The sequence below is a fragment of the Podarcis bocagei genome, assembly GCF_964188305.1.
Source record: "Podarcis bocagei genome assembly, chromosome: 2".
NCBI classification, from domain to species: domain Eukaryota; kingdom Metazoa; phylum Chordata; class Lepidosauria; order Squamata; family Lacertidae; genus Podarcis; species Podarcis bocagei.
Window position 1 is genome coordinate 35,127,394 of NC_138126.1, and position 71,798 is coordinate 35,199,191.

The following is a 71,798-nucleotide window of genomic DNA, read 5'->3' on the forward strand; positions in this document are numbered from 1 at the left end:
TCAGACAGAAATGGATTTAGATGCAGCCTGTATATTAAAAAAACACCTTAAGATTTCAGCAGCTCTGGGCCCCAAATAATGTTCAGGCCACTCCAATCCATGGCACCACAACACTGTCCAACATGAACTGCTCTGGTATGCCTAACCCAAAGCTTAATCTAGGGACAAACCGAGGCACAAGATCTCCCTTGGTGAGCCACTTAAGCAAAACAAATTCAGAACACTATTCTGTAAAAATTTATTATATAATCTGGCCATTAGAGGGAGCTTCAATGGTTTTTTATGAATGGAACCAAACAACTTTCCTGGTTTGCTTGTGCTTCCACCAAGGCTGCATACTTATTGAAGCAACCATATGCAGACTATTGTAGATAAATCAGATTTCAGAATACTAAACTACCTCTGACACTGGCATTTACTTTACGAAACCTCATTCCCCCCAAAAACCATCAGGCTCAAAAGTACTTTAATTCGATGGATGCCTACCTCAAGTGTGCAAACTGTCCGTATTCTCCCAGTAAGTTCTATAGTATATGAGCAATGTTAAACCTTTTGCAAAAATTCAAAGGGGATAAATATTATAATCCGTGTTTGTGAACTAGCCTTTCTGTCCACATTCTGCTCCTTTAATTGGGTTTGGCCTGCCTTTTTATTTATTTAGAAAATCCGATCCCAATTCTTCAAGTGTCTCTTCATTACTCCTGCTTATAACCAAATTCCCAAGAGAAATTTAGAAAATACCTGGGGAGGCAGACTTACCTTTGTGACACTGGCAACAATCAATCTACTCCCTCCTCTTCTCACATCTATTTGCATAATTACAAGCCCTATTGCCAGCCATGCAATACAGTTAGATCAAATGGTTGCCTAGCAACCGATTGGCCCTCAGTGCAAATTAACCTCACATAGTTGAGGCCCTTGACTCTTTGTGCTGCACTGAGGTGCCCACCCTTCACCCCTGACATTGAAAGGGGACAATTAACAGCAATGGGAACATAAAAAGCTCCCTTATTCTAGGATACACAACACCTCCATCTAACCCCAGGGTACGTGGGGAACCTTCTTCCACTTGAGGGTTGCATTCCCTTCTGTAGAGACATGCAAAATAAAGTTTATACACATCTAAATCCAATATTGTGGACTGTCATTTCGCTACCTGGAAACTCCACACAATACAGTATCTTTTATTTTAGCTGTACAGTGGTACCTCAGGTTACATACGCTTCAGGTTACATACGCTTCAGGTTACAGACTCCGCTAACCCAGAAATAGTACCTCAGGTTAAGAACTTTGCTTCAGGATGAGAACAGAAATCGCACAGCAGCGGCGCAGCAGCAGCAGGAGGAGGCCCCATAACCTGAAGTGGTGCTTCAGGTTAAGAACAGTTTCTGGTTAAGAACAGACCTCCGGAATGAATTAAGTACTTAACCCGAGGTACCACTGTATGTCTAGAGGAGCTAACCCATGTCCCTTTGGATGTTGTTAGAATCCAACTTCCACGACCCCTGTAACTATATGAAAAATGGTAAAGGACCCCTGACAGTTAAGTCCAGTTGCAACGCTCACCTCGCTTTACAGACCGAGGGAGGGAGCCGGCGTTTGTCTGCAGTTTTTCTGAGTCATGTGGCCAGCATGACTAAGCCGCTTCTGGCGAAACCAGAGCAGCGCACGGAAACGGCGTTTACCTTCCTGCTGGAGCGGTACCTATTTATCTACTTGCACTTTTTGGCTTGCTTTCGAACTGCTAGGTTGGCAGGAGCTGGGACTGAGCAACGGGAGCTCACCCCCTCACGGGGATTCAAACCACCAACCTTCCGATTGGCAAGCCCAAGAATCATAGAATCATAGAATCATAGAGTTGGAAGAGACCACAAGGGCCATCGAGTGCAACCCCCTGCCAAGCAGGAAACACCATCAGAGCACTCCTGACATATGGTTGTCAAGCCTCTGCTTAAAGACCTCCAAAGTAGGAGACTCCACCACACTCCTTGGCAGCAAATTCCACTGTCGAACAGCTCTTACTGTCAGGAAGTTCTTCCTAATGTTTAGGTGGAATCTTCTTTCTTGTAGTTTGGATCCATTGCTCCGTGTCCGCTTCTCTGGAGCAGCAGAAAACAACCTTTCTCCCTCCTCTATGTGACATCCTTTTATATATTTGAACATGGCTATCATATCACCCCTTAACCTCCTCTTCTCCAGGCTAAACATGCCCAGCTCAATGGTTTAGACCACAGCGCCACCTGCGTCCATGTAACTATATTGGGCACCTAATTAATTGCTGGGGTGTCAGGGGAGGGATAGTACCTTTGGTGGGGGACAGTTCATGCTCCTTCTGTGGTAGTTTGCCCACTACCCAGCTCTCCCCAGTGGCTCCTAGAAGCTGTCAGCATGTGACAGCAGCCACACCCTAGGAAACTGCTTCAATTGGCTGGCTAAACAGGCAAGGATAACTGATGAGTGTCAAGCCCTTGGTGAGTTAGGGTCAGCCTCTCCTCTGCATGTGAAGACAGGTGGATCACACAGATGAGACCAATAGTTGGTCCAATGGTCAAGAAGGCGGCTTCTGCATGTGCTGTAGAGGGAGGTGAGCGGCAGATGGGGCTTGGCAACCCAGGTAGGTAGCCCATCTAGAAGGAAAGCTGATCCTAAACCTGCTGCCTTGTGGAGTATCTTCAGGAAAATTAAAAGCCGAGGACTAAACCCTACACAAATCCAGAGTGGAGTTCCTAAGACGGCTGGATGGTGCCTTGTACGTCTCCTTCCGGCAAATCCTGCAGCCAAGCTGCTGCCAAACATATTGCTCTGCTTTCCTTTGGAGCACATCAGCAAGGTCGAGAGGGAGGTCCTGTCTTCTGGACAGCCCAGGACCTCTATACACACTGACTGCCAAGGCTTTCCCCCTTGCAAGGTCACTGCTGACAACACAGTTTGACTTCACCCCCAGAGGCACACTCCATTATCTCGAGACAGACAGATGCCAACAGCAATTAACTGCAAGCCACAAAATGCTTGCCTCTCACGGAAGGGGATTTTTTTTTAACTTGAGAGGAATAATAGATTTAGAGCAAAGAAGTAACAGAGCTTCTAAATGCTGCAAGCTACTTATAAATGGACTAAGGAGCTTATTCAGTCATTGTATCTTCACAAGCTCATTAGCTTGTTGCTGTAGTAGTCCGTGCTGTGGTTTAAGGCAGTTAAGGCAGGTTCCCAGTCACTCCCTGCTCAAATATATAAGGAAAGAGTTGTAGGAATCAGGTAGCTGGGATGAAAAAAAACAAAAACAGGATTCTAGATAGATTTGGGTAATCCTTTAAGAAATCGGATGAAGAGTAAAGTCTTATGAAATCCAAACCAAAGGCTTGGAAACGATGCCTTATGAGGAACGGCTAAGGGAGCTGGGCATGTTTAGCCTGGAGAAGAGGAGGTTAAGGGGTGATATGATAGCCATGTTCAAATATATAAAAGGATGTCACATAGAGGAGGGAGAAAGGTTGTTTTCTGCTGCTCCAGAGAAGCGGACACGGAGCAATGGATCCAAACTACAAGAAAGAAGATTCCACCTAAGCATTAGGAAGAACTTCCTGACAGTAAGAGCTGTTCGACAGTGGAATTTGCTGCCAAGGAGTGTGGTGGAGTCTCCTCCTTTGGAGGTCTTTAAGCAGAGGCTTGACAACCATATGTCAGGAGTGCTCTGATGGTGTTTCCTGCTTGGCAGGGGGTTGGACTCGATGGCCCTTGTGGTCTATTCCAACTCTATGATTCTATGATTCTATGATTCTATGAAACCAAAGCTGGCATAACCATAGAGACGCAATTCATGGGCAACTTGTACGCTGCTGCTTAAAAGTCAAACCAGGTGGGTTCTTGATTCACATGAAAACTCTCTTGTATGAAGCAGTACCCATGTGATTCAGCGATATTAAAGTACACCAGGGAAATGTCCTTGGAAGCGTTTTCTTATTACTCAAATCACACAGGGCCCACAAGTTGTTTGTCATACGGACAGTAGCCTTATCTTCCATGAATTTATCTGATTCCCTTTCAAAGCCATCCAGGTTGATGGCAAATTGCAATCGCCACATTCTCTGATAACAAATTCCATAGTTAAACTACGCACTGTGTGAATAAATACTTCCTTCTGCTCCTAGCATTCAGCTTCATTGAATAACCCCAGGTTCTAGGATTATGAGAGGCGGGAAAACAGAACTTCCTGCCTACTTTCTCCACCCGCATAACTTTCTGCCAGTCATGTGACATCACAATTAGGTCATCTCGTCCCGTTCCCCCGTCTAATGGGTTAGGAGAAGGTTGGCAAAGTGTAGGGGGCTCCGGGCTGTCCCCCCCCCCGGGAGGTGGAGCTGTAGGCAGGGTTGGTGAGCAACATGAACGGGATAGAGTTCCTAGTTATTCTATACAACTCTGGAGACATGGTAAGGAAGAGCCATCAGCCTACCATTTATTTAAGCTTTCTGTAAGAAATTGTCTTAACAACATCCTGTTCTCATTGATCAATCGGATACCTCTGGGAAGCTCACAAGCAGGATGTGATCACAATATCACCCTCTCAACACTGTTCCCCAACGCAAAGGCGTAATAACTTTGATCCTGTGAGTAGTAGCCACTGAAATTGTTTAATCCCCTTTTAAAGCTTCAAGGTGACATCAGCGGAAACAGCAAACACCCAGTCCATCAGTCACTCTTCACAGCTTCAGGGGAGAACCTCCGCTGGCTTACATCTGCAAAAATCAGCCAACTTCAGCCATGCAACATCTGCCTGCTTCTTTTTTGATTTTTTTATTGCATTTCACAAAACTAACATTTTCTTTTTCTTTACAGAAGAACAAAGAACAATTAAGTCCAACCCAGAAAGTTGTTGGAAGAGAAGCATACATAACATGGGTAAGTACAACCATAGTTCAATTTATACATATATGATAATCAGGAAATACATATTTCTTTTTTAGAAAAGAAGGTAAGAAGTCTTGTAAGTTGTCAGTTGGAACATAAGATATAAAGTCCGACCAAATCACATGTACATGTTCCACAGGTTCTTTGCCTCTGATTACACCAAATGTTGAAAGTTAAATTTTTCAGCAAGAGACCAAATAATTTTGCACCACAATGCAGGAGGAAATTCATGTTAAGTCTTCCATTTTTGTGCTATAGGTAGTATTGCAACTGCCAGCCATGAAGTTAATAACTGTATTAAAGAAAACTGTTTCAGATTGTTATCCCACACATTTTTTAATGCAAGTTGTGGGGTTGCCTGATTTTCAGACTTTAAAATTTGTGCAATTTCTGTAAATACCTCTTTCTTGTAACCAGGATAGGCCTGGATCTCCTGTATTTATTTTAAATTGTTCTTTGGATAACAGTTTGTCATTAACATGGAAATCATGGAATGTAAATGGCGTTTCCCTGGCCCCCTCCCATGAAAGGATTGTACTACGCAAGGCTGAATCCTGGACTTGAGGGTGAAAACTGTGGCATTAGAGGCAAGTATAACAGAGACTGACAGCGCTGCCACCTTTTCCATACCTGTAGCATATTCAATGTGTATAGGCTATGCATTGTATCTAAAGTTGTTTTGGAGAGCCTAATAAAAGGAAGCACCCCTATTTTTGTGTCTGGTATCATTTCACCTTCCGCGTCAACCCATTTCTTATTGGATCTGACGATAATAAAACTTAGCTCGAGTCATTTGTTTAAGCTTGATTTCTTCCATCAGACCTATGTTATAACAAGTTATCAGCAACTTCTTAAGATTAGTTCTAAGACCCAGTATTTTATTTTTAATTTCCCCAATTCTAATTTGAATATTGGTAGGGCTTCCTGAGGGTTAGGTAACATATACATCATGTCATCAGCATAAAAGTTTAATAAATGCTATTCAACCTTTCCCCGATGGCCCTTGATACATGAGCAATGAAACTGCTAATGGTTCCAGAGAAACAGCAAAGAGCAATGTGGACAGGGGACAACCTTGTTTTGCTCACTTGCCAATATGAACAGAGTTCAAATTCACAGCATTTGTGCCAACAGTGGCTTGGTGAGAGGCACAGAGGACTCTGATATAGTAGTCATGAATGCGTTGCCCATCTGATAGTGTTCTAAGATTTTAAAAAGTACCTCCATTCTAAAAAGTCAAAGGCCTTGTAAATGTCCAGTGACACCAGTGCCAAAGGGCTGGGATTCTTCTTCTTAATTACTGTCATATATTATATTGACTAACCTGCATGTGTGATCTGCATTGTGTCTGCCTGGGATAAATCTGGTTTGGTCTGAATTGACAATTGTATGGATCACCCTGCTGGAAGCCATGACTGATGTAAAAAAAAGTTGGTTGAACAGGGTGATCCATCTGTAAGATCCCACTTCCTTAGGATCTCTAGTTGGTTTAGGTAAAACAATTATTTTCAATGGGGACCAAATGTTTGGGAGGGCTCCACCCCTCCAAACAACATTAAACAGCAAAGTTAAATATGGTGCTACTGCAAAGCTATACAAAAAGTGCTACCAAAGCCATCTGGTCCAAAAGCTTCCGAATGTGAATTCCACCAGCATCCATCCACCTACATCTGCCAGCTTCTGCTTGGTCCACTATCAAACATAAGCCACCTTCTGGCTACTCGCCCGTTTCTGGTTGGTCAGTCATTGGACATCAGCCAGCTTCTGCCATGGATATCAGCCACCTTCAGACCACAAACTCGCCACCCACTCTGCAAATCCACTGGCTTTTGCAAGCAAACTTGCCTTCTCTTCTGCTCCACAGCATCCTGATGCCAGATGATCACCTCCTTCCACCTGCCAATTTGCTTCCTTCACATGGTAGCATCCATGTGGTCTGCATGGGAGAAAAAGGTGAAGCAGTTATTTCAGTGTGGCTCATCAAAGAACTCGGGGGCGGGTCTAACTCCACTGAATGACAGACAGCATACCCAAGGAAAAGAGGTTTCCATCATGTACAAAATCATGGAAATGTTCAGTTTGATACTGTCACAACCATTGCCCATTGTGTTCTGTTGGGTGAGAACAAAAGGAAAATAGGAAGGGGACCAGGGAGGGAAAGGAGGAACTACACTTGCTCACAAACGTCCCTTTGTGGGGTAAGTTGCTTGCTAGAGTGGTGGCAGACCCACGTGGATGAAACTGAATATGTTGATCCATTTCGTTTTAGTAAAAAACATGGATCAAAAATCTAAAGGTACATTACAGGATCTGTCTGACAGGGTTGAAAGTTGAAAAGAAGGTTAAATATCTGGTGGTTTGGTTGATGAATAAAAATGCAATGTTATGTCAAAATGACTGAAAATATGAAATGTGGTTATAGTAGACTTACAGAGATGGAGAAGAATGAACTTATACCTGATGAGTAGAATCTCAGTAGTGAAAATGAATGTACTACCAAAAATACTGTTTGTTTCAGACTGTGCTGCTGATCAATTCGGTTACCTGTTTTAAACAACAGCAGAGACATAACGGTGCAATGGCAACTTGTATTAGGATAGATTTTATTCACTCCTGCCAGGTGCAAGGTATCATCTTATTATTAATTTATGAATTCTTAAGATTAATAAGATAATTTTTATCAGTTTTTATAATTCTGCTTTCCTGGTTTTTATAACTCTGTTTTTATGATGCAGTTTTATTCAATTTTTATGTTGCTTGTCTGCATACTTCTTAGAGGTTTCTAAAGATTAAGTAGGTTGGAAAGGTTTTCAAATGAACAAAATAAATAAATTGTCCTCACCTTGCTGAAACTCTACAGTTCTCTTCATTGCTTTCTTTTTTACACCCCAACCCAGGAAGAAAAACTTAACTTTATTTTCATGCAGAATTATTCCTGCAGCTTGAGAGAGGCCTAAAACATGACTCAGCATTCCCAGAAGTCTGCACTTCCTTCCTCTCCCCCAGGGTTCTCCTGGGCTTTTACTTAAAGGGACAGTAACATATCAACTAACAATGATAACAAAGCTTTAAGCCGACAATAAATTTACAAAAGATTAAAGCAGGCTTAGATTACCTTCTACAGATGGTGTCTGGAAAACCTAGTAGTTCTCCACCTAAACATTAGGAAGAACTTCCTGACAGTAAGAGCTGTTTGACAGTGGAATTTGCTGCCAAGGAGTGTGGTGGAGTCTCCTTCTTTGGAGGCCTTTAAGCAGAGGCTTGACAACCATATGTCAGGAGTGCTCTGATGGTGTTTCCTGCTTGGCAGGGGGTTGGACTCGATGGCTCTTGTGGTCTCTTCCAACTCTATGATTCTATGATTCTCAGATATTCTTGGAAGGCAAACAGAGAGTGAGTGGGATATCTCAACCATGGACCTGGTTTTTTCCACTGGAAAAAAAGCATTTCCCTTCATATCCACTGAACTTCCATTCCTTTATGACATCATAGGTCATTAGCAGCCAATGGTAACAGCTGGTGGGGGCCATCACCATTTAGACCTATTTTATATCTATACATCGATCTATAGCTATAGCTGTATGTGTGTCGGTTTTTTGGGGGGGAGGTTTTCTAAAAAAACAACTTTGCAGGTAATAGGAACTTTACTTTTTTGAAATATGGCAACCCTAATTTTATTCATTGCACTTACTCCCCACTTTTTATCCAAGGAGCTTCAGGGGCCACACACGGCGTTTCCCCTTTCCTCATTTAATCCCCACAACAACCCTGTGAGGTAGGTTAGGCTGAGAGGCAGTGACTGGCTCAAGGTCACCCACAACTGTTTCTTAGATTTCTAAATGTGTCCCAAGGCCCAAAAGGTTTGGGACTCCTGGGCTAGAGGGTTCAAATCCCCACTCAACCTCACTAGGTGACCTTGGGGTTGTCTGTCTTTCAGACCAACCTACCTCACAGGGTTGTTGTGAGGATTAAAGGAGGCCAGAGGAGAAATGTAATAATATAAAGTCATCTCCATTGGTCATCTAGGACAAATGCTGTCCTAGGAACACTGCAAGCCCTCCTGGATCTGATTTGCTCAGGATGCCACTGCTAAAGGGGCACCTTTCCCCCTATGAACCTGCAACGTTGTTGTTGTTTCAGATGATGGGTTTGTGTTGTGATATTTATGGATCCACAATGATGAAGGGCATGCTAGATAATTCATTTCTAACTCTCTCTTAGGATAATGGTGGCATCTGAAACCAAGGCTTAAAGTCATTGCTTTCTTGTGTAATAAACGAAAATCTGCCCTAATTCCCTTATGGGGGACACAAGAGCCCTTATAGAGTCCTTTGTTGGTTCTCCATCGGTCGGAGGAAAAAAGAGCGGCCAACCAGAGAATATTGAGAAGCAAAGCAGCTTGTAAGCCTGATCTTTATTGAACTGTTGCAACAGGGTGCCCCCTTCACACGCAGGAGGAGGAGGACCCAGAACCAAGGTGTGTCCGCCCTTATATAGACATTTTAAATTGCCCACCTTGGAGTCCAAGACCACCCCCAGAAACATCATACCTACATCACAGAAGGGGTGTAGCTCAAGACCACCACCCCAGATACATCATACCTACATCACAGAAAGAGCGGGCTAAAGCAGAAATCTGAGTGGGTTGTTTACCTCATAATCTGTTTGGGTGGTTTACCTCCTGTCTGGCAAGTTACCTGTTAATGTTTACTGGATTGATACCCTGGGGAGCCTGGCCAGTCTTTTGTAATGATAAGTACTTAGTTCCTGTGCCAAGTCACAGGCTCACCCTATTCATACACAGACATACCCTTAAGACAGGATTTGTGAAGGAGAAGACAATGGGGAGGCTCCTCCATTTGACCTTGCAGAGAAAACACCTGGTCAGCCTGGGAGTCAAAATGGCTCCATGGCTGCTCTCCTGTGCAGCTTCAGGCATGTGGCCTATATATCTATGTACGTGTTTGCTTGGTACATTTATGAACCTTTATTATATACATAAGACCTTAATTTATTTATTTCACTTGAAAAACCTTCTTTTCTTATTTAAAGGACAGCATATACTTTAGTAAATCTCCAGAGATCTGTCTCCTGTGTCCCAATGGAGTTCCTGTAAATTGTGGCAGTAAGAATTGCAGCAAGGTTGAAATAGGAAAAAGGTAACGTAGAAGAATCTTCCCATTTTAATTCATCCCTGAATCCATTTTGTGCAGTTAGAGCTTTGCAGTTTGAAATCTGTGCATGAGCTTTCCTACCAAAACAAACAAGCTGTTTTGAAGCGGGTGTGCAAGCCTGTGTTCTCTTGCAGTTCCTAGTGCAACGGAAAGGAATGGGATGTATGGAGAACGAAACACTAGGAGAGCGGCCAAGCATAGTAATGACACTAAGGACTCAGCTACATTAGTAAAGAAAAAGCAATTTGAACATGCAACACCAGATGGCACCAGAGAGCAGGAAATTTTAAAAGCGGTTTTCAGTGGAGATTTTTTCTTTCATTTTAACGATCTAATTTCTGACTTAGTCATAGTGTATGTTTTTCCTGTGTCTAGATCCACCCTAAGTCCTAGAGCATGGAAGAAAACAAAAATATCAGCACAGATAACTGAAAGCAGACATTGACAGACCACTAATACACAGAGCAACTACTCAGAAGACAAAGACAAAAGACACGGAAATATGGTTTCATGTATTCAGTAAGAAGGTTGGGGTGGGCTAGTCTGAAGAGCCAAAGTGCAACAACAGTGTGTTGTAAGTGTGTACTTGTGATGGGAAGGATTGCTCTAATTGTCTGGTTAAGTGGTCATCACCTAGTAATTGGGCATGTATAAAAGCCTCCATCTGACTTTTTAGGGGCTGATCCTATGTACATTTGTACTAATAAAGGCCTAATTTTTCACTTAAAGCCAGTGGGCATTCTGTTTCGGAGCCCCGGCTGGGACAAACACTTTACAAATTTCTCCAACCATAACCGTATGCATCGGTTCCCAACGCAGAACGTAGCTGAGGGACACTCTTGAGTGTGGTTTAATTTTCTTATTTTCTTTTTATACCATGCCGCTCCTCTCTTTCTTTCTTCCCCACTGCAACACCTAGGGTCTCGCTGACTTCCCTGAGCCTACCTGACATACCTTCTGCAACTTAAGAATATGAATGAAGTGTAGCTTCAAAAACGATTGCCTTAATTCACACTGACAAAACACCCACTGTGTGATGACAGGAATGCAGGCTGGTTTCAAAGTCAAGCTGCCTATACTTTCTCACAAAAAATGACACTGAACTTCTGCCTCATGTCGAGATAGTCACTTGCCAAGCTAAAGTGTTTCAGGGGGATATAGAGGTAAGGCATAACATTCGCTTGCGAGCCATGATACGATTAACAATTGCCATTTCAGTACTGGTGGACTCTAAAAGAAATAGAGCGATGGAGATGAGGGGACACTTCTCAGGCTCCTGGCCAGTCTGCGTTATCATGCAGTGGTGGTTCAGATGTAGACCTTCTTGGGAGAAACTGACTATCTCGACCTATTCCAGTTGGGGTTCAGGACTCCTCTAGGGACACAATTGGTGTCAGGAGTGCGTGCAGGAGCCAGGCCCTGTGACCAGTAGGACTTTGCAGGACTGCGGCCTTCCTAAGTTCTGAAGAGGCAAGGCGCAGCCGCACAGGTAAGGCCAATTGGTAACTCACAGCACCTGATGGCAAGAGCCAGAAAGGGATATAAGGTCAGCATTTTCCTTCAGCTCTTTGCCACAGCAACACGCTTCCTGCGTTTGGCTTCCAGCTTCTTGATCCCCGGACCCTTGACTTCATGACTCCTTGCTTCCTGACCCTCAGACCCCTGACTTCTGGACTCCCGGCTCTCTGACCCTCAGACCCTCTGACCCTCTTGACTTCCTGACTCCTGGCTTCTGGACTCTTGTTCCTGCTCCAACCTTGCCATCTCGCCCCTGGTCCCGACGTCCTCAGCCAGGACTTCGATCACCCATAGACGGGACTGTGACAATTGGTCTTGGTCGCCCTGGTGGATGACCTTCTTAGGGAGCTATAAAAGAAAGCACATAGTTAAACTATGGAACTCACTCTCACGGGGCAGTGGGGGACACCAACTCAGATGTCTTTGAAAGAGGATTAGACAAATTCATGGAGGAGAAGCCTATCGATGGCTATGCTCTCTCCACAGTTGGAGGCAGTAATACTTCTGAATACCAGTTGCTGAAAACCCATAGGAGATGGGAGGGCTGTTGCACTCATGTCCAGTTTGCAGGCTTCCCACAGGCACCTGGTTGGCTACAGTGAGAACTGGACTCTGGACTAGATGGGCCATCAGCCTGATTAAGCAAGTTGTTCTTATGAGAGGGATGGGGAGTGTGACCCTGCCGACTCTCTCAAATCTCCCAGAAGTGTTTGATACTGTAGGATCAGTATCTGCAGGTGCCCGAGCCACTGCGTCACACCCAGGAGAGACTCATGGCTTGGGCGTGCTGCAGGCCCTGCAGTAAGTCCCCTGTCCGCCCCCCCCCCAGCTATGCTTCTGAGTGCAGACCATGATTTTGTCCCCAGTGGTATTTAATACCCCTCACCTTGTCAAATTTGGTCCATAAGCAAATGACTTGATCCTCTAAGTACAGTGCCAAATGACCACAGAGGTTCTTTGGGAGTAACAGAGGGTCACCTGCTATTATTGGGCAACCTCTGAACCATGCAGAAGAGCTTCCCTAGCTGGCAGCGAGAGGATGCAATGGAGGCAGCAGGGTATGTTTTCTTTACTGTCCTTACTACCACATGGTAGGTACAATCATGTGATCTAACCCATGCTCACTTGGCATCAGCATGAGATCTCTTCCACCTGTGCTACAGCCATGGTCTGGTACACCAGTTTTGAAAGATCAACACTAGCTGCCTGTTAGTGTCCAAGTTTTGTTTTATTTGAATCCCCAAACAACTTGGGACCAGCAGACCTAGCAGACCACCTCTCCAGTACAGACCAAGCTGACCTTCAAGATATTCTGAAGATATCTGGCTGGCCATTTCATGTCCAATGGATTATGTCAGAGTGGAAGAGGGCATTCACTGTGACAGCTCCTACCCTTTGGAATGCCCTCCCTTGAGTAATTAGTGAGGTGGAGACAATAATTACCATTAAGTGCCCCCTTAAAAAAAAAAAAGATGTTACTTCTACCCAAGCTTTCCTGGACTCTGATTTTTAATTCTTGTTTTGTACATCACTCAGTTTAATTTGTGATGTAAGGTAGTGTTTTGAATGTGCCTCATTTCGTCTTTGTTCTTAGCAGTTGTCAGAGCTGCTTCCAGGTCCCAGCTCACAGAGGACCACGCTAGCCGGTATTACTGTACAAAAGTCTTTATTGAGTTACAAGTTCCATTTTCAAGCCGCAGCGTGCAGCTCTACGTCTTAGAAGCTAGACCGGCGAAGCTCCGTCTGAGTCTCCGCCTCCTGTACACCAACTTAATACTCTAGCCTTACTCCACCTCTTCCGTCTTTCCCTCCTCCTCTGGGTCCCTCTACCCCCCGTGGTCTCTTCCTTCCTGGACTCTTCTGACGCCGACCCCCCGGACTCTGCTCCCTCTTTGCGGCGGGCTTTAGGACCTGGCTCCCTATCCAGACTGCTTACTGTGCCGCCTTCCTGTGCATTTGAACTTGGCGCGCGCGCGCAGCCTTTGACCTTCCTCTTGACCGTTTCCTCGCTCCCCGATGGAGGTGTGGCCAATCCTAACTCCTGCCTTCCCGCTTGCGGCGAGCCGCCAGCTCCCGATGCCTGTGACCCCTCCCCCCTACTGTGCTCTGGTGGGGAAGCTGGTCCCGATTTCCAACTGCTGCTCTCTGAGTCTCCTCTGGTCCCTTCTTCCTGGTGTGTCCCCCTAGGCGCCCCCCTTGTTCTGACCACTGGCGCCCCTTTCTGTGAATCTTCCGATTCACTGGAAAGACTCGGAGATCTCGGGCCGCTGTCATCGCTCATATTTCCTTCGGATTCCTCCCCCTCGCTCTCTGTTTCCTCCCTTTCCTGTGCCTCTGCTCCTGAACCCCTGACAGCAGTCTTTACTGAATGTTGTTCGTTGTTTTATTTTTATTGGTTTTATGCAAAACACAGAGGATTTTTTTAGGGTTTTGTTTTGTTTTGTTTTAAAGTGCAGTGTAGTTATGAAAACTAGATTTGTTACTTTACGGTAATCTGGGAAGCGTGAATGCCCGCCCCCTTGTGGGAAACATCAATGTTTGTCCTGGTTTTATGCCAGAATTGTTTTATCCTACTCTCAGTTTTATGGCATGTAATGGATTTTAGTAGTTTTAATGTATTTTTACAATTCATGTGTTTTGATAGGAATTTTTTGCTATAAGAAATTCTGAGTTTATTTTTTTATAAAGAAGGCATGTCATATTTTAAAAATAAATAAATTAAATTAGTAGCTAAAAGCATCAGATTGTATTCCCTCATGCTGATGGAAGTCTTTTTAACTCCACAGAGATTTTGGTCAGCAAAGCAAGGGAAGAGGGCAGGATATTCTTTTCTGATTCCCTCATTTCTCCTGCAGCCTCTGCCCCACACCACTTCCCCTGCTATTCCAAAATTATCCTCCAGCTCTCTCTAGTGCATTTTGGGTGCATGCATGGGAATCTGTAGAGGGGCCCGAGGAATCTTTGAAAAACTGCTTTCCCTCCTGATTCTGCTGATGGAGGAAACCACTGCGGGATGCAAGATCCTACTGGCTGCGTTGCATCCAACCCTCTACACCAAATGTCTGGAAAGCAAACCTCCATCCAACACATTTCAGCCTACACAGCATTTGGCAGCGGCAGCAATCAAAGGCTCACACTGAACAACGTGAATGCATGCTTACTGGATGATACATCCTCCCTCATGGCTCCAGCTTCGGCTGTGTCCCGTTGTCACAGGGGAGCTGTTCCACAAAAGCTGGGTCTCCAAAGAGCAGTATGTTGCCTGTGGCACACAGGCATCCGACTTACAAAAGGCAGGGATGAAACTGAATATTGGCTTATTCTCTCTCCCCTGCCCCCCACTCCTTTGAGCCAGCCCTTTTAGGATCCTACATGGGTAAATAAAAAAAACCTCTAAGCAAATGGAATCGATGGAGAGGTATTCATAGGCGTGCTACTCACGTCTGGTTGTTTCCAGTCAAAATAATCTCCCACTCAGTTATGGAGAAGAATAGAGATGCCAACCCTGCCTGACTCACAGTCAGATGGAGAAAACGAAGAGGAGATGTTCTTGTAGCAGAGAAGGTTTGCGGGCAGAGTGGAACTTGCTCAGCAACTATTTTAAGAGTGTAACTGGGAACAAAGCCACCCATTAGGAAAACAGGATCCTGGACGAAATGGAATCCTTTGACGGGGTGCTCACTAGATTGATCAGCTATAGGTCATATATCAGTCACCAGTTCATAAAACAGCTACCCACTGTTGTGGCATAGAGAGAAATACAGTAGTAACTGGTGCCCATTGAGAATGGTAGGGCAGAAGGCAAGGAGGCCAACAGTAGGTGGAGCCAGAGCCAATGGCAAGCAGAATCGACACATTCTAGCTTTGCCCCCATCCTTGCTCCTGCTGTGTTCTTCAAGGGCAACACAGAGACTCGAGCAGGAACCAGGCAGCCATCCCCTAGTATAGTTGGGCTTGGGGATTGGAGGGTCAGCAGTTTGAATCCACATCATGATGGAGTGAGCTCCCGTTGCTCAGTCCCAGCTCCTGCCAACCTAGCAGTTCGAAAGCACGCCAGCCTTCATGGGTAAAGAGCTCACAAAAAGTGACTTCCGGGTTGGCGCGATCTGGAAATGGCGGATTCCCTCCGAGCTGCGGAGGGAATCGGCTCAACTGAGGACAGGTCTTGCCGCGCCGGCGACGCGGGGACCCTTAGAAACCGCAGGCGCTGAAGCCTGCGGACTAGAAGACTCGGTGGGCGCCTTAAGCGCCCCCCGACCCACGAAGAGCCTTTTTAAAGGCTGCGGAGAGGGTACGGAGGGTGGCGTGGCGCTGAGAGTCGATCGCTACCTCGGTTGAGCGGAGCCGCGAGCCATGACTGGAGAGCGCTGACTTCCTTCCTTGAAATTCGGACTGAAAAAGAATAACCCGTGAGTAAGATGAAATTGGACTTTAAGAATATTTTCCTGTGAATTCGAGACGACCGGGGGGGGGTGCTAAAAGGAAGTCCGCACCCCCCCTCTTGCAGACGATCTAAAGCAACTATAGAAGAACTAAGCTGGAGAGCCTACCCTTTGTGGGGTGAGTTAAAAAAGACATTAACTTCCAAGATTTGGCAAAAAGAAATTTTGAGCTGGAGTGAAAGAGTGGAATTTTAGAAGCCTTTTTTCTGTTGTATGCAACCCCCCCTCCCGGGCCCGGGAGCGTCCTGTATTTGAGCTTATGGAAGAGGAATGTGGAGTTTGACAGCTGTCAAAGCTGTCAAACGGACAGTTTAAAGTTGAAAAATTGTCATCTAAGATCCCTCTGGATTAAAATCAGTTAAAATTGAACTAAAATTGTTGGAAACAAAGTAACAACAACAAGTCAGAGGATTATTGGAGAAAGATTATTAAGTAACCAGATTCCCTCTAGGGGGAACTCTGTGACATTACAATGGCTGTGGATGGAAAGTTACTAGTGGAAATCGAAAGAATGTTTCATTTGGTGGGAATCTTACAAGAGCAGAGTCTGGCTATGAATAAACAACTCATGACCTTGACTTCTGGAACAAGCAGCTCTGCTGAATGTATTGAGGACCTGAATGAGAAAGAATCTGCAGCTGAATCGGAAATGATAACTCAAGAAGTGGAGGAGACTAAACAAGGAGAAGAGAAAGTAAAGATGGAAAGTACCAATCAGAAGTTTACACCAGTGGAATATAAGCAAGGAGACTTTTGGATTACATTGATTACAAATCTGCGAAAGATGCAAAAGACGAAGGAGGAGGCCCCGGGAGTATATGGAATACAGGAACTCAAAATAAAGAAGAAATATGATTGGGGCCTTCACTCTGACTCTGAAGATGCATGGCCTGAGGAACTTTTGCAGCAGTTGTTTTTAAATGCCCTTGTGGGAAGAGAACCTGGTTTGATGGGGACAGAATTCCTTCGAGATTCGACGACCAATATAAAGGACTACCAACAAGACCGGCGGAGAGGGACTGAAAGAGACTTGAAAGCCTCGGACGTGAGGAATCCAGGCTAAGAACTGTTATTTTGGACATGTACTGGGGAAGGGACAAAAACCGGGGATGGGAGGGAGGGAAGAATAGAACGTTAAAAACACTCAGGACTTTTGGGTTTAGTTAATTTGACTTTTACCTAAGACAAAATGGGAAATCGATGGAAGGGAATTTGAGTCCAACTTAGAAAAACTTTTTTTTTCTTTAATAAAAGAGGTAATATTAAGATGGTTAAGAGGAGAAATACCAATTTGCTGACATAATTATGGGAATTGGGATGCATGAAGGGGGGTGGGGGGAAGTTAAGGAACAAGGTTAAGAAAGTAGGATTTTCTGAATTTATACATGTTTTCGTCTTTTGTCTTTTCTGTGTGTGTTATGCATTCATAAAAGGTGAAAAACCAATAAAAATTATTTTTTTTAAAAAAAAGAGCTCACAAAAAGTTATTGCAGAATTACATCTGCACACAGAGCAACTGGCTTGGTTTTCCTGGTATTGAAGTGATGCCAAGCAGTGGAATTAGGGTGACAAACAAGGACCATCCTTTTAGAGCACAAGTCCTGAAAGTGGCTCTCATTTGCAACTAGCTCCTCAGCATAACAGGCTGAAGAACCACCTGGTTTCATTATCCTGACATGGCTTGCTTTTTGGATTTCAGAACACTTGTGGCCCTGGTCGTATTACCTACCCATGCTTGACTTTCTCAGACCTAAACCCTGAATTATGTCTTTTCAAACCTAGAATGGTCCTCCAAAACAGTTGCCTGTTTGTTCATGGATCTTTGGCTTGGCTGTGAATTGACCTCTTGGTATCTACTAATCTTGTGGCATGTTTTGCCACTGGCAGGAATCGGACATTGTGCTAAGGTGATCATTCCATCAGGGCAATGATGGTTCCCCCCCCCCCCCCAATGCTATTCTGGGAGATCTCCTGGGCCCCCTGAGCCATTTTGGGGGTGGGAAGCACTGTTGCACAAATGAAAGCCCTTGTGCAGGGTTCCAGCTGACAGGACTCATTATTTGAATTGTGCCCCCTATGTCCACTCCTATTGAGTGCAGTGCCTTAACAATTCCCAACTGACATCTGAGCAGCCTTCTTGCAAAGTCACCACAGCTGACAAATGTGTGGCTCATGTTAGGGCATTTGTAGTTTCCTCGTGATTTGGCTCCATCATATGCTGAACCAGAACCACCACCTTAGCTGCTTTTCCCTCAGACAACCTTTGTGGGAGCTGTTGCCTGGCAACCACCAGCAAGGAAAGACTTGCCTCCATTGTTGGCTGAGTGAATTCTAGCTTCTCAGCCCCCTTTCCTTGGGTTCTGCTGCTTAGAAGGTGGAGGCAAGTCAACATAAAGGAAGGCCAACAATATAGACAGCAAATGCCACTTGGATAATCCTGTCACATGTTTGTTTCTGATACCACACACACACACACACACACACACACACACACACACACACACACACACACACACTGTGTGTGTGAAGTTGATTTGTGACCCTCTTGGGACTATAAAGTGAGGTGCAAGTATTCTAAATAAATAAATAGCACCCTAGCCAATAGCATACCTAATTCTCTCAGCCTTCCTAGCTCCATCCATCACATCTCAGTAACACAACCCAGCACCTAAAGGCTCCTCTGTGGAACTGTAGCTCAGTCAGTGTGAGTGCCAGGCTATTTTGCATTTTGATACATATATTTCATTCTGGGCCCAATATCTGAGTCTTCTTGGCAAATAGCATGGTCTCACTTTGTGACACATTTGGATTTCTTAACAGGCAATAGGAACAACACGGCTTGCACAGACCTTGTCAAAGGATCTGCAGCATTGCTTTGCCATCAAAATTCCTTATCTGGGAGGCTATTGTCTCTGTTTTCCAGATAGGGAACTTAAGGCTAAGCGATGGTGCTTTACTGCCGGCAAACAGGGGCTTTCTTGACTGCATGCAGTTTGAACTCAGGCCTCCCAGTTACAGCCTTAACAACACACCATCCAATGGGACCACAATAGTTTCTCCTACACTGTTTATATCACTGCTGTTAGCTACCTTCTCAAATATATTGCTGCTGACTTCACAGGGAGCCTTTGGGTGAATGATTCTTCAGCCTAGAGAGATGGTGTCCATGTACTCTCTATAAAAATGTGTGAAATGTCTCAAAAGCTGCACAAACACTAACCAACCCATTGGCAATGTACTGCATGCAGATGAGAAACCTAGCAAGTCAAACCAGCTTGTACGTGCTAGTGGTAAGCAAAACCCCCAAATTCAATTATCTCTTATTTTGCTACCAGGGCAATGTCAAAAGCTGCAAAGGGAACAAAGCCATGGGTCAATGAAACCTATTTAGGATACATGACAAATTAACCTAAATTGCCCTGGATGAGTCTTCAGGCTGCAGTCTGAGTCAGTTATGTAAAATATAACCGTTTCATGGCGTCATATCACATTTGCAGTGGTGTAAAGTGAAGGAGACTTTGGCCTTCTGGCATACAAAAAACAGTGTTGGAACTGAGGAACAAGCAGAATGATCTACTGAATTGTGCACAGCTTTAAGTACCTTTTTATTTTCATAACAATATCTGAAAACTTTTTATCTATTTAAAATTGTTTTATCTCATGTTCAGGACTGAGTAAACATGAACTGTTCATTTACTATTCAAGAAGTCCTCTTCCATATACATAGGGGAAAGAATCTTAAGAGAAGAGGCATACCAAGAAATCGGCAACTGGGAAGGAAGTCGAGGCATGACTTAACGCAGTGTAAATAAGTTGATGATACCAAAAATGATTGTAAATATGGTTTTATTGTATTTTTTATTATTTTGTCTGTTTTTGTATTTGTCTTTTATTTCTCTTTTGTGTTTACTTGAAAAAGCTAATAAAAAGTATTTTTAAAAAAAGAAGTCCTCTTCCAAATACCCTTTTCAGAAGCTGGCTTGGAGAAATAATAGACTCTGATTTGGAGAAAACACACACACACACACACACACACACACAATATTATATATCTCATAACCCTTCACTACAAAAGTCTCTAAGCGGCTTACAAAGATACAGTATAAAAATAAATCAGTTAGAAATATAAAATCAAATTTCAATTAAAATGTCTGATGGAATAAAAATCTTCAGTAGGTACTGGAAATTCAGCAGGGAGCTGTCTGACCTCAGCTGGAAGGAAGTCCCACAAAACTTGTTTGTTATTTCTTTGCCATTTTTGTGCCTAACGGTATCTAGTGCTGTCAGGGCTGAATTATTGGGCAGAGGTCCAAAGAGAGCCAGCAGAATTAGCAGCAGACCTGGCTTACATTTTAAAATGACTGAAGTAATGTACATTGCCATTTAAAGCAGCCTTCACTAACCTGGTGACTTCCAGCTGCTTTGGACTACAACTCCCATCAGCCCTGGCCAGCATGGGAGCTGCAGTCCCCAATATCTTGAGGGAACCAGGTTGGGCAAGGCTGATCTAAAGACCCTGCCCCCTGTAAGCAGACAGTCTCAGATGACCAAAGTACATCACTGATGGCAACCAAGGAGTCTTAACAAGATCCCATTAAAACAGTGGTTCTCAACCTGTGGGTCCCCAGATGTTGTTGGACTACAACTCCCATCACCCCTGAGCTCTGGCCTTGCTAGCTAGGGGTGATGGGAGTTGTAGTTCAATGACATCTGGGGACCCACAGGTTGAGAAAGGCTGCATTAAAACATCAGCCACTGTATAATGGTTTGAATCTGTCAAGCAGCTGAACTGGTCATCGGAGGGTCTCCAAAATCAGTCTTATCACCACTCAGCCCAGCAGCAGGTGGCTCTTTGGCTACCTTAATCCCAGACCATTCTGGAACATAGGAAGCGAGCGACTACTGCTCAAAATGCATCCGTATTGTGTACACTGACTGGCAGCAGCTATCTGAGGAATCTTTCTGAGCCTTGGACCTTTCGTGTCCCAGAGCATCATGTGCTCTCTCATGGAGGTAAAAACCAGCGCTTTCCATTGTACTTGAAAACCAACACTGTAGCTCACTGAATATATGTGCAATATGGTCATACTGGTAAATGCCTATCAATGATCAAAACCAGCCAGCTCTTCTTAGTGAAATAAATGTGCAGTCCTACAGAAATAACCTGCAACTGTTTGCATATAGCCCCATTCCATATTATGCTGAGAGGCCTATAATCTGCCGCCAGCTGTGTGCCACTGCCTTCAATTGCGCTGACTGAGGACTGGTCAAAATGCCAAGGCATTAATCTGGGGATTAGTGAGCATTAGGTGAGGGGTCATTTCCCCCTCTTTTAGCTGCAAAAGGAAACATTTTTACCTCTGTCCCTGAGAACATGGGTGATGAATCCTGTCTTTTAAACAGGGGCCAAGAGGAGCAAGCCAAGGCATGAGAATATGGGGCTCCGGCAATTCCATTTTCACACGCTAAAGCAGGGATTTACGGTGACCATCAGGAATTTGAGATCCTGGCTGAATGTCAGGCTCATCATGTCAAAAGCTGCTGCGTACATGGATATCGGGCTCTGGCTGCTGAGATTTCTGAAGCCTCTGCCCTTCTCTAAAGAGGCAGAGAAGGCTGGAGGGGATCCCAAACAACCCGTTTATCTCAGCTTATCATCTCTTCTAGAGGGGCTAATTATGCCTAGGGGTTGAGAGGGAGAGAAACAGGGATGATTAAACCTTGAAAAGAGAGAGACAAGATAAACAAGGAGTGACAAACAGAGATAGGCAGCCAGCTGTTCTTGCTTCCCTGGGTGTTTGCCTTCTCTACCCACCTCCAGGGGAGTTTCCGACTTCTGATGTTGGAGCCTGCCTTCACAGGGCTGTTTTTGACATTATGATGGATGGAACACCTACCCAGGTGCTAAATTTGCCAACCAGGTAGAGTGTGCATGCTTAGGCCATTCTCTTTCGTAGATTTTGATTGCTGGCAATAGGGAGGGATGCTGAGATGAAGGTTCCTGGGTAAGAGATATTTCTGCTAAGAAGATGTGGGGAATGGGGCCCATGAAGTATTCATTTACACCAAAGCCACTGCATACACACCATCCTTTTACGACACATTTAAAGTGCCTCCCCCCCTCAAGAAAAGAATCATGGGAACTGTAGTTTAAGAGTGCTTGGAATTGCAGTCTCCAGGATTCTTGTGGGCAGGAAACGCACAGTGGGTACACAGCCAACCCCTCCCAAGGGTTCTAGGTAATGCCAAGACTTCAGGTTCAATGCCCGTGTGGGATAGTTGCATATTTCTGCACTGCAGGGGGTTGGACTAGAGGATCCCAAGGGTCCCTTCCAACTCTTACAATTCTATGATTTTATGAATTCTGATGTGGCGAGAACTTCCTATCATCGTGGGGCCCAGCCCTGGTGTTCAATGGTCATACAGTCAGTCTAGAACTCAGGTGTCTTTTAATTTTAATTTTGCGTGCTTCTCTACCGCAGGTCTTGTGGCTCGTCTAGCGGTGTTCCCAGTCATCTGGGCCAATTCGCTCCGGATCTGTCAGGATGCTCACGGACGGCGGATGAGTGTGGGCAGCAGCAGCAACAACAGGACTGCTGAATGGCCATTGTTTCCCCATCTGCTGCTGAGAACCCCCCCTCTCGCCCCGCCGGCAAGCAGGCGACGATGCCTCTGAGCGCTTTCGCTGGTCCTTAGAGGGAGAAGCAGAGGAGCGGCAGCTGCCGTCGCCTGCGGCTTGCCTCTGCGCTCCCCTCCACCTCTCCTTCCCCGCCCCTCCATCTCTCTGCCTTCCTCTTTGCGCAGGCTCAGCCTGCGCCCCCTACTACCCCACCCCACCCCTGAACCTGATCTCCGGCAGCAGCAGCGGCGGCAGCAGCAGCAGCAGCCTCCCCGCCGGAAGCGCGGCCCCAGCCAATACCTGCCCTCGATCGCGAGCCGCGGCGCGCTCGCCCTTCCCCTCGGCGCTGCCGCTGGCTGGGAAGACGGCGGCGGTGGTGATGGCGCGGAGGAGAAAGTGGCCGAGGGAAGCCCGGCCTCCGCTGCGAAAGCCGTGCGGTAGGAGTCGGTAGAGAGCGAGCGAGCGAGAGACGAGGAAGCAGACAATAGGCGGAGGGCGGCGGGCAACAAAAGGCGCGATGCTGGCAGGGCGGCGGCAGCGGCAGCGCGCCCCAGGCCGGGGAAAGGGGACCCTCGTCGGTGCCAGCCTTTCCTCCTCCTGCTGCTGCTTTCTGCCGGGGTCGCCCGCTGCAGCCCTCCCGGGAGCCTTTTAAAGTTGGATGGCGACGGCGATGGCCGCCCCCTAACGAGCCAGGAGCCGATCGCGATGCTGGCGGAGACGGAGGCGGCGTCGGCTCGGCGGAGCTGAGCGCAGCGGCGCGCGGGAATGGGCTGCGCCCGGCGGCGCCCGCACAGCTCGAGGTGGCCGCTGCTGGGGGGCGAGGCGCGGGGGAGCGAGCGGGGAGGAGGCGGACGATGCCGCCCTCGCGGAGAGGAGCAGATCGGGCGGCGGTAGGCGAAGAAGGCAGCTGGTCTCGGAGGCGGGAGAGCCCGGCGGGGCGAGGCGGCGACGCCGCTAGCTGCTGTTGAGGAGAAGCCCCGTCTGCTCCCTCCTTCCGCAGCGTTTGTGCCTCAGGGTCGGCGGGGAGGTGGGCGATCCTCGGCCTCGCTCCATGGCGAACGCCAGCGAGTTTGCAAGCAGCAGCAGCAGCCCGCACTTGCCCGGCCCCGGCGGCCTACTCAGCGCCTCGGGCCTCAAGCTGACCACGCTGGGCTTGATCCTGTGCCTCAGCCTGGCGGGCAACGGGCTCTTCGCGTGGCTCATCCTCAAGGAGCGGCCCCTGCACCGCGCGCCCTACTACCTGCTGCTGGACCTGTGCCTGGCCGACGGGCTGCGCTCGCTGGCCTGCTTCCCCTTCGTCATGCTGTCGGTGCACAGCGGCGCGGGCGCCTGGCCGCACGGCGCGCTCAGCTGCAAGGTGCTGGCCTTCCTGGCCGTGCTCTTCTGCTTCCACGCCGCCTTCCTGCTCTTCTGCGTGGGCGTGACGCGCTACATGGCCATCGCGCACCACCGCTTCTACGCCAAGCGCATGACGGGCTGGACCTGCCTGGCGGTGGTGTGCATGGTGTGGACCCTCTCCATGGCCATGGCCTTCCCGCCCGTCTTCGACGTGGGCACCTACAAGTTCATCCGCGAGGAAGAGCAGTGCATCTTCGAGCACCGCTACGTCAAGGCCAACGACACGCTGGGCTTCATGCTCATGCTCGCCACCGTCGTCGCCGCCACCCACCTGGTGTACGTCAAGCTCCTCTTCTTCATCCACAGCCACCGCAAGATGAAGCCCGCTCAGTTGGTGCCGGCCATTAGCCAGAACTGGACTTTCCACGGGCCCGGGGCCACCGGCCAGGCGGCTGCAAACTGGACCGCTGGCTTTGGCCGGGGTCCCACTCCTCCCACTTTGGTGGGCATCCGGCAGAACACCACCCATAGCCAGATCAAGAGGCTGCTGGTCTTGGAGGAGTTCAAAACGGAGAAGAGGATCTGCAAGATGTTCTACATGATCACCCTTCTCTTCCTGCTTCTCTGGTCCCCCTACATTGTGGCCTGTTACCTGCGGGTCTTCATCAAGGCTAGCGCCATCCCCCAAGTCTACTTGACCACTTCTGTCTGGATGACCTTTGCCCAGGCAGGGGTCAACCCCATCCTGTGCTTCATTTTCAACAAGGAGCTCAGAGTCTGTTTCAGAGCTCATTTCCTCTGCTGCCAAAGTATACAAAATACTCAAGGCACCATTCTGTGTGATCTGAAGAATTTTGGGATGTAGTTTTATCTTTCCAATTGAAAATTGAAAATAGTACTCTCTATGCGCTTTTTTTTTGGGGGGGTATATGCACTTGAGAAATTGTTATCTAAGGAGACACCTTGACTTTTCCCCACACCCTTAGGTTTTAAGATATTTATTTATTTATGTGTTAGGGGGATTTGGGGGGGGGAGGGGAGGGGAAGAAATCGGGGAAGTAACACAGGGCTCCAACTTTCTTGGCTGCTTCTAACATTTCTACAAATGATTCTGACATGGATAAAAAGGCCATAATTTTGTGTTGTTTTTTTTAAGACCCTACTGGTTTTGATAAAGTCTAAGCGATTTTATTCATGTAAGATTTGATAAAAGGCCAAGATGAAATTTTATACTAAAGTGTTATTTTTGATGACCTCAAAATATTGTATTACAGTGTTTGTTTTTAAAGGGTGACCAAGAAGGAGAAACTGTACTGTGTTTAGAAGTCGTTTCTTGCTGGGGAGCTTTTGGATTAATTTTTATTTCAGTACTTAAAGCAGTGAATTTCTAACTTTGCCTGAAATAGAGAAACGTGAGATGCTACCCTAACCTACATCTTCACCTTACTCAAGTTATTAGGTCGTTTCCTATTGACCTGAAGAGAATTAGGTTCACTTGCTTTGACGTAGACTAACATTTTCTTGTTGCACTGTTCCTTTGATAGTATTTCAGAACCCCTTTGGTGGGGCGGGGGGAGAGGAAATGATAATTTTAAAAAGCAAATTGATTACATATCAACTTTTAAAAAAACTGTCACTATCAGGTTTTTAAAATCACACTGACTTTCATACTTTATTGGCTTTTTAAAATGTTATCTACAAATACTGGACAATACTTGTACATCTTGACTGTTTTAATAAAAACACTGTTCAATTCTCGTACATCAAATGTTTATGCTTTGCTTTCTACTCTTGTTCTGGCATGGCTTGCCTACAACCTATGCTACAGGAAGAAAATAATAATTATATATGGGTGCATTCCTGTGCTTCCTGGCAGGGTTGTCCCAGGACTATAGGGCAGGTTGGATCAATTCCTCAGATTTGGGAGACAACATGGAAGAGGTAGATCTGGTGTGGTGCCTCCCTCTCAGATGTACCAGCTCAACTGAAGCTCTGACTTAACTGAGGTTGGTGTTGTGGCACTAGTATGTCAAGTGAGGGAAGATTTCAGGGCCATTCTGCACACCAGTTTGGCTCCAAAGCCCTTCCGGATCCTTAGCATCCCCAAGTGTGTGTGTGTGTGTGGGGGGGGATTTGAGCATTTTTCTGTGTGTGTAAATTTCTCTGTCCATTGTTTCCAGTGGGAACAAAAACCTGGGAAATAGGCAGGTTTTTTTAATAAGGCGGCAGAAGCAGATCCCCTACCCTCGACTTTGCACTGTAATTTGTTCTTAGACCCTGGTTTCGCGGGTAGTGTTGTGGTCTAAACCACTGAGCCTTGGGCTTGCCGATCGGAAGGTTGGCGGTTCGAATCCCCGTGACGGGGTGAGCTCCCGTTGTTCGGTCCCAGCTCCTGCCAACCTAGCATTTCGAAAGCACGTCAAAGTGCAAGTAGATAAATAGGTACTGCTCCGGTGGGAAGGTAAACGACATTTCCGTGCGCTGCTCTGGTTTCGCCGGAAGCGGCTTAGTCATGCTGGCCACGTGACCCGGAAAAACGGCTCCCTTGGCCAATAAAGCGAGATGAGGGCTGCAACCCCAGAGTCGTTTGTGACTGGACTTAATTGTCAGGGGTCCTTTACCTTTTACCTAGTTTCAATCCAGAGGACATGCACATCCTTGGGAACACGGTAGGACTTACTTACGCGTAAACTCATATTGCATCCCAGTTCTATGCATCCTAAAAAGGATTGCACATTTCTAAATAATAATAATAATAGTAATAATAATTCCAAGTTCATGCTAATTTATAGGCCTAAATAGAACAACTCTTCCCCTCCCCCACATCTGTTAAAACAAATGTCTATTTCTAAATGGCTCCTCATCTGTTAATGTCAAAAGAGTCTCTAGATAATTTGTGTATCACTAATTTTAGTAGACAAAGCAGTTCCTGCACATAATTGCTTATCTGCCTTGCACGGTAATACCAGATATCATTTTTAAATTATTAATGTTCTGGTTTTTTTTTTAAAAAAAAAACTGCAGATTATGTGGTAAACAGTTTCTAAAAATATCACTAAGCTAACTGTTAACTACTGTAAGTACGTTTGCTGAGCTTACTTTTTGGAAATACAGGAACAATGTGCGCCATCAGAATTGTTTTAAAAAAAATGAATGAGCTTTGGTGGTATAGCAGAAGTTAACATTTTAATGTAGTTCAATAAGAAGGCGAGCAAAGAAGAACTGAATGCTATCTCAGCAGCCATCATATTAATTGTAGAGAGAGAACTTGACATGAAGGTGTGGAAAGTTCACTCTCTTCAGGGCAACCCATCAGAGAGGGAAAGATGCTTTGGTCAGATTTTGACAGTTGCGGGAAAGAGGAACTTTGGGAGGTGTGGATTTCTAGGCAGCTTGCGGGGCCCTAGTCATCTGATCCTGTGGGGAGAGAGGGGAAGGAAAATACACTAGTGGCCAAAATTGTGGAAAGCTGCATATCAACCTAAGCAAGTTGTGTTTCCTTTTTCTGGTTATTTGGCTATAACTCTTGATAGAATACAGATAATTGAACAAACTTCATTGCAATACATTCTTCACTAAATTATCTTTCCATTGATATATAATTTTATGGTATTACTCCAAAAAAATGTGATGTTATGAGCCATCAAACCTCGGAAATACACTTTCCCCAAAAGGTTTCCACAATTTTGGCCACTAGTGTATACATCCAGAAAATAAAGAGGACATAGACATCCAGAAGGAGCTGACAGGAGAGAGAGAGAAAGAGTGAAACCGAGATTTATTGTTCTAGCAATCCGTTTTGATGTATTGGGTTGTCTCTATGTTCGTATCTACAGTACTATTATACATGTGTGTTATTGAACTGTTTTACAACCGTGTGGGAAATCTACTGCCTCATGAAATGGTTAAAAGGCGGGATATTATTATTTATTAAATTCCTACACTGCCTTTCATCTGAAAAATTATCATACCTCGGGTTGAATATGCTTCATGTTGAGCGCATTCGAGTTGCGCTCTGCGGCAACCCGGAAGTAACGGAGCGTGTTACTTCCGGGTTTCACTGCTTGCGCATGCAGACGCTCAAAACAATGTCACGTGCATGTCTAGAAGCGGTGAAAAGCGACACGTGTGTGCGCAGATGTGCCATCACTAGTTACGTTTGCTTCTGGATGCGAACAGGGCTCCGGAATGGATCCTGTTGACATCGTGAGGTACCACTGTACAGGGTAGTTCACCACATAAAAATCAAAATGAGAACACAAAATACATGATAAAAACCAATAATATCCCCCAAAACATATTTAAAAGTCCATAAATTGATTGTTTAATCAGCCAAACGCTTGATTATAGAGAAATAGGGACGCGGGTGGCGCTGTGGGTTAAACCACAGAGCCTAGGGCTTGCCGATCAGAAGATCAGTGGCTCAAATCCCCGCGACGGGGTTAACCCCCCCCTTTGCTTGGTCCCAGCTCCTGCCAACCCAGCAGTTCGAAAGCACAAAAGTGCAAGTAGATAAATAGGTGCCGCTCCAGCGGGAAGGTAAACGGCATTTCCGTGTGCTGCTCTGGTTTGCCAGAAGCTGCTTAGTCATGCTGGCCACATGACCCGGAAGCTGTATGCCGGCTCCCTTGGCCAATAAACGAGATGAGCGCCGCAACCCCAGATTCAGCCACTACTGGACCTAATGGTCAGGGGTCCCTTTACCTTTTTAAAGATATGTAAGGAAGGTGCCAGGTGAGTGCCCCTGGGGAGAGGATTCCACAAATGGGTAGCTGCTGCAGAAAAGGCCTTTTCCTGTGTTGCCTCCAGACTTCTCGTGGAAGGGGCACATGAAGAAGGGCCTCAGACGACGATTGCAGGGTCCAGGATGGTTCATCTGGGGAGAGGTATAGCTGCCCTTAGCCGATACAAATAAAACTGTCTTTTGTTTAGTTATGACCTTCAATATTTGGGATTTGGTTGTGGGATTTGCAATTTTGTTTCCTCCCCCCCTTGCAACTGTGTGCACTACATTTGATGCTGAACTTCTAATTTTTGGGAAAGGGTACCTCTTCCTTGGACAATATTAACCACAGCCACAGAGAAGAGGGTTTGTCACTTCAGCAAAAGCTTATCATTTGTGAGAGAAAGGGTGGAAATCACGATCCTTCCTAGCTAGAAAAAGAAAGAAAGATTTGAGGCTTGGAGGCATGATTCTTTGTGACAGTCAGAGAAAGTGGAGTGATTTAGTAGAGTATTACTTCGCTCCCTCAAAATGTTGAGTTTGTTCCTGCCTGTCACCCAAGCTCTAGAAGAAGGATGATGGGAAGGAAGTTGCTGAGCAGTACCACTGGCACAAGTAAATCAAAGGAACAGTTCGCTGGTATTAGGTTTTGCAGTCTGCTACAATAGTTTCCAAGCTGGGTGTGGTGGTTGCCGTTCTTATAGCCCCCTTGTAAGCAATTAGTTGTTGTTGGGTTTTTTGGGGGGGCGGGGGCGGGATCATTTTTAAACAGGCATGAGGGAAGATGTGCCAGCACTTCTTCCTTGTGAACATGGTCTTCTTGGCAGATGATGTTGCCTCCACTTTCTGGTGCCCCCTTAATCTGCACCTCTGTTACAGATTGCAACCTATGGCCAACAAATCCAGAGGCAGCAGCTCTTGAGGGTCTTTGGCTCAGGTTTTCCATCACCTGCTATCTGACAGCACTTTTAATTAGGGCAGGTTGGCCAAGGGGCCTCCAGGTAAATCAGCTTTGTTTCCCTTACTTCCTCTCAGACTGTGAGTAGGTGGGCATTGTTAAAATAGAAAAAAAGGAATGCAGAATAATGAAGTACTTGCTTCCATTAAAACAATGTTTCTGCCAATACATCCATGAAATGTAAATTGCTCCATAAAGAACGTCCTGTCACACCTCCTAAATAGATCACCTGCATACATCCATACAAAATATAGTCCCTGTGTGTGCTTTCATAGGTTGAAGTTGAACCTTTGCTTCTTGTCAACCCAGCCAGATAGGTAGGGTATTATTATTATTATTATTATTATTATTATTATTATTATTATTATTATTATTATTTATTACAAGCAAAATAACTTCTCAAAAACAGACACCACTAACTGCTGGCTCCTGTAGTTCATAAGAATCAGAATATAGAATATAAAATCTTCTCATGTCCTTTTCATTGTCCTGCCAATTTTTGTGATACTAACAACTCCTCCTGGGAAACATGTTCCTATTTGTCAAGGCCGCTTACTTTATACTAGAGATGTCTTGTTTAAAAGATGGTTTAAGTGAAGGTATTCTTAGCTGTTACTTCTGGGGTTTCCCCCCAAAGCACTCGCCTGTGCAGCATGCAGATATTTAAAAATGTGCATATGTGTGTGTGCATAAAAGCAAGCTACAGGCATTTGAATGTGGTCCTATTTGGAACAAGATGCACATCACTATGTCTTATTATGCTGAGACGGCTAATTAGTCAGACGTCCCTTGATGAGGCACACTGGGGACGTATCCTACAATGAAGAATTCTGTCTTTCTAGCCAAGCTGAGAGGATGATTGAATAGCCAAACCTGATTGTTATATACCTGCTGCTTCTGTAAGGACACACTCCGCTGAAAACATTGGTAAGCTAGAAAGGTATGTCAGTTGAGCATTTGTCACAGCAGGTGCAAGATTTAAAAGGAATTAATGGGGCCGCTTCCTATGTGCAGCTTCATTCTGTCGAAGCCCCATTTTAAAGCTCATGTATGTGATAGGAAATAAACAAGGAAAGTTACCAAGGCAAATGCAGTACATTATTCAGCCATCAAAGTTGCAAAAGATGGAAATTTAAAATACGTAAACACTAACCCAGTTCACATTTGATAACTCTGGGGTTCTCAACATGGTGCCCATGGGCTCTGCAGTGTCCTCACTTACCCCCTTGGCTCCTTGCCAAGGGCCCTACCTAATCCACCTCTCCCATATGAGGGTTTGGGGCTCTTAGGGGGGTGTTTCAGTTGCAGAGTTCGCTTGGGTTTTGGGGCGGGAAATAGTGCCTACTTTTTTGTCTGCTTTGGTTTTGGGGGAGATGTTCTGCCTGTTTTTGGAGGTGGGGTTTGACTGTGAAATTGGTTTTTGTGGGGCCCACAGCAGTTTCTTGGATTTCCAAATGTGTCACCAGGCAACAAAATGGTTGAGGACCGCTAACGTCAACTATTTAGCTGCACGGAGAAAAGGGAAACATTTCAAAATGGTATTGTAGTATGAATCGAAACATCATGGCTTTAAAATGGGAAAATGCAGTTCACGTTCTTTCCAAGCATCCTATACAGTGGTACCTCGGGTTACAGATGCTTCAGGTTACAGATGCTTCAGGTTACAGACTCCGCTAACCCACAAATAGTACCTTGGTTTAAGAACTTTACCTCAGGATGAGAACAGAAATTGTGCGGCAACAGCGGGAAGCCCCATTAGCTAAAATGGTACTTCAGGTTAAGAACAGTTTCACGTTAAGATCGGACCACAAGAACGAATAAAGTTCTTAACCCGAGGTACCACTGTATAATATATGCCCACATTATGGTCTGTGGTTGATTCATTAGCAAATCTCACTGCCACCCATTGTTTGAACGATTTACCTTGAGCTAGGGGCAGAGTTAAAAGCCTAGCCATTGTGTATCTTCTGCTAATACTGGGCATTGCTCAAAAGGGACAAAGGCTAATACTCCCTTGTGAAGGTAATGGAGGTGTAAAGATCTCATGGAAGAATTCTAATTTGCCACACTGATGCATCTTTGAGCAGATTTCTAGACAGAGCATATCTAGGTTTCCTAAAGTTCTAGGAGAGCAAAGGTTAGGATTGCAGCTTTGATGTTTTGTTGGCCCCAACTATAGAATTTAATGAAAATTGGGAATTCTCCTTTCTTCTATATCTGGCTCGCCATAAGTATATACTGCTGTAAAGGTTGTTTCATGGTTTTTTTTAAATGTTGTCTGGGTTTATGTTTTACATGAACTTACATACGTGTGTGCAGCAAATGTATGTTTTTAATTGTGAATCTGCAAGTGTTTTCCACAGCTGAGGAGCCACACATGAAGTGGCCTCATTTTGTGATGCTGTTTTCTCATTTGTTCCTAATTAGCAGGCACTTCTGGCAGCAAGGTCAATACATTCTTTTTGATACTTTCAGTTGATGAGTTCTATGGGTCAATGAAGACCTGATAGTCAAGTGCCAATGGCTGTGTGAAAAATAGCTTGCTGGTTAATGAAAGGCAGCTTTAGTTCTGACAAAATTTGACCTATGTGAAATAATGCACATGGCTAAACTCTTCTCATAGCTCTATGAATCGAAAACAAATTTATTGCTGTTCCACTTTAGAAGGTTTATTGTAGACTGGTGCTTCTGGGTTTCTTCACATAATATTGAAAACAACATACTGTACATCTCAGAAGCCGAAGAAAGACCTCACTGGGTTGCATTACATTATTACATAAATCTACACATTTTGGCGAGGGGAGGGGGAAGTTAAGCAGAGAACTAAATAAGGGTCTACTAAATGGGTATATTTGGGGAACACATTTCCAGGGTGACTCATATAGACAATACATGGGAACATGAACAATTAATCTTTATGGGCTATAGCAAAATTACTTTGGGAGTGTTTCCTAATGGAAGAAAAAGCTATGGAGTGCAAGGTTATGAGTCGCCACCCAACACAACTATGGTTGGTTATCCTGCACAGCTTCTGGAATCATCATTCTTTCTACTATACTTGGTCTAAAGCTGACTTCTGATACCCAAGGATATTCAAACATTCTTTTATTAGAAATACACCTAAGATGCATGACATGGTGTGCTTCGTCTGCCTTCAAATATACTAGGACGAGAAATCAGAGCCAAGTTGTGATGAATTTCCTACTCGTCTCAGTCAGTTTATGCAGTCAGCAGAATCTAATGTTAAAACTTTTCTGGACTTTCCTCACAACAAATGCAGTCCTACACAAAGAAAGGTATCTTGGATATGCACAGTCTAGACTTTTCTCATGTGCTTCTCACTCTACATACCAGTTTTGTTTTAGTTACAGATAGGTAGCCGTGTTGGTCTGCCATAGTCAAAATAAAAAAATTCCTTCCAGTAGCACCTTAAAGACCAACTAAGTTAATTCTTGGTATGAGTTTTTGTGTGCATGCACGAAGAAGTGTGCATGCACACGAAGAAGTGTGCATGCACACTGAAGAAGTGTGCATGCACACTGAAGAAGTGTGCATGCACACGAAAGCTCATACCAAGAATTAACTTAGTTGGTCTTTAAGGTGCTACTGGAAGGAATTTTTTCAGTTTTGTTTTTTAAAGGAAGCATTTAAATATGCAGCCATCCACCAGCAGTATAACATGGTGTATAGCTCAGGGAATGCTGCTTCCCTTCATGATTATGCTGATGGTATAAACTGGTCCTTATTGACATCAGCTAAAGAGAATGTGCTTGATGTGATTGGCCTTAGCTACTTAACACTGTGGACTCGGGCAAATAAATGCATGTCAATTGTCTAGATACACTTTGCACCAGCTTTCCATACATAGAATCACTACGAATATAGGAAATGTATAATGCTATACTGCAGTCCTATGCACATGAAGATAAGCCTCAATTCACTAAATGGGGCTTCATAATAAACATGCATAGGATTACTTTGTTACTTTTTTGTGTGTGTTATACTTAACAAGGAGAAGTAAAAAAAAAAAAGACTGAAGACAGCTTCTATGGCATTTTATAATTTTTCATGGAGCATTGAATTGTATAGGAGGTACTTATGTCAAATTTAATGGTGACGTTCACAGAAATCTTGAGTTCTCAATTTAGTGTTGATAGATAACAATAACTCACTGGAAAAAAATCAAAGACCACAGTGCAAAGATAAATATATAATTTTAAATAAATAAATATACTGCCATTATTCTGATACAGAATTATTGCATAGTGATATTGTTATATTTACATAACAAGTCATGTACTTTAATTAGACTTTTCCGATTTTAAAAAAATATATAAAGTACACTTCAAATATCTGACAAGCTGCTAGTTTATGCCAAATAAAACGAAAAGAATTCTTTCTCTTCTCATACTCAGAGTGTATTAATTTTAAACAGTATTTTTACTACTTAAATGCTTTGGTGCTGGTTGTCATTTTTAAATAACGTAAAGAACACAGTTGAAGTGTTTAAAATAATGTTATTTCTAATCTAAAATATTATTATTATTATTATTATTATTATTATTATTATTATTATTACTACAAATATGTGCCTGGATTATCATAGTCTAACAAATCGTCTTGTTCTTAGCCCTATATTGCAGTGCAAAATCCTTTAATTCAATCTTAGTAGATTCAGAAAAATCTTGAGCAAATTTATGTAAACTGACTTGGTAATTATGGGCATCCATTTTCTAGATGGCTAACCTGATCATCCTTAAGCAGGCCAGATTTTAGGAGAGAGGAGCTATCTGTACTATTCCTTCAGTATAAGTCTGCACAGTTTGTGATCTAAGCCAAATGCAACACAGCAATGATACATTGGGGCCTGCCAGTTTCTTCTTGTTACCCTTTTTTTGTAGGCTACACAAATAGGAGGTTTATTGAGCCTCAGGTAGTCTGCCACACATGACTGATGTGCTATGTTTGAACTGGCAAGTCTCAAGTTGTACAGGTCTACTTCAGCACATATTAGCTTGTGCTGTTAAGAATATGAAGAACTCCCTGAAATTGTCCAGCTGAAAACATCTTGGCTACCATGAACTATGGTATCATAAAAGTGATAATGGTTACAATGCAAGAAAGTACATTGGAAAATTTCCAGTGACAAATGACTTCATCACAATAACAAGTAAGGATCTTAATACATGGAATACAGTAATGGCACAGAATCCTTCCCCATGCTTTCGCTAGAAAAAGATATCTTCGTTTTTGAACTCCGGTAAACATTTGTATTTGCTAGGAGAAATCCAGACACAAGCCAAATTAGGTAGGCATGGACAGCTGTGATGAATTCTCTTCCCCCAAAATGGAATCTGAAAACAAATAGTTAATGTTAAAGAAATGAAGGCAAGAAGACAACTCAGCAGTAGGTGCCTGCCATTAACACTAAAGTTTTCACACTAGTATATTAAACTAGTTCAAAGGGATCCCCCAAAACATATCCCAAAACATATCCCATCTTCCTTACAGGTGTACTGACCTGTTTTCCTCTCTTGGTGTTTATTCTTAACTATATAATGTGAAACTGATCCTCTGTGTACACAACCATCATTTCAAAAGAGCAGTAAGTCTGGTATAGATTATTATGGTGTACCAATGGGAGGATGACTTTCGGCAAAGACCTAATCCAAAGTTTTACAGCATTGGTATTTGCTATCCCACATATGCTACCTTGCTTCAGATTGGGCCTTCCAATAGGATCATCCAACAACATATACCTATGTCGTACCTGTGGGAGAATAAATATTTCTAGTGCTTTCCTGGAAACAGCACTCAATATTTGCCTGTAAAAAAAGGAAATGAGTTCAACAGGGGCAGCATTGGACTTGTAATAGGGCATGAGACTTGTAAGATTGCACAGAGCCTCAAAAATATTCTTACCTACCAGCTGCACAGGCAGGTTTCACTTTATTTTTGCCCAATGTTTCTGTTAAGCACCTCAGAATTTTTTTCTCAATGGGGCAGATAAATCTGTTCATCTTTAGAATACCTTGCTTTTACAAAATGGAACCAAATGGATTCCTTTCAGTCAGAAGTTTAGGAGTTGATTATGTGCAGCTCAGTGCAATGCCACACTTTCAGCCAATGAGAAACACAAGTCAAAATCAAATTTTATTATGATGTAAGCAGGACAAATACATATGAAGACACTTGAGCTAACGCTTCAAAAATTATTTCAGAATGACTCAGAATCTGCTCCATATTGATGAGAAGGGAATGGGAGCAGGCAGTTGAACTGTATATACAGTATATACAATTTGTCTGTATATACAGTAGCCAAAATATTTTGCATGTGGCAAGTCAAAAGAATAGGGTGGTGCTATTTACTGCAGCATACCCCTTCCCAATGCCTTATTATTGTTTCTCCTCTTGTACAACTGAGCTGGGAAGCAATACAGTTTTGGAGGAACGTATATCCGTAAATGCCAAAATCTATGCCTAGTCAGATGTATGAACTCCCTTCTGTTCCTGTTTGCTTTGCTATAAACCTCTACAGTCTGTTTGATATCTGTGGCAGGGATAGGAGTAGCCAATGTGGTGCCAACAAAATGCTGTGGACTACAACTCTCATCATCTCTGACCACTGACAATGTGGTCTGAGGCTGATGGGAGTTGTAGTCCAACAATGTTTGAAGGGTACCATGTTAGCTACATGGTTTACAAGTATGGTTTACCTACCTTTTGCTAAAAACCATGGGCTTGGAGGTATTCTGCATTTCTCCAAATCATACACCCACAGCAAAATTTTCCTCTAAAAACAAAACTGTTGCCAATAATGATGTTTCATAGTGTTACTGCAAATAATTGGTTGGGATTAATTATGTATCTAGTCCCATCAGAATAACACAATTCACTGGGGTCAACAAGACCTTTTTTGTGTCAGATTTTCTTCTCAAAGACCAATGCATTTTGTTCTTGCATTACAGTATTATTGTCAAAGCATCATGTTGTGTATTTTTTTCTTTATAAAATGTTGCACAAATAATATTTTATTCACCTTAATGGAAAGAAAAAAATCTATAGAAGTGGTAGCAGGGCTAAATGAATTGCAACTCAATCTTATCTGAAAGACTAACATTTAATCTGTGTTCTGATTTAAGCAGTATGCCTTTACTGATCTCTGATCAGCTTATATCAGTTGGTGGTCTACTTTACAAGCTCTCCATGTGTGATTTAACAAAGGGCACTCAAGGCTAATCTAGTATGAAGGCAAAATTGCCTTTCAATTTAGTCTTGTCCTTGCAGATCAAGTTTAAACTCAGTGGTGTGGTAGTGAGGGAAAATAGAAATTGAATATGTCTGCTTTGTACCTGACCAGCAGACAAATGGGGAATGTCAGTGTTTTGACACTTTGAATGGTCTTCTGTAACCCCTATGGATAATATGAGCTTTTTTGCAAATAAATTGGATGATTTTGAGCTATTTCTGAGAAACATTGGCTGCAGTATTCCGGATATGACGTATGGCAGCCCTAGCTTCAAGGCTAAATTGCCAGGACTAATTTTACTGAACAGTAAATACTTTGAGAACCAGTGCTAGAAACAATACAAAACAAGACCAAGATTTTCAAGAATATGCAGTCAGTGACATCCTTCTCTGCTTCTTCTTTAACAGCAGACCAAGAAAGAAATGGGAAGAAAGGTAATGGCTCCACCCCTCATTGCATGGAATGAGAATGAATGTATTTAGGGGAGAAAAAGGATGACAGTGCCTTCTTGCAGCTTTATGGACTATCCCATCCATTGTCTGCCCCAATAAAACAATATGAAGAAAAACCAATGATTTGTACATAGGGTACTAGCAAGCAACTGAGTGTCAAACTGTCAGTTGGGTCTTGCCAATGCTACTTAAAGGATAAAGAGAGCTCCATTGTTAGGTTACAAGCTGAGATTGAGCTATATCCTTAACAAGAAAAAGAGGCGGAGCAGTACAGTAAGCCTAAGTGCATGGTGCAATAGTGAAATGTGGATATGGTTAGGAACAGAGTATTGTCATAAAGTCTAGCAATGGTAAGAGAGTACAACCATAAGCTATGAACCTTAATATTTTCAAAACATTTTGGACTATATTCTCAGACTCCTATCGAAAGGGGGCGGGGGGGCGGCGGCGGCGGGCAGACCATGCATAATTTCCAAAAGAAGAGGTGGTTCAAAATGCAGCAGCCAGATTGCTGGATGGAGTTCCATTTAGATCTCACATAACCCCTCTTTTAAAACAGCTGCACTGGTTGCCAGTTTGTTTCTGGGCTCAATTTAAGATGCTCATGTTAGTGTTTAAAAGGCTAAACAACACAGGCCCCAAATACCTGAACAGCAGTGCCAGCACCTGGGGCTGAGCTCTTTTGGCCTCCCTGAATATTTTTGGGGTGTTTGGCCACCTTGACTATTTTTGGGGTGTTCAAAAAGCACGAAGGCGAAGCATGGAGCCCAGCGTAATGTGGCTCCAGTGGCCAGCTCCTTCTCCTGCTGCTGGGGGAAGGAAGTTTGAAGCAACTTCCTGCAGATGGCAGCACCAGGAGGTGGTGGAGGAGGAGCAACAACCCGCCATTGATGCCATGTGACTGCCATGTTCGGATCTGCCCCAGGCTCCTTCTGACTCCTGCTGTAAGGTTACCAGACGTCCCTGTTTCCCAGGGATAGTCCCCAGATTTACAGCTTTCTCAGCATTCACATGTATGTAGCGAACAGTAAGTGTCCCCGGATTCATTGAAAAACATCTGGTGACCTTATCCTGACATCACATGTGCAATGCCCCACCCCAAATCGCCCTTGTGTATCCTTAAAATCTGCCCTAGAGGGTTGATGAGAGCTGCAGAGGAGATGAGAGAAAGGCACGTGATCAGAAGACAACTCAAAACAATGTTGGATTCCAACCTCTGTAAGGAAGCAATGAGGTACAGTGGTGCCTCGCAAGACGAAAAGAATTCGTTCCACGAGTCTTTTCGTCTTGCGATGTTTTTCATCTTGCGAAGCACGGTCCGTCGCAACTGCGCCTCTTCAAGCGGCTTTTAAAAAAAAACGCAAGACGTTTTCGTCTTGCGAAGCAAGCCCATAGGGAAATTCATCTAGCGAAGCAACGCAAAACCGAAAAACCCTTTCGTCTAGCGAGTTTTTCGTCTTGCGAGGCATTCGTCTTGCGGGGCACCACTGTACTTTGATTACCTGAACAATTTGCCTACTCAAATGATTAATAGCTCTGGAAATCAGCAGGGTTTGAATGATCACTTATAAGAAACAAGAGTATAAGGATAGTTTTAAGATGCTTATATTCTGTAATGTGAAAGAAAAGCATTGGACTTTATTTTTTTTACCTTAAGACCTCTTACAGAATAACACTGACAGTAATATATTTATTTGCGTATGTTCTTATGATGCTGTTTCCATAAAAAGAAAACTTCCTCTGTAAAGTATATGTTCTTGCACTTTTGCAATGGATAATATTTTATGCAGTGTGACTCACAACAAAATATATTCATATTTCCTTCTACCCTGTCAGTTACGGTATCACACAGGGTACCAGAAAAAAATACTAACTTTATGACTCAAAGGATGACAGTCTTCTCCCAAGGTTCCCATTGGTGTGCACATCCGCAGGCTCCGAATCCAGAGGCTAACAGCACAACACATGCCTCCACCACACTGTAGATCTCTGTCACAAGCCTTAAACATAATAAACAAACACACAGTATTAGATAAGTAAAATTACTAAAAATAAACTGGACTACTACCCCATTATCTTATTGTACATCTAAAAGCCTGTATTTTCAAGAGGCTTTGCTAACACAAGGAAATTGTGGGGTTCGGGATTCACATGGTCATATAGCCCATTAGAAGCTGAAGCAAGTTTGTTTGTTTCTTTAAATTAAAAATCCTTAGATTTAGTAATTGGAAATCTTTTAATCTTAACAGGTGGAACCTACATATCAAATTTCACATGCTGTCTTTCCTCCAACCACCATCGTCAGTTCAAGTAAAGATAGCCTGTGGTCTGGATCCATCAGCTAAAGTCAGCCACAAAGGCCCCACTGAAACCAGTGGGGATTATTTAGTTGGATCCAGGCCACTAAATTATTTTATACCATGAATGGTGCCAGACAGAATGAGATGATGGGTTAAATGATCATTTGTTGCCAAAAGAAACATGCGTAGCAAGAGGTTCTATATTAGCTTTTATGCCACAGAATAGCAGAGCAAATATTTGTGATATTTAACAATACAATGTCTCAATGTTCAGGCAGAGGTAAGATCTATCTTATATTCACCAGAATGCCTGCAATCACTTCTGAAACACAAAAACAGTATTAATCTGGTCCAACAAAAGCAGAAGCCCCTTTTTCTTTCTATTAGAATACTTTTAATGTTTTGATTTATTTATAGCAGGCATAACTCTGTAGCTAAAAATGGAGCAAGTCATTGGAGCTTGTTTCTCTGGATATTAACTGAAGCTCTTATAAATCAAGCTTGCTCACGCAAGTATATAGTGGTTTACTCATGCAAGTATATAGTGGTTTACAAAAATCTAAGAATGCTAAGAACAAAATTACACAAAACCACAAGAAATTCAAGAAAATAAATTACAACTTCCATGAAAACATGTGCAACACTATTCCAGTCATTCCTGTTCAGAAGTACCATTGAATTTAATGGATTTCACTCTCATGTAAGTGACAATAGGATTGCAGCCTAAAGCTTTTCTGTTATTGATTGTCTATCTTATAATTTCTGGTAAAAGTCGATTTGAAAAGAAGATTCCTAGAGTATTTATTCATTTGTGACACACATAGGCCACAATTTATCAGGGAACAATCTGAGGCATTCATGCTGACCATAGTCATACTAAATACCATGTCATGTCAGCTATAAAAGACTGGCAGGCATCAAATGTTAAATATATTGAACATCCTATCCCAAAATATGTGGTTAACACTTTATAAAAAAATTTTCTCAGGAGAACCTCCAGACAAAACAAGCTTTCATTCAAGCTCTAAAGTCTCCTGCGTGTTCATTTCCCACCCTTGCCTCTTCCATACTGTTATAACCAGAAAAGGCCACAACTCGTTGCCCATCAAGTCAGTTTCCTTTTAATTTGTAAATAAAAAGTCTTTGTACTGTTTTATTATGTTAAAATCAGCAGGAATCCTAGACTGGTAGAATGAATGGTTGCTTAAGGACTGGAGATTTAATGCCTGTTAGACAAATCCATGCTAATGTGTGGCAGGTGAGTTGTATACTACTCCTGTGCTGTTTGATTACAGACAACTTGTTCTCCTCAAAGGTCACTTTCCCTGGACAGATCCTCATACATAGTTATGCATGAGCAGCCGGTTTCTGTATACAAAGATCCGTGAAGTTGGGGCATGACAATGATACCGAAAAGGAGAACATGATACTGCTGGCCACCTACAGATACCATGTGTCACCTAAAACCACCATAAGAATGAACTTCAGAGTCTTAAAAGGGCCAGCGCTTCTTCTGCATCCCACAGCTTCCCTCCAAGTGTGCTCCCTGTACTGCAGGATCAGTTAAGTGCAGTGATAGGTATCAGGTTCTTTAGGGAAGGCACTTGTGAGGGTCCTGACTTGAGTCCTACAGCTATGGGAGTTCCTTCTGTGGTTTTCTGACAGGTGCCATGGCCTTCTGAAAATGAGTAGGAAGCTTGGAACCCTCAACGTGGCCCCTTAGCTGATGCATCTGCGGCCTCCAGCTCTGTATCTGGAGTTCTGATGAACTCCGTGGTCATGACAATAGCATGAAAGTACTACAGCTGAGACAAGGCACCTGCCTCTGTATCTGTAAGATGCTGACAGGCTGAGTATAGACTGTCTATATTTTTTATCTTATATCATTTTAAAATAAAAAACAACTTCATAGTAGAAACTTCACTTGAAAACAAAGGTGATGAGTCAGCTAAGATTGGACTGAGATCAGTTTAATGCCAAAGTGGATTTTGAATGGTTTGTGAAAATGCCGTAAGTGCAGATGTGGAGAACCTTTGGCTTTTTAAATGCTGAAGAACTACAATTCCGATCATCCACAGCAAACATGTCCAATGGTTAGCAATGGTGCAAGTTGGAGGTCAGCTACATCTGAAGGACCAAAGGTTCCTCACACCCGTCTTAGTGAAATCAAGGAATACATTCAGGCTATAATTCTAACCCCATTTACCTGGCAGCAAATCCCACTGAATTTAGTTGGTCATGTTTCTGAGAAGACATGGTTAGGACTGCACTGCAAAAATAACTTTGCTTTTGTTTCATTTCAAATACTTGGACTGTGAAGCTCTATAAGATTCTGCTGAGCAATGGCATCATAAATAAGCAGATTCACAGGAAAGTGTTTATGAACAGATAATGGCTCTGAGGGAAACATTACTGTCCACTGAAACAAATGCTCACTTTAGAACATTTCATTATGAATATAATTATACTCTACTGCATAAATATTATGTAATTTTAATAAGAAAATTGATATCAGAGCACATATTTACATAATAGATGGTAGCTTTAAAAAAACTGGTTGTATGGTAATATTCAAAGTCATTACTACAATTTTATTTTGAATTCTGAGATGAGGCACAAGGTTATGTTAGTTTACATGTCAACAGGGAAAGAAATGCAAAACCAATTCCTAAGATTTGTGTAAAATATTAATTGCTAGATTAATATTAACTGGATTTTAGCTGGTTTCATTCTATTTTAATGTTTCATATATACTCTTAACATTGTAGAAATTTCAGTTCTATTCACTAGTTCATTTTGTAGGGCAGAGTTAAATCCTAGATTCGTCCCTATGTGTGCAAGAAATGCTGCACATTTACTTTATTTTTTGTTTTTGTTTTCTTAAAAAACCACACAATATAAACTACCAGACAGAGCTCTTCACTGCAGATTGCTGCCACAGAAATTCTCTGCTTTCAGATAGAGACCAGGCGGGTAATTTGAAAAGGCTAAAAGCAGTAGATGAAAAGTCCTTTTCTTGACCTTGTCACTTTTTCATCTTGTCCTTTCTACTTAGTCACGGCAGGGCTTTTTTCAGCCAGAACTTGGCAGAACTCATTTCTGGCACCTCTCAGTTGGGTACCAGCACCTCTCAGGTGGATGCCATTGCCATTTTAAGAGGAGGTTGGCATTCATGGTGAGTTCTGGCATCTCTTTTCTAGAAGAATAGCCCTGACTCCAGGTGTCTCTTCCTTTCCTAGGATGCCCTGGGTACGGTAGGTTGCTCTGTTTACTTTCTCTCCTCCCTCAGTCTCAAGGCCACTGAGGAGCCTCCTCACACATCTTAAGATGTTCTCAGAGGTCTGGTCCCTACACACCTCCTCTCAGGATAACTCCCAGTGTGTGAAGGGCTTATGCTACCTAGGTGCTTCGAGTTGAAGGACAAGAAGGTAAGCTTCAAACCATTCCATTATGAAAAATAACAGATTTACAAGAGGGACTTTCTTTGGAATTTGTTTATTTCAGATATTTATATACCCCTGAATTACTGAAGTATCTAAGCAGCATGTAGGCTGCAGGTTGATTGAGTAAACATTAAGAACATGATATGTTCAGAAATCAGCATATGTGTATTGTCTGCCCTCAAGCATTAAGCAGATAGTGTATATTTAACAGGGAGAAGAAAAGAGATTTATCCCAAACACAAATATTACTTTATATTACAGTTGTTCCTTTTATTACTTCATTAATACAAATGGAGAAGTCAGGGGAACCCTGCTCAAGGATACAATTCAGTTTCTTGTCAAATTATTCCTGCACATGCTGCTGTCATACGCAAGATTTGCTCTCTGCTTCTACCACTGGATTACCTCTTTTACAAGCTAGCATAGGCTGGATCATACCCCACCTGAATATATAGAGGTGGTCATTTAGCTAATTTCTTTGAAATTGTATTTACACCTGTAAAAAGAAAGTATCATGCAATGGTAAAATAAAACAGAAAGTATTAGAGGAACCGGACATGAGGTTGTTCCTGTACTCCTTTACTGAGTCTGGCCATAAGTTCCAGCCAAGTGCCAAACTACAGAGGAGAATAAAAATGCCACATTAAGCGCCTTTGAAGAGACCCACTATTAAGTGCAGTATTTTGTACTGAATGAAGGAATCTGTGCAGCATTGAGTTATAGAGCCCAATTTCCTTCATGGTGCTAGAAATCTATCAGCCCTGCCAATATGACATATAAGTCTTGCAACTTGTTAGCTTCCATCCTGCCCCTCCTGCTCCTCTCTTTCCTTCTGTCACCTGGACCTTAACAGTGAATCAAACTGCAGGAGGAAAACAGATTCAACGAAACAGGTTCAAGATCAAAGGCACAATGGATCCAATCTAAGGGGGGGGGGAATAGAGCAGTTAGAGAGTCAAGGCAATTGTTAAATAAAGCAGTTTTTAAAAATGCGTTTAGAGAACTTTTGTCAATAACAACACTTTGTAAGGAATAGCCAAGTCCTTAGCAAAGGAGGAAGTAGGGGAAATCTTAAAAAGCTAAAAGTATTGCAGCCTACCCACACTCCAGCCACAGAAAAATGTGGCTATTATAAAGTCACTTTGATTTCAAAGTCTTTCCGTATGCTGAAATACCTGGTTGGAGCTTTTAAGAGAAAATGAACCTTTCAAAGTGTTACTCAGGCTCTTGTTGTCGTCCTTCCCCAGAATCGATTACATAAAAAGTTTCTTGGCAAGACAACTGGGAGTTGCGAATCGTTTAAAACGCCTCTTTGAAACGGGGGAGGGGTGGACGTAGGTGAGAATCTCTCCCGGACTCCGGAGCTGAGTGAACATCTCCCCTGTCTTGAGAAATTAAATGTGACAGAGGAAGGAAGATTCTGAGGAACTCAGCACAGGAGTATCGAATCCAGGAGGTGGTTTCAGCTCAGGAAAAAAACCACACGCTTCTCCACAGTTGCCTCAACTTCCAAACTGAGCGCAGCTGGGGGAAGCTTTTGGAGTTACAGGTTGCGCAAGGGCAGCTGGCTCCCAACTCCCGCCCAGGGACAACCCCAGCCTTAAATTAGCCAGTTAAAGCAGATAGTCAGTGCGGGAGGCGACTCAAGTTGCCTCAGTATCCCTCTGAGGCGACTGCCATGAGCGCGCCTTTGTCTCCCGTCCCAACCCTTTCCCCAGACTAGCCATAATATTCCAGGGGACAAGCTCCATCCACCCCACAAAAGCCACCAGGCACGCACGCAAAGCCTCAGGATCAGGCCCGCCTCACCCCATAAACTTCAGCAGCTCGTTTCAGTCGAACGCCTCCCCAAAAGCCCCCAAGGCGCGCGGGGAGTCGAGTCAGGCGCGCACCGTGCCCTCTCGCAGGAAAAGAACCGAGCAGCGCGCCTCGTCGGTCCTTTCCTCCACAGAAAACCCCCCACAGCACACTTAAAAGCCATTCTTGCCTCCTCTCGCACTCTCGACAGCACTCGCCTACTCGCCACCCCGTCTCGGCTGGTGGTGCTGCTTTCAGCCAATCCCGGATTTCCCGCCAAAATAGCCACCAGGCTCAGACGGCAGAAAGGGCGCACTTGTCTCGCCCGCTCCAACCGTCGAGGTTAACTCGTGTCTCGCCAGTCCTTCCTTTCTCGTACAAGGTGTCACCCCCACCCCACCCCACTCCCTTTGCCAAGTCTATTTGGTGGCGATAATCCCTCGCCCCAGAGGCTGCCCCTCTCACCCCAGTGATAACTGCAGAATCCCCCGTGGAGAGCAGCAGGAAGAGGAGCGGGACGCAGCTCAGGCTCCTCATGGCTCCCTCTGTTCTCTCTCCCCGGGGCTGTGTGTGCAGCTCTCCGCGCGCTTAAGCCTTGCTCAGGGCTCCCCTCAGGGCAGCAGCAACCGTGAGGAGCAGGAGTGGAGCCGGGGCCGCTCCAGCCCGTTATAAAGCTTAGGGCTGCCATTCAAAGGCAGGATGAGTCACTCACCCACCTACCCAGCAACGCTGCCGTCGGGGGAGAGGGACGGGGTGTGTGTGTGTGGAGGGCATGCGCAGGAGCAGCCACATAAACACACAACACAAAACAAGCGCGCACCTCCTCCCCTCACGCTCTCAAGAAGTAGTAGCGCGGCGATTCCCTCGCGCAGAAAAGTGCACAGATACGAGGAAGTGGGGCGCTCCAGGCTGGGTTGCTTTCCGTTGCCACAAACGGGTGGGGTGGGCTACTGTCAGCTTTATATATTTGCCGTGAGAAGGGTAAATGGGCGGGGGTGGGGAAGCAGGCAAGGCCATCTTGGGGATGCTGAGGAAATAAAACTTGCAAGAAGAGCACCGATTCCACAGTACAGTAAACACGCGTCTGGAAGCAGGAGCCCACAGTGGCGTAGCGTGGGTTGTCAGCACCCGGGGCAAGGCAAGTAATTTGCGCCCCCTAACCCGTGGATTTGCGCCCCCTAACCCTAACCCCCAGATGTTGCGCCCGGTGCGGCCGGCCCCCCTGCACCCCCCACGCTACGCCACTGGGAGCCCATGCAGTCCTACCAAAGAAACCCAAGTAAATGTACGTTCTAACATGGAAATATATGCACACAGGCAGCGCCAGATTTACGTCTAAGCTAAACAAGCCATAGCTTAGGGCCCCACCCCCTTGCCCCCCCCCAAAAAAATAAAGGAAAAAACCCACTGGATGTACATTTCCAAAATATAAGATAAAAAACAAATAAAATAAAACCTAAATACAGCAACAGTGTTTTGTGTTGTGTTATGATGTACATATTGTGTTATGTGCAAATGGATTTAGATACCTATTAGGTCCATAAATTACTATATAGCATATATTCAACACAAAACAGCGATAATTTGTTGTTGACAAAGGACAGCTGGACAAATAAAGGGCCCCATTACCAGTGGCGGAGCTTCGTGCTCCGGCACCGGGGGCAGAGAGCAGGCGGGAGCATGGTTGGCGCACATCCCGGGAGCGTGGTGCGTGTCCCGGGGCGTGGCGCATGTCCTGGGGGTGTGGCACCCAGCGCATGGGTGGGCAGCCATGATGGTACCCCACCAGGATTGTGGTGCTTCGGACAGTGCGATCCCCCTGACCCCCTCTTCCTCCGCCAGTGCCCATTACCTTCAGTAGCTTAGGGCCTCATCCAACCTAAATCCAGCCCTGCACACAGGTGCAAACACACTCACGGCAGATTGTGTCCCCAAAGAGACACAGTAACGAAGTATCCACCAAAGGACAGGCTGCTATAGGCAGGTTGCAAGAGAAACACAAAGGACAAATGAATGGAAGAGTGAGGTATCCACACACACTTGTGCAGCGTACCCAGAAAGATACACACACTGGAACACAACAGGGTGATACTATTGGGTTTGGGTGTAGGAGAGGCAGTTTCAAATCCCCTCCCAAGCTGTGAGACTTTCTGGGGTATAACAGAAGGAGCATCTCCACTCCCATTGTTAAGCCCAGACACTAAGATCCAACTCTGGTGGTTCCCTCACTGTGAGAAGTGAGGTTACAGGGAACCAGGCAGAGGGCTTTCTTGGTAGTGGCGCCCGCCCTGTGGAACACCCATCAGATGTCAAACTGATAAACAACTATCTGAAGGCAGCCCTGCATAGGGAAGTTTTGTAATGTTTGATGTTGTATGGTGTTTTTATATTTTTCTGGAAGCTTCTCAGAACTGCACAGTGAGATGGGTGGCATATAAATAATAAAATTATTATTTCCAAACTTGTCTTTCAATGTACTGGTTGTGTGGTTGAAAGAGCTTGACTGTGGACACAGTTTGAGTTTACTGTGCAAAACGCGTCCATAAATAAACTACTTTGTGGTGAAAAGTATCAAAATGACATATCCAAGGATTTTCACACACAGGATAAGCTTCTGAGATGATAGCACACAACTAAGTTTTGTAACATATACCTCATCCCTGTTCACTACTCATTTGTCAATCCCTGACCTTTCTGGACCCGAGTAATGTGCATTTTAAACTTTCTAGGCCAGGGGTTGGGAAGGTTTACCTTGTCTGGGCTGGTTCATTCCCATGGAGATCGCTCCGTGGGCCGGATCGCATCTGCACAGATGCGACTTCCGGCATCTGTGTCTGTGCAGATACGATTTCCGGTGCCACGGAAGCGAGTCCCCACTCCTTGCTGCACTGGTTTAGCACAGTGTGCGGGGACCTTCTGGGCGGGCAGCTCAGTTCAGGGGCAGTTCGTGGGCCATTTAAACGACCCCTGTGGGCTGCTTGTGGCCCATGGGCTGCAGGTTGCCAACCCGTGTTCTAAGCAGGCAGCTCAATCTACTTAACCTTTTTTTACTCCATCTCTGTCATACACTCGCCTTTTTTTCCTTTAAGATTATTTCAAATTTTGATTTTGCAAAGTTGAAGATAGAATCCTGTGTCGCCACATGTAAACTTGATTTTTAAAGTAACCTAATTGTTCATAATTGTTCATATTGGGACGCGGGTGGCGCTGTGGGCTAAAGCCTCAGCGCCTAGGGCTTGCCGATCGATAGGTCGGCGGTTTGAATCCCCGCGGCGGGGTGCGCTCCCGCTGCTCGGTCCCAGCGCCTGCCAACCTAGCAGTTCGAAAGCACCCCTGGGTGCAAGTAGATAAATAGGGACCGCTTACCAGCGGGAAGGTAAATGGCGTTCCGTGTGCTGCGCTGGCTCGCCAGATGCAGCTTTGTCACGCTGGCCACGTGACCCGGAAGTGTCTCCGGACAGCGCTGGCCCCCGGCCAATAGATGTGAGATGGGCGCACAAACCCCAGAGTCTGTCAAGACTGGCCCGTTCGGGCAGGGGTACCTTTACCTTTAATTGTTCATACAAATTAACTTTAAGGGTGTCTGAGTGACACATTTAACTTTGTTGAGTATGAAATCCTTTTTTGTTCATTTCTAGCCAGGAATTGTCAAACTTGTTGGCTGGGCTATCCCATTTAAGGGGAGCATTTTGACATCATTTTCATTACAAAAATAGCTATATATAGTATTTATAATTTGGCCATAAACAAACAATCCATTCATGGAGGTCATTTCAAAGCAAGGAAATAAGGGTCTCTGGATAAACAATTTGTGCAAATCTACATAAACTCACTGAAACCATCAGCTTTTAATACTTGCTGAAAATCTTAATCTTTAACTTTATTCAGAACATTGATAACAGCCACAATCTAGGTAAGGTTAGCAATTTTAAGCACAATTGATAATATAAGACTATCCTTATATGTATATCCTTATGTCTCTCCCACAGAAATTAAATCTGAAGGGGAAAATATCTCTTTAGGATTAAAAAATTTTTTGAAACCCAAACATATTGTCCATTGTAGGCTTTTAACAGAACAACAGAAATGAAACTAAACTCAAAGATACAATTGTCCCATATAATATCACTCAAACTTTCTATTTTTTTAAAAAAATATTTTTACAATTAAATTTCAGTTTATAAACATAAGCTATTCAAGACTGTCAAGCCTAAAGCAGAATATTATATAGTGAAACAAGCATGGAATTTTCCTGCAAGTATTCTTGCATTTCACTGCAAATTTCTTTGGTCAAGATCTAGAAGTAGTAGGGCAGTCTATGCGAATCGCTTTTTTGGCCTTCAAGATGAGAATGGTCATGAATGGCAAAGCACAACATCTCTGAAATGAAGATGAATTCCTGGGGGAAAATGGAGCAAAAGGACAATTGCATGACTCTGACATTCAATCCCTGCCATCTTGAGACAGATCTAAACTGGTGCCATGGGCTTGATTGCCCATTGTAAAATCCCCTGTGGCAGACTTGCTTGAAAATAGAAATGTCAATTTGTGTTTTGTTTTTTTAAAAAATAAGTGCATACCAAAGCCGCACGTGTTCTTGAACAAAACGTAGTTTGAAAGTAAAATTTAAATTAAACTTTATTGCTTTTGTTGTTGTTTAGTCGTTTAGTCATATCCGACTCTTCATGACCCCATGGACCAGAGCACACCAGGCACTCCTGTCTTCCACTGCCTCCTGCAGTTTGGTCAAACTCATGCTGGTAGCTTCGAGATCACTGTCCAACTATCTCGTCCTCTGCCGTCCCCTTCTCCTTGTCCCCTCAATCTTTCCCAACATCAGGGTCTTTCCCAGGGAGTCTTCTCTTCTCATGAGGTGGCCAAAGTATTGGAGGCTCAGCTTCACAATCTGCCCTTCCAGTGAGCTTTTAGTTTCAGTAATTTTCCTCTTTCATTGAGCGTGGGGCCAGACCTACAAGCGTCTTCAGTCCTACCTGCTTGCATGGTCACTGGTGAAAGTGAGCTTATTCCCTCCTTTGGGATTCTAGATTAGATTGAGCAGGACTGCGGTGCCAACTTGAATAAAGTATTGGGGGGGGAGTAAGCTCTACCCTGCATAATCGATCACAGGACATGGTGCATGCATACCATTTAAATGGCAATGCCCAGCAACTTTGTGGAGTCCTGCCCTCTCAAATATTTGATTGAGGGGAGTGAAGAGACCTTGACACCAGGAGTCGGCTCCTATGAGGAGGATTCAAATGCACACATTCTCCACTTAGGTTAACAATAATGTGTGAAGCAGTCCCAACAATATCAATAATATAGATATATAAAGTTAAAAACAGGGAGAGGTGAGAGAGCCCTTTGAAATGGCATCTGATGAAATGACCTTGAGTCCACAAAAGCATATGAATAATAAATGTGTTAGTCTTTCAGGTGACAGAAGATCCTGACTGCTTTTGCTGCAAAAGTAACTGTGAACTAGAAAATTTGAAACTGTCTTAGTGGTACAGAATATTTCCCTTGTAAACAGCCACGCCTTGTTTCTGGTGCGCACTTCCATCCATTAACTGAAAACTCCCAGACTTTGGAAAGGACTTCAAACGCAATCTAGTCCAACCCACTGCTGATCCAGGAAATAGTATAGCATTCCTCAAATGTTAAGCCTCTACTTTAAAACCTTAACTGTAAAACCTTAATGAAGGACAGCCCACCACCTTCTGAGGCAGGGGCGTAGTGTAGTGTGTGTGTGTGGGGGGGGGGACTGCTGGGGCACCATGCGCCCTTTGATTCCAGCCTCTCCCCTGAGGGGCTGGGATCCAGTTAGGGCAACATGAGGAGGACACAACAGCCACGCGCCCTTTGATCCCAGCCCCTCGGATCAAAGGGCTCATGGCTGTTGTGTCCTTCTCATGTTGCCCTAACTGGATCCCAACCTCACAAAGCAGGGCTGGCTCAGGGAGAGCTGTGTGACAAGGACATGGGTTGATGACTCTTGGACACGCAGTTTAAGGCGATTCTCTAAACCACAAAGTAGGACAGAATGAAGTCAAATAATTTAGTGATTCACAAGTGGATGATTAATTTCTTAGACCCATTTCTGGCCACCCATTCCTGTGCTGAGATGCAGTAGTAGGCCTTAGGTTCCCATGGCTGTTCTCCTGCTGCTGGACCAGTACCATGTATATCAATGTTTCTACTGCCCCACCCCTTCTCTGTAATCTCCTCTGTATCATATCTGAATCTCTTCAAACTACTCCCCTTCAGAACTACAGTCGTACCTGGGAAGTTGAATACGTTGCGAGAGGAACGTTTTGACTCCTGAACGCCACAAACCTGGAAGTGATTGTTCTGGTTTGTGAACATTCTTTGGAACCTGAACGTCCGTCTCGGCTTCCGTGGCTTCCAATTGGCTGCAGGAGCTTCCTGCAGCCAATCAGAAGCCAGACCTTGGTTCCTGAACATTTTGGAAGTTGAACGGACTTCCGGAATGGATTCCATTCGACTTCTGAGGTATGACTGTATCTCCTAATCTCCTCAGACCAACCCCCTCAGTTCCCTACAGTAGCTCAAAGGGGGCTTGTGTTTTATGCCTGGGTGTAGCCAGGATTTTTTTGGGGGGCAGGACTTTTTTTAGGGGGGGACAGAACCGATTGGTCAGTTGGTTAAATATTTCTATTGTTTTACTTGATCTAGGGGTGGGGCAGCTGCCCATGGTTCCATGTATCCCACAGTGGGCTACACTGCATGAAGTTACTGGAATGGTGTCTTCAAGATGATTTCTAGCATTCAGCGTATTTGATGTACTTGAGGTTTTAAAACATGCCTCATACATATATTTGGCTAGAATCCTACTGTAACCTTCTAAGGTTTTCCCACCCTGTTGGTAAAAGCCAGAAATTCATGTGGGGTAGATTATTTTCTCCCTGGGAAAAATAAATATCAGAAGCTGAAGTACTATCCTAAATAATAGTGCTTTTACATGTAAAACAAAAAAGATATGGATAGCTTTTAAACCCTCAGCTTCTTTGATATGAATGTGACTATTTTTAGCTTTTCTGTACAGCTGGTTGCTCAATATACATTAAAAATCCACCCTAACTTTCAATTTTATTGAAAGTTAATTGTGTGTGAGTAGGCAGTTAAAAATAATTGGCCTATTCAAGTGGTAATGCACAACAATGGTTATAGATTATTGAAGAACAGTTATATGAGTATATCAGCTCGCTAAAAGGATAGTTTTCTTACAAAAGAAATGACTAAGTGCATTTGCTAACTATATTTATGAAGCTTTTTTCTTCTTCAAAAATCTTGCTTATTAAGTGAAGATTTAATTTGTTTTCCAGGTCATTAAAAAGGAAAGGCTTAAATTTGGTTGATCTATACCAGGCTGCAATCAGTGGGAATAATACTTTCCTAAACCAGCTCCCTATGTATGGAAGTGAGAGCTGGACCATAAAGAAGGCTGATCGCCGAAGAATTGATGCTTTTGAATTATGGTGCTGAAGGAGACTCTTGAGAGTCCCATGGACTGCAAGAAGATCAAACGCACCCATTCTTAAGGAAATTAGCCCTGAGTGCTCACTGGAAGGACAGATTGTGAAGCTGAGGCTCCAATACTTTGGCCACCTCATGAGAAGAGAAGACTCCCTGGAAAAGACCCTGGTGCTGGGAAAGATGGAGGGCACAAGGAGAAGGGGACGACAGAGGACGAGATGGTTGGACAGTGTTCTCGAAGCTACAAACATGAGCCTGACCAAACTGCGGGAGGCAGTGGAAGACAGGAGTGCCTGGTGTGCTCTGGTCTATGGGGTCACAAGGAGTCGGAGACGACTAAACGACTAAACAACAACAACAAACCAGCTCCCTAAAATAGAAGATTAGTGGCTGAGCAACATGAGTCCCTTGGTTTGGAGATAGACTTGGGCTCTGCCCTGCACCACAGAGAACTAGCAGGCTTCTTACTGACCACTGCGTGATTAGCGATAGCTCAACAATGGAAGAACCAGACTAAAATACCTCTGAACCTATGAGAAAATAATATGTGGGATACAACGATTGAGCATCTCACCAGATATAAGAAGGCAATTAAAGGCATAATGAATAGAGACACCTTCCAAGAAACATGGACCCCTTTCTTGAACTATGCTAGTGACCAAAATCAAGACCTTGTTATACCAACCACTCAATATTCTCAGTTGAAAGGTTACATTAAGTAATATGTTTGAACATTGAATGTGCAAGTTTATGCCTAAAGTCAATGAAAAGAACAAACACCATTAGATGTACTGCTGGATAAGTGTTTAATGGTTCTTGTCTTTGCTTTTGTATTTGTATAAAAATTGGTTTAAAAAGAGATATACCACAAGGCAGCTGAGGTTTAGGATCAGAGTTTTCACTTCTGTTAGCATGCTGATTACAGGAAATATAAGAAACATGACACTAGCATTACCAGTGTATAGCATCTTCAATATTCACTGAGACCTGCCTCAGACTTTTACGTTGATGACATGGACACACCGGTGTCCTTTTTGTGTAGGAAGCCATTTATGTGTAACAGCTCCCATATGGGTTGATTGATTTTGATGACACCATTAAAACTTTTTCTTGGCATTGTTAAAATTAGTTTGAACCAAAGGAAAACCATTTCACACGCAGATGGCTTCCCATTTAGTTATCCTTCTCAATAGCAACTATGGTAGCCAACAGTATAACTTGTGAAGGGGCCCTAATGGGGTGGAGATAGCTGACTGAATCATTACTTGTCTCTTTCGTCAAACCTTTTGCAGTTTTGCAAGTAATGGAACTCTCTGTATGTATATCATAATCTTCTTCTCATAGAAATAATAACAGTTACTATGAAGAAGCAAGGGACGTGGGTGGCGCTGTGGGTTAAACCACAGACCCTAGGACTTGCTGCTCAGAAGGTCGGCAGTTTGAATCCCTGCGACAGGGTGAGCTCCTGTTGCTCAGTCCCTGCTCCTGCCAACCTAGCAGTTCGAAAGCATGTCAAAGTGCAAGCAGATAAATAGGTACCACTCCGGCGGGAAGGTAAATGGTGTTTCCGTGTGCTGCTCTGGTTTGCCAGAAGTGGCTTAGTCATGCTGGCCACATGACCCGGAAGCTGTACGCCGGCTCCCTCGGCCAATAAAGCGAGATGAGCACCGCAACCCCAGAGTCGGTCACGACTGGACCTAATGGTCAGGGGTCCCTTTACCTTTACTATGAAGAAAAGTAATCTCCATTTTTAATCTCTGCTGTAGTTTAAGAAAGACCTTGTTGTGTCTTGATGCCTGCAATGATAATTAGTGATGAACAAAATATTGCAAGCCATTCTCTAATTCAGATAAAGGTATTAAAGAAGAAAAACATCAAAGCCTCTTCTCATAAAAATGAGAATAGGAAAAAGTTTTGCAGAAGGACTGTGATTAGAGTTTCTTGATTTTTTCTTTACCTTTGAAGTAGCTATGGGGACAGAGCTTGATATTAACTGGGATGACGGTTCTGGTGTGTCATCCCAGTTTTCACCCCAATTTTCACATATTAATTGTCTCTCTACAGCTGCTAATGTCTTGCACCGGTGCCATCTATGGAACTCTTAAAAAAAGAAAGAAAAATGTTGGGGAATCCAATCTTGCGATCTAGTGTTGTGTATAGTTAGGTTTTAAGTGGTTTCATTTTATTGTAATTTTCCTTTGCAGCTGTAAATGACCATGAGCTTTCCCATCAACTTGTGTTCATTTTAAAACAAAGCCACAATCAAAGAACTACAATAAAGCCTTCTCTCTCCTCACCGAAAATAAATTGGAACATATCCTCACCTTTTCTTTGTATGCACCAGTTGATCAAGGCTATAGTAGAAAAAATACTAACATTCCAGCAAGAAATATAGCAGAGATTAATAGGTTAAATTGTGAAGCAATGCCCTAAAGGGTAACAGCTATACACATCATGAATATCATTTACATTTACTCACAGTGCACAAAACTGTGTCCTTGAGTTCATCTGAATGACATTTATCAATAACACAAAATGTATCTTATGTTCATAAAACAGGTGGGGATCAAAAGTATACATTTGTTACAGTGGTGAACAAAACCAATATTTTTAATTTAGCTTGTTGTAACTGTTTGCCGGCTTTTGTGCTTAAGCGTGTAATAGAAGCAGAATGCATGTTGATTTTTTTTTTTTTCAGATTCAAAGATATTGTTATGAATTTCTGGGTGCCAGACTCCCTCAGATTCCTGGGTCCAGTAGGTCATAATCTCTGTTCATGTGCAGAATTCATCAAACCAGACTAATCATAATACACCCCGCCCCCTGGAAAAGGAGGGCCACTTTTCAGAATTTTCCTTGAATATTCTGCTTTTTTTCTTGTCATGGGCACCATTCCCCCATTCCTTGCTGTTCCACTATTGATGCGAATTTAGGGCAGTGTGACCAGTTTGACCACACTGGGTGCTGAGTCTAGGGGGCACTACAGGGCGTCACAACTATGATGTAGCATAGAGCTGCCATACATCCAGGTTTTTGTCCGTTGGAAATAGCATCTGGGTGAAATTTCAGAAAATTGTGAAAATGTCCTGGAAAGCGCGACGTATGGCAAGCCATGTGGGAAATTTTGTATTTTTTGCAATATGGTGAATTGAGCAGAATAGAAGGCAAGAGGCGGGGAGGGGGCAGCCGAATTTTGGAGAAATAAGAGAGCCAGTGTGGTGTAGTGGCTAAGAGCGGTGGACTCGTAATCTGGTGAACCGGGTTCGCTTCCCCGCTCCTCCACATGCAGCTGCTGGGTGACCTTGGGCTAGTCGCACTTCTCTGAAGTCTCTCAGCCTCACTCACCTCACAGAGTGTTTGTTGTGGGGGAGGAAGGGAAAGGAGCATAGCTGTCAACTTACAGATTTGAAAATAAGGGACCAGCAGCCTCGAAAATAAGGGATCAGCAGCCAAAATAAGGGATTTTCCGGGCACAGGTATGCTCAGCTTCTGAGCCCCTCCAAGCCAAAGGCAGAAAGCCCAGGCAGCAGCCAAACGAAGCCTAATCAATAAGGAACAGAAGCGGGATATGGCGCTGGGATAAGGGACTGTCCCGCCAAATAAGGGACACTTGACAGCTATGGAAAGGAGAATGTTAGCCGCTTTGAGACTCCTTCGGGTAGTGATAAAGCAGGATATCAAATCCAAACTCTTCTCTTCTTCTTCTTCACACAGGGTGCTGCTGAAATATGAAAGACCAAAATCTGCCTCTGCCCACAATGTCCTAGAATGATGCCAATCTGGAGATTCGTGTAGGTTGTTAAATTATGACCAAGCTACCAACACACACACACACAAAACCTCCCTGCTCCCAGTGTAAAAGTCTTAGGAAAAAAAGAAAGGATATGCACTACTGTCACTGTTAATGGTAAGCCCCGCTCAAAGTAACGATTGGAGAATTTCTCTGCCACCTGGAGGAAATAAGTGAAATGGTCCCCTCTCCACCCCAGCTGCCATTTTTCTGGTCACAAATAGGATGGAGAATTTCAAGAAGCCATTTGCAAACAGCCATTCCTTAAACCAGGCACCCCCAAACTTGGCCCTCCAGCTGTTTTGGGACTACAATTCCCATCATCTCTGACCACTGCTCCTGTTAGCTAGGGATGATGGGAGTTGTAGTCCCAAAACAGCTGGAGGGCCGAGTTTGGGGATGCCTGCCTTAAACTAATTTTCCTACTTTGCAGAAACTTGAAATTAAATAAAACTACATGGCACTTTCTGGTCTATTTACCATTCCTGTACCTCATGTTGTTGATCTTTATTTATCCCTTACATTTTATTTTGGAAATGTTATTTCAATGAATTTTTCTCTGGAAGTCAAAGCATTCTCTTTGTGCTCTTTTGTAATCCCTGCATGTGCAGGATAAAGAGAATTGGACTTTTCCATTGTTCTGAGCACATCATTCGAAAACTTTGAGTGTAATTTAACAGCTACTACTGATGTGAAGCCTCTATGAAAAACAATCTCCACTGAAATGATTGAAAGTTGGTTTGGAAATTGGGAAGTCATACCTGATGGATTGAACTCCAATAAACATGTTGATCGAATTCGTTTCTGCTTATGTTCAGATACTGTTTCAATTAGTTTGGCATCAAAAGTACACAAATTATTCCTACTTTGCCAGCTCAGCAGTAGTTAAATTTCCAGTCCAAAAATTTCACCCACTTGCTGGTAACAATATGTGCTTGGCGTTTTGCTAACCTAATGTCAAGTGACTATTACCTCTGAAAGCTAATGGAGCTTAGCATGTCCATCTAATCAGTGTTCTGATAAAGAGCTTGTCTATATAATTAAGATAATTACCCAGACATGGATATAGGGATGAGATTCACCATCTAAACTGTACGCCTGGGGTTGTCCTCCTCCTAGCGCTTCACAGACATGAATTGATGTTGATTAGCTGAAGCTGCCCCTTTATTCTTCTCTGGCTGATTAATGTTCAGAATGACATGTACAGGAGACCCAACAAATAATTTTGTACATCTGGAAAATGATAGGCAGATGCATGCATTCAGATTTTGCAATTTTCCTGTGGAATAGTTTGTCTATTCGCTGCCAAAAAAGCTTATGTAATATGTACAGAAGATGATGAACTGTGATTTAGATTCATGGCTAATTATTAAAAAATATGCAGTGACATTGTATCAGTGTGATTCAAAAGGATAAAAGAAAAAGGCATATGGAAAAACAGAGTTAAAGAGTTAAAGACAGCACATTGACCGCTTTTGACAAAATGTTTAAGACCTCTGTTGCTTACACTGCAGATTCAGAATTTGTAGGGAATCAAGTTGGGCGTAATGCTCATTCATGACTTTTTATGGATATTTCAGCTTGGGAATCCCCACTGAAGAGATCCTCTGGGTGGGTAGAAGTTGTAAAATATGATTCAGTCTTCTCTGTGAATGGGAACTGTTCATAGCTCCTCGGAGTTCCGTGTTATAATTAACAATTTCTATAAAACCAAAAACGAGCTAAAGCTTTTCCTGCTATTTCAGTGGCAAGGCATGTAAATGAAGGGCAGAATAGTGATTACTCAATTTGGTCAATGGTGGACATTGGGCTTTTGGATTTCAGTGGTGCCCTGTGCGATTAGTGAGCCCTCCTGCCTCTCTCACTCTGTTCTACAGCATTGCTGTGGCGCCCCCACCAGTGTGGCACCCAATGCTGCCAAACCAGTCATGCTACCCTAAAACCGCCTCTGCTTTGGTTAACAACAGCTGAATCTATCTCCATCTCTTTATTCCCCTCTCTTTAGATGGCAGCTGCAGAGTCATCTCAGTGCCTCTGCTGCATCTGAACTGGCCATAGTGCAAGGTGAGAGAGGTTTTTGTTATGTACTGAAGTTCTCACCCTGGGCCAGCAGGGGGATACTGTAGATAGTTTTCACTCAGGTCCACATATGCAAATAAGGGATTGAAAGTGACGTTTAGTGATTGGATATTTACAGAAAGTTGTTACAGTTGCGTTGTACTGGAGCTCTATATAAGCAGGTTGGCTGAACCCTTCAGTTCAGTTCTGTTCTGGCCTGTGAATAAACAAGAGCTGTTTAAAGAATCACTGTGTTGTTTGATATATTCACCCACAACTTAACAGTTTTGATCTTTTTCTAATATTTATTTATTCAGTGAACCCCCACCTGAAGCTTGTATTTGTGCCATTTAAAAAATATTTGCACAAAAGCAAGGTGGCAGCCCAGCGAGGAGTAATGTTAAGAATTTGAAGGGGACGGTGCCAAGCAAAGCCTATAACTATTACTCTTTGCTTTAGTCTAGGGCTCTCATTGTTTCTAAGCCATGAACTTGGCCTGGATAATCAATGAAGTCTGCAGCCTTCTGCTAATAATAACTGGATCTACAGTGTCCCCTCTGTTGCTGGTGGTTTGCCGTAGGGTTTAATCCCTCTGGAGGAAAGGAATCTATCCAGCGAGTGTGCCATGTTCTTTCTGAGTGACAGCTGTGATCAAACATATAGGAAGGCACTGAATGTCCTTGAATTCTAAGAAATCTCATGTACTAACACTGAAGCAGGCAACTTCAGTTTCACGGATTGTACAATGTGAACGCTTTGAAGATGTAAGCCAAGTTGGCTTGGAGTTGTTTTGAAGTGAGTGTAATGCTCATTCATAAAAGCAGGTTATTTTCAGTCTGATTTTGCAAAATGAAATGGTAGTAAAACCGTGCATTTAAAGCTAGCTTGGGCTTGCTCCTATCTCATCTGCTTTTAGAAGAGGTAGCAACAACAACAAACATCACTGAAGCAGTAACCAAGGCCCAGGGGTTTGTTTTTTAAAAAATTAAAAACTCAACTCAAGCTAGCACACCATCTAAAGGGTCACGCAGCAGAATTCCTGTTTAACCGAAGTCAAGCTAATTTTAAGCAGGACATATAGAATGATTTCCAGTCCTATAGCAATTAATGCTTTCAGAGCTTTAAACTATTCCCTTCTAAGTTGCTTCCTAAGCTCCCCACTTCCCTTAGTGTACAAAGAAAGCATACATTTGGTAGGTTAAATATGACTTACTTACAAACCCTTCAAAGGTCAGATTCATGTGCTTTTCCATACAGCAGCAAGAAAAGACAGGAAGTGTAACTTAGTTTCAAAATGGTAAAATGTTTCTAAATTATTTGTATAATGGCTTGCTAAAGATGGCTTGCTAAAGCCATGGGGTCTAAACTTGGAGCATCTAACTTAGGCATCCTTACTGGTCAGGTTCACATGGTGGAAGAAAGGGAGAACAAAGACTTTGGTAACCTTTCCTCCCAATGTGAGGGAGTATAGCTTAGCTAAGCCTAGCAGGATAGCTTACTCTGTGGTCTTAACCCCTTCATGCATTCATTAGAGTTAAGCATGTTGGTTATATGAAGCTGATTTTCCCACACTTTAAAAGAATTCAGAACTCCAGGGCCTGATGAGCTGCACCCAAGGGTATTCAAGGAGCTTGTAGATGTAATCTCAGAGCCTCTGTCTATAAGTTTTGGAGAACAGGTGAGGTGCCTGCAGACTGGAGGTGGACAAATCTTCCCATCTTCAAATTGGGGAAAAAGAAGATCCAGTCAGCTTGACATTAATACTAGGAAAGGCCCTTAAACAGATAATTAAACAGTCGGTCTATAAGAAAAAGCTTCTGTGATTACTAAGACCCTGCATGGGTTTCTCAAAAACAAATCATGCCAGATGAATTTCATTTCTTTTTGTAATGGAGTTACAAGCTTGGTGGATCAGGGGAATTTCAACAAGACTTTTGACAAGGCTGCCCATGATATCATTGTGGAGAAGTTGACAAAATGTGGTCTGGATGAAGTAACTGTCAGGCGAATTTGTAGCTGGTTGACTGACTAACAAGCCTTTCTTGTGCTCCTATATCAAAAATTTAGGAACGTTCAAGTTTTACTGCCTGTGTTTTCTGAATGCTATAAGAAAAAGCACATGAACCTGAGAAGAGTTTGTAAGCAAACCATTTTTAGCGTATGGTCTTTCTCATCGCTAGGAGAAGTGGGAAACTTTGGAAGGGAACATAGAAAGGCCTATTTTTAAGATCTAATAGCCTATATTTTGACACTTTACTTTGCTCATATTTTGTGATTTTGAATCTCTGCTGGGGTTTTCTCACCAAAGAGTACTTGCCCGAAACCTGGATCTTGGTATCCAGGGAATTCTCCTTGTATTTTTCCTTGCTACCAACATCCGCTTGTGTTTTTTAAATATTTTAGTTGCAACACATTCTACAACTATTGAATTAAATCTAAAAGTTCCCTTCTCTGAATATAAGGCAGCTAAGGCTGAATAAAGGGGTCCATTGGAGGAAGACCCATTTATAGTAGGGAACTTGTATTAATTTTTATTTTTAAGGATTTAGATAATCCTTTTTTTTTAAAAAGAAATCTCATGTTGGCTTTTGATCAAAATCAGTGAATTAAAGCTGAAATGCATGTTTTCAAAGCAGTTGTTCTGCTCATCACGATGAGTTCTAGTTAACCGAGCTTGTTGTGATCTAGGTGAGTGCGTACGCTATTCCAAGGGCAGGAACAGTCCTAGTCCTATAGCTGACTTGCCGTGGTTTGTCCTTGACTACTTTACTTAACATCTCGCTGCGTCATTCCTTGCAGAGTTCCAGCAATGTTTCAGGCAGCTTTCCAGATCGCTTGTTTAAACAAGCAGCGACCTTAGGAGTATATACAACAGATATACTTCACCTAGGCAAATCAGTCTCCTTTTATTTTATCTTCCCTTCTCTTTGTATGTAGAAGAATTTAAGGCAGGATCCATTAAATGGGTTATGAATATGTGATATGCTAAATGTACCCAGGATTAAGATACATAGGGTGCCACATTCCGATGAAAACATTAATAAAGACCTTTGCATTTATTTATTTATATTAATATCCATATTTATATTCTGCTTAAATTTCAAGATAAACTCAAGGTTGGCTAACAAATGAAGGCATCAAAGCAATATTAAAACATGTAACAATCCTTATTCCAACCCTCCAATCAAGTTAAGAAACAACTTGCACACAGTTCATCTTCCAGGAAGCACAATCCCAACAGTGTTATGTGCACTTTAAGTGGTGAGAAATTTCAGGAGTGCCATTGCATACCTCAGGTTTGATTTCCTTCAAGAAGGAGACTGTGGTGGAGAGGCAGATAGATTTGCAGCCAATAACCTCTTACTGGAATTGGCTGGCAGTGGGAGTGCAGTTCTTGTCTCTGGAAATTTGAAATCTATTTTTGTGAGTCTGACTGCTTCCTACAAGTTCTGCTTGTATATTTGTAAACAAAGCAATTATTCCAAAAACATTGTAAGTCTTCAGTGCTCTCTTAGCCAAAGGAAAGTAAATCCATAAAGCGTGAGCTATGAAACGTCTCACCTCTTGGAAGTGGGGAGCATGTAACAGTACCTTATATGCAGCTTAAGGAATTTCTTTTCATGCTTTACACATTTGATGATTACATATAATTGGGGAAGGGTGATATGGCAGACTGGGAATGCATAAAGTCTATGTACCCTATTCTGACTTCCTTGTCAGGTCTGCTCAGTCTGTTAACAGAAAACATACACTTTGTGCACTCTTTATTTCACAACGAATCTGTTTCATGAGACTCACACACACTGCATTCCTTGCATTTGGTAGATTATCATTTGGTACCAATCGTTCTGCAGTATAAACTTCTTTTCCAGTATCTAGTCAGTGATGATAAGTCTACACTGATAAAACAGGGAAAGAGAAGAAGAGCATGTTAGTGTCATCTCATGCTTATCCCACCGTATTTGAGAACCAAGACTGGTGTAAGCTAAACAAAGCTCTCTTGGGTGAAAATCAAATAATCTTTCTCAGGGGTTCAGCAGAACTTTCACAAAACCTAATGAGTCTCTAGATCTGGGTAGTTCACATGGTGCCCACCGAATGTTGTTGGATTGGATTATCATTTTCATCAGCCCCAGCCATCATGGAGTTAGAGTCCAACAAAATCAGGAGGGCACCGCATGGTAGATGGAGGATGAAATCCAGGGGGTGTGCATACCCATCTGGATTTTTTTAGTGGTTCCTCCTCTAAAGCCAACCCCATTGAACTCTCCAATTGCTCTCCAAACTCTTCCAAGTTAATAAAGCATTGAGGGTCTGGGTGGACCCCTTAATCCCCCCTGCCTTTTGTAGCAAGTGTAATGCACATACAGATGCTGTATGATATTTAATTGTATTTTTATTTCTTCTTTTATATTTTTATATAGTCATTTTTATTGTATTACAATTTGAATTCCACAGAATGAAGGGAAGTACAGTGGTACCTCGGGTTAAGTACTTAATTCGTTCCGGAGGTCCGTTCTTAACCTGAAACTGTTCTTAACCTGAAGCACCACTTTAGCTAATGCGGCCTCCTGCTGCTGCCACGCCACCAGAGCACGATTTCTGTTCTTATCCTGAAGCAAAGTTCTTAACCTGAAGCACTATTTCTGGGTTAGCGGAGTCTGTAACCTGAAGCGTATGTAACCCGAGGTACCACTGTAAGTAGGGACATGAAACACACATACACAGACACCCACCCACACCTTGTTCTTTTCCAAGAAACATCATTAATCAGGTCAATCAGGGCCAGTTCAGTGCTGAAGCCCACCTGAAGCAAGGTTGAAGTGGGTTTAGATCATCAGTTTCATTCAGGCGCACCTGAAGCTGACTGGTCACCACACTCTCAGTCATCTTGCCCGGAAAAGGGACATTTGTGACTGAGAGTTGTCTACTATATCAGGGTCCAAGAAGGGCCTCTTAAGGGGCCTTATCATCAACCTATTCAACGAAGCAGGCATCACCCACTCTCTCAGTAAGGCATTAATCAGCACTCCTTCAACTAGTTTTTATTAGCTGTGACACACAAGGGTCAAAGGAGCACAAAGGACTGATGGACCTTGGGGTCTTATGTTTCAGCAGTGCCCTGTGTGATACCTAAATTCAGGGGGCCCTGCCTCTCACAGTCCATTCTAAATACAGTGGTACCTCGGGTTAAGTACTTAATTCGTTCTGGAAGTCCGTTCTTAACCCGAAACTGTTCTTTACCTGAGGTACCACTTTAGCTAATGGGGTCTCCTGCTGCTGCCATGCCGCCGGAGCACGATTTCTGTTCTCATCCTGAAGCAAAGTTCTTAACCCGAGGATATTTCTGGGTTAGCGGAGTCTTTAACCTGAAGCGTATGTAAGCCGAGGTACCACTGTAATAGTTGTGGCACTCCCAAGGCTCCTTACCCTGTGCGATTGAATCATTCATGCTTCTCTAAATCCGCCTCAGAGTGAGCATGTTGAAAGTTGGTCTCCCTGCATGCAACCTGTCTGCATCCCCAGGCTTCAAAACAGAAACGGATCCCAAAGACTAAGATTAGAGTGCTCTGGACACTTCTACTTGACCTGAATTGTGACATCAAGGTCAGAGCAAATGTGAGTGACTTTGCCCTTATAGTGGTTTGCACATTTGTCACAGGCTCTTATAGGAACAGTCCTGGTCCTTCAACCAGATCATTCACTACCCTACAAAGTGCTTCTGAAAGACACAATGGTGGTGACAAAGTTAAAATTCTTTGCTGCCATTGCCACCACATGGGAGAGACACACTTACGCACTCTGACCTGTGCTCAGTCATAATTGCTTTGAAATTTGCACGCCAGTCATCATGTGACTTGTTTCCTTGCCCGGAGCTCTTTAAAGAGCCAATGAGCACTTCCGGTTCTAAAGTGCCATAGACCGCACTTAGGAGTGATTCTGTCAATAGTCCTTTCCATCTTGCCATTCCATAGCAAGTCTAGGGCCTTAAAAAAACCGCCAGGAGAAATATCCTGTCAGAACAGTCAAGAATTCCTCAGAGAAATCTCCAGGGGCTGACTTCCACCATTAGCCTCTTGTCCCTGCAGGGAGGGAATCTGCTGCCAACAATCAAAATCTCATCAAGGAGTGATCTATCCATGACAACATCCATGTTACCCTTCCCACCTACTCACTAGAAGCCAAGCATTCATTCATACATTCATACATTTTCTGTCATTCTGTAAAATGCTCAAGGTGTTTTACAACAACAGATGCCCAAAACCAATGGTCTGAGCACACAGCAGGGGCACCATCTGGGGGGACCAAGGGGCTGAGGGCCCCCCAATTTTCAAGGAGAGGGCCAGGCCCCCTCAGTATTGCACGGTGATGTGTGCACGCCATGCGCGCATGCTGCACGACGTGCTCATGTCAATTGCACACCCCACACAACATGATTATGTCATGCGAACAAGCCACGTGTCGTGCACGCACCACACCAGCATGTCATGCAGCATGTGCATGACACTTCAGCACATTGCTCAGCATGCAGACATTGCACAGCATGCACATGAGATGTGAGCACATCCCGTGTGCATGCGCCTGTCTCCTCAATTGCAGAGACAAGCTGGCGTGCCTGGCACACAGTAAGATGTGGCGAACCAACACTCCACCAAACAGGAATGAGCTCCTTAAGAGTGTAAGTAGGAGCATAAAATTGGGTTTTTCACATACTGGTTTCTGTTTTGCAGTTTTTCAACAGTGTCATTTTGACTGAAAAAGATAAAAATAACCATAAGCTCTGCATTTACTCAGAATTATTATGTGGCAGGAACTATTGGAAGAAAACAGATTCAGAAGGAATTTATCATGTCATGCTTCTCATACGCAGTTAGAGAGATACAAAACGGAGGCTATGGGCAGGATGTGTATAATGGCTTAATGTGTCTTCCCTTTAGAAGGCTGCCTGATCAAGAACAGAGACGGGAGCAAGACACTGTTTCATTAGCATCGAGGAGGCATAAATCTAATAACAAATAATGGGCTTTTATCTGACCGAAATACAAAAACCCATTCCCAAAATCATTAGCTCCAATCGCAAATGAATTTTGCAGGGTTGCAAGATAGTTTGCACCTTTGTAACGAACTCTAATAAATTCATTGGACAACATGTTAAATAAAGAGATAGAAGGGTCTAATTTACTGGTTCATTACACCAGCTGATTTCTAGGGCGCCTGGCATAATACTTTGAATTTCATATCTCTGAAATGTGAAGAAAGTCGAAGCATCTGGCTCTAATGTAGTGTGCCGCGCAATTAAGAGCTCAAAAGCCTTGAATCTGTTTTCATCGCAGATATACAAACGCTATTATTATTTCATTACCAAAAGCTGTCAAATATTACATATCTCCAATACTTACTGTGACACCTGATTTGAATGTTTAAGCATATGTTGCCCGTTGCAAACTCAGTAATTTGAAAATGCCCAAGCTATTCCCGCAGAGAGTTTTCCCATGCATTTCAATGTATTTTGCTCCATGGTATTAAATTCCCCTGGGGAAGTTGGCACCAGCCCTCATAGCACTAAGGGCAAGCTGTTATTACCTCCTGGAAAATCCTCATGTAATTCTAATCAGCTAGCCGCTGCTTAGGCATGGTCAATCATTTATCAAGAGGAAAACACAGCAGATATCTGAGCTACGATTGTGTACAGCGGCTAAGGGCCTTCACAGGGAATCTTGGAAAATAAATGCTCTGCCATTGTGGGGATCCAGACAACTTTTTCCAAGATAGTGAGCTTGTTCTAGGAAAAATCACATTTTCTGCACACTGCAATCTTTGGGCCCTCTAGTAACTGGTCAATTACAGAAGTTGGTGGAGGGTAGTTATAGATGTTTGTCTTAAGGCAAATTTTTAAAAATGTAGTATAAACACCAACAATGGGGAAACACTTGATGGCGAGCGCTCCAGTTGGAGAACAGCCTTTACCAAAGGTGTCATGGGCTTTGAAGACACTCAAACTCAGGACGCAAGGGAGAAACGTGCTAAGAGGAAGGCACACTTGGCAAATCCACGCTGTGATCAACTCCCACCCGGAAACCAATGTCCCCACTGTGGAAGGACCTGTGAATCCAGAATTGGCCTCCACATTCACTTACGGACTCATTGTTAAAACCGTGTTTATGGAAGGCAATCTTACTCAGCTATGAGTGATCAACAAAGAAGATGTTTGTATCTACCTAAGGAATAATGCTGAGCAGAACGATCACAGAGTTGCAAACCTTAACAACAAAAACCCACTGGAAAAGATAGCGTACCAAGTCTTTAAAAAGTAAATTTATCCACATTGCAATGTTAAAAACCGCCAATAATGAACATACATTGGTCTCTTTCGGGTTTTCAATGACTTACCCTTGATCATATGATTGGCTGTGCTTTTTAATTATTCTTAGGCTCTTTTGGGCATCCTCCATTCTTGACTGTCTTTGCAATAGCTGAATACATGAGCCACTGGGGACATGCTGCACGTCTTCTCTCTGTCTTGGATGGAAATTAGTATCCTTCACACAGTAAATCTGAACATGAATTAATGCCTCATTATTCATTTGTATTTAATAAAAATGTATGTGTTAATGTCAAGGATGTGCGTAGCATTAGGCTCTCTGTTCTTATAAGATGAAACATGTGAGCAATAGCAACACAAGTTTTAAATTACATAGCGTATGAAATGAATTGTTACTTAAGAAGCTGGGAACAAGTGTTGACCCTACACATTCCTTCCTTCCATCTTCACATGATAGTTTCATCTCAGAGATCTTTGTTTGTTTAAACCAGTGAGCCTTGTTATGCCTGAAACAGGGACTTTTGGTTTAGTATCAGCTTACTAACCAGGAAATTAAGCCAGGGATATAAAGGTAAAGGTAAAGGGACCCCTGCCCATTAGGTCCAGTCCTGGCTGACTCTGGGGTTACGGTGCTCATCTTGCTTTATCGGCCGAGGGAGCCGGCGTACAGCTTCCGGGTCATGTGGCCAGCATGACTAAGCCACTTCTGGCGAACCAGAGCAGCGCACAGAAACGCCGTTTACCTTCCCGCTGGAGTGGTACCTATTTATCTACTTGCACTTGATGTGCTTTTGAACTCCTAGGTTGGCAGGAGCAGGGACCGAGCAACTGGAGCTCACCCCATTGCAGGGATTCGAACCACGACCTTCTGATCAGCAAGTCTGTGGTTTAAACCACAGCGCCACCCGCATCCCTAGCCAGGTATATACTGGTTAGTAAATTGACATAATTAGATGCTGTGGAGAACTCTGCTTTAAACAAACCAGATTCTCTGAATTTTGTACTACAGTTTTCAGCTTAGAAAATGTAATAATATTAGGGTAAGTATGTTTATAAATAAGTGTGTTAGGATAAAATATGTATATAGACAGTATTTAGTGATAAAATACATAACGGTAAATATATAAATACTAATTTTCATACAGACCTGCAGAGTCACGTGGAAACAGGATGGTACAGATTTATGAATAAACACATGTGATATTGACACAGACCAGAAATAGAGTGACCTCTCCATCCTCATTCAGCCACAGCATAGAAACTCTGGTCCCTTTTTGAATGGAGCATACAGCATGCCTGACCTGCGAAACCAAGGTTCCCAATCAGTCCAACGACAGGTCTTACACCCAGGGGCGGAGGAAGGGGGGTGCAGTAGGGGCGGGCCACCCTGGGTGTCACCACTGGGGGGGGTGACAAAATGCAGGGCGACACTCACCCCCGGGGCCTGCAGCGCGCCTGAGCCATGCGTCTCTCCTGGGAGTAACATGGTGGCTTGGGCACCTGCAGGCTCCCTGCTGCCCCAAACGGTCCACCTGTTGCCTCCTCCCAGCTGTGGGGCAGCTGAGTGGGAGGAGGCAGGTGGACTCCTCAGAGGCCCCGTGGGTGGCTGGCCCCACCCCTGGGCGCAGGGCACGCGCGCCGCCCCAGACGTCTGATCGGCTTGCTCCACTGCTGCTCACACCAGATCCTGGGCACCATTCAGGATCAAGTCTAAGGCTTCTTTAGCCAGTAATGGAAATGTATACAGCTGACAGAATCATACAAACAAAAAATGTATTTTCAAATAAGTGATAATGCTATTTCAAGGGCAGTTTAAAGCCTCTTCACATCCCATATTCTCATTATCATTCTAAGCAATAAACTGAAGCCCCTCGATTCTGGCATAGTTCTGTTAATCTCTGTTCACAATATTCAATTTCCCTACAATGATTTGGCTGATTTATTGGCTCTGTTTTATATTTTAATGGCAGGAGCTGCCGAATAACCCCATAAATTTGTTTCACTCCCTCAGCTTTGATATTCAAGGTCGTTAAAAGCCCTAAAAGATTCTCTGCTTGTATCACAACTGGAAATGTTCTCCAGGTTACCCAGTGGCTTGTTTTATAATTACTGGAGGCAATACAATGTGTGTGTGTGTGTGTGTGTGTGTGTGTGTGTGTAAGTAAGTAAGAGATTGAGAGAGATTTATGATTAACAGGGAAGAGAGAAAATGAAAATTGAATAAAATGTTTAATATAGATAAAATATAGTAACCATCACGGCTGCAATCTCACATATAGTGCTAACAGAAGTTATAGATGAGCAGCTATGCATGGGGAAAGCTCAGAATTGTGCATTGCATTGCAATTGTGCCTTTATAACACCCAAAACACTTTCTATATCCCCCGACCCCAACTTTCCTTCACTTGCATGCTGTCATCATTTACTCTGCCATAGTTCGTCCTGCACAGAGTTCTGAAGTCAGTTATGGGCATCACATCCCCCTGTCCCTTATTTCACTTAAGAACATTTAAGAGAACATTGATTTGCAGTGCAATCCTAGCCATGCCTACTGAGAAATATGCACTCCCCCTCCCCAATTGTGTGTCTCTCTGTGGGTTGATCTTCCTGGAGAGTGCAGCTAGGGATCAAGCATTCATCTTTTCCCCGCCCCCGCTCCCAGCTGCATCTCCAGGATTACTATGATCACCTATAACAATTAGATTTGAAAGGAATATTCTATTGGAGGCAACAGAAAGCTTTTCCAAGTCTAACTGCAGCAAGGAGGGACATTTTCAAAGGGTTACAGCTGGATGTCTTCCAAGCCTAATTTCAGAGCGGAGCAGGAGTGGGGAGACCCTGTGGGTTTCTGCCAGAGGTCCACTTAGAAAACCCGTGGCTTTGAAGGGCTGAAGTCAAGTTATCTTAAACTCCTGAACTGCATGGCCCTTTTATCGCTTCCCGACAAGTCATTCAGAAAACGATTAAGGCAAGCACTTGGCCACCATCTGCCTGATGACGAATCGAAAGATAATGTAAGTGACTCTTTAGGCACGGAGCTAATTAATAAGGAGTTTGTCCAAGAGCACAGCAGGAATAGGTTGCCGCAGCGGTTCGGAGTAAGCAGACACCGATGTTGCTGAAGGGAAAGAACAAAGCACGCTGCAAGCACAGTGTACATTGCAAAGCTGGGACTCAGGAGGTATGAAGAGCTAATCAGCACAATTAAACAGATATCTCAGTGCCACTAACGATTTTGCGATTAATTCATAATCTGTTTCTACAACTCTGCTGGAACAATTTAATGACACCGTTTCATGTGCCTATAAATGCACCGGTCAGATTACAGGTCTTCTATGGGTAGTGGAAGTGAGTGTCGAATCCCAGGCAGAGACGCAGGTTGTCTAGGTGATCTCGGAGAGAGGAGAAAGGGAGTGTCAACACTCAGAAAGCTCTCAACAGGCTGCAGATGGGCAGGCAAAGCTTGCTGCTTGCATAGAGCAAGTTATTGTTATTTGAAGACTGTCCGTCCTGTTTCCAATACTTATCTTTTCTAGGCAAGGGCTGTCACGGACTGGCTGGATGTAGAAGAGTGGTAGGAGGCACCAGCTGGGGGACCCCCGAGGGAAGAAGGCTCAGAGCCAGGGGATTGGTGGTGGGACAATGAGTCAGAGGGAGAAGAGAGAGCAGACTAGGGAAAGGAGGTGTTGGAAGCTGAAGAGGCAACAGGGTTTAGTGAGCAGGAAGAGGCTGTGGCAGAGAGTAGTCCAGGATCAGAGGCAGAAGCGGAGGCTGGTGGAGAGCAGGGTAGGGTTGCCATATTTCAAAAAGTAGCCAGGGAGTTTGCCCCTCCTGCTGTGACCAGCTCCCCTCCTTCCTGGTCTTCCAGAACCCGAAGAGGACGGAGCGAAGAGAGAGAAGACGAAAGAGCTTCAAGTTGCTAGGGAAGGACCTTGGGGGGGGGGGAAGGAGCCTTAGAGCACGGGGGAAGGCTCGCAGTCCTTGCAACTGGGGCAAGACCCACTGGGAAGCGTTGCTGTGATCACTAGGCCTGAGCTGTTTTGTTTCTTTGAATAAACAGTCGACTTCACTGACACCTTGTAAGTTATTGCTGACTTGCTCCCACCTCCCACCTTGACAAAGACAATGGAAACTCACCTTCTGGGGCTCATCCAGACTTGCCCCTATCCCCTCCCGAGGAAACCTGATCTTTACTGCTGAACTGTAGAAACACCACTTGGATTTTCTAGAATTGACGTTCCGATTTATTGCTAAAGAGTGGGTTTCCAGGGAAGCCTAGGGGGCAAGGGCAAAACTGCTTGGCTCTCTGCTTTCTAGGCATGGGCCAAACACAAGGCTGGATGAGCCTTTTCTTAACATGTATCCCAAGCCTGTATAATCTGCCTGTGGGCATAGTGAAGGCAGCTCCTTTCTAAGTGATGCAGCAAGCTTCAAAAAGCAGGAACATGAATAATTTGCACCGTGCTCGCTTTTTTGCTGGAGGCTGTAATGTCCAGAGCTGCCCTCAGAAAGGCCTTTCCAGCAGAGAGTGACCAATGGGAAAGCTCTTCGCAGGCTGCACCTTTAAAGAAATGCTGGAGCTAAGTCGTATTTACAGGTCAAACTCTGCACCTTGGATTGTAGAAGGCCCATAGCTCAGCATGCAGGAGAAGCCAACTTCAGCACCTGACACCTCCAATTACAAGAGTCTCAGACAGCAGGTGTTGGAGGCCCTGGAGAGCCATTGCCAGTCAGAGCTGACCATTTTTACCATATAGAAGTTAGCTTTCTATGTTCCAGTGCAGTGCTGATGTTATTGCAACTTAGTCCCCATGGAAGAGGTTCTTCTTAGAAGCTGCTCTGCAAACATAGAAGCCAACTCCTAGGGGTTGAGGTCCCATTGCCCCCCAGTAAAATATTTGAGGGGCCAGCCCCCCCAAGTTGATGGGCATTGCTATTCAAATGGTGTGTGTGCACTGCATCATGTGATCGATTATGTGTGGTGGGGCTTACCTGGGCCCCCCAATATTTTATTCAAGTTGGCACCTGCGTCTGCAAACAAATATATTCTCTCTCTCCCCCTGCTCTCACTCTAAACTTGTATATTTGAGGAGCGCTGTAAAAGGAATGCTGGCATGACAATTCTTCTGGCATGTAAAAGTCTATGCTTTAGTTAGTATTAGGTTTTTTTTATATATTATCAGTACAATTGTGTCTTTTCTTTAAAAAG

General features: G+C 43.9%; 2 protein-coding genes and 2 long non-coding RNA genes across 6 annotated transcripts; 2 read left to right on the forward strand and 2 right to left on the reverse strand.

The window, feature by feature from the left end:
• Positions 1-6,725: 6,725 nt before the first annotated feature.
• On the reverse strand, positions 6,726-7,999 carry LOC308581921. Its single transcript, XR_014005383.1, has 3 exons — positions 7,751-7,999; positions 7,366-7,452; positions 6,726-6,844 (listed from the first exon to the last, which is right to left on the reverse strand). It is a non-coding gene; the product is annotated as an uncharacterized lncRNA (long non-coding RNA).
• A 1,587-nt stretch (positions 8,000-9,586) lies between these two features.
• Positions 9,587-10,810, forward strand: LOC308579971. 2 transcript variants are annotated; one of them, XR_014004659.1, is made up of 2 exons: positions 9,587-10,067; positions 10,217-10,810. It is a non-coding gene; the product is annotated as an uncharacterized lncRNA (long non-coding RNA). The 2 variants fall into 2 exon arrangements; XR_014004660.1 differs by having other exon boundaries at positions 10,458-10,810.
• Positions 10,811-22,986: 12,176 nt separating this feature from the next.
• On the forward strand, positions 22,987-25,760 carry GPR27 (G protein-coupled receptor 27). Its single transcript, XM_081184698.1, has one exon. The coding sequence runs from the start codon at positions 23,713-23,715 to the stop codon at positions 24,862-24,864; it is 1,152 nt and encodes a 383-aa protein (XP_081040824.1). The 5' UTR covers positions 22,987-23,712; the 3' UTR covers positions 24,865-25,760.
• Positions 25,761-34,277: 8,517 nt separating this feature from the next.
• On the reverse strand, positions 34,278-45,594 carry PROK2 (prokineticin 2). 2 transcript variants are annotated; one of them, XM_081184424.1, is made up of 4 exons: positions 45,387-45,594; positions 39,256-39,381; positions 35,451-35,505; positions 34,278-35,034 (listed from the first exon to the last, which is right to left on the reverse strand). In XM_081184424.1, the coding sequence occupies exons 1-4, from the start codon at positions 45,456-45,458 to the stop codon at positions 34,985-34,987; spliced, it is 303 nt and encodes a 100-aa protein (XP_081040550.1). In that variant the 5' UTR covers positions 45,459-45,594; the 3' UTR covers positions 34,278-34,984. The 2 variants fall into 2 exon arrangements, with proteins under 2 accessions (XP_081040550.1, XP_081040549.1); XM_081184423.1 differs by lacking the exon at positions 35,451-35,505 and having other exon boundaries at positions 45,387-45,587.
• Positions 45,595-71,798: the final 26,204 nt, after the last annotated feature.

Coding starts and splice junctions, on each gene's coding strand:
- GPR27 (XM_081184698.1), top strand. CDS start 23,713: ATGGCGAACGCCAGCGAGTTTGCAAGCAGCAGCAGCAGCCCGCACTTG.
- PROK2 (XM_081184423.1), bottom strand. CDS start 45,458: ATGAGGAGCCTGAGCTGCGTCCCGCTCCTCTTCCTGCTGCTCTCCACG. Junction 39,382..45,386: donor ATTCTGCAGTTATCACTGGG/GTGAGAGGGGCA, acceptor ATTATGTTTAAG/GCTTGTGACAGAGATCTACA. Junction 35,035..39,255: donor GTCATCCTTTGAGTCATAAA/GTTAGTATTTTT, acceptor ATTTGTTTTCAG/ATTCCATTTTGGGGGAAGAG.